The sequence below is a fragment of the Tamandua tetradactyla genome, chromosome 12 (assembly GCF_023851605.1).
Source record: "Tamandua tetradactyla isolate mTamTet1 chromosome 12, mTamTet1.pri, whole genome shotgun sequence".
In the NCBI taxonomy this organism is placed as follows: domain Eukaryota; kingdom Metazoa; phylum Chordata; class Mammalia; order Pilosa; family Myrmecophagidae; genus Tamandua; species Tamandua tetradactyla.
The window spans coordinates 56,991,150-57,063,238 of NC_135338.1; the positions used below are offsets into that span (position 1 = coordinate 56,991,150).

The 72,089-nt window shown below is 43.1% G+C and overlaps 1 long non-coding RNA gene across 1 annotated transcript; it reads left to right on the forward strand.

The window, feature by feature from the left end:
- Positions 1–14,824: 14,824 nt before the first annotated feature.
- On the forward strand, positions 14,825–34,910 carry LOC143651529 (uncharacterized). The gene is made up of 3 exons (XR_013160012.1): positions 14,825–14,882; positions 15,747–15,846; positions 34,770–34,910. It is a non-coding gene; the product is annotated as an uncharacterized LOC143651529 (long non-coding RNA).
- The last annotated feature ends 37,179 nt before the right edge of the window (positions 34,911–72,089 follow it).

A 72,089-nucleotide genomic window follows, 5' to 3' on the forward strand; every position in this document is an offset into this window, starting at 1 on the left:
TTGCTTTCCTCTGGATTCTCATAATACTTCACTTTTATATCGATTATTGCCTTTATCACATTGCAATTAGTGGTTCGTCATTCTTTTTGGTGGGGGCTTTTGTTGTTGTTTGTGTGTGTGTGTGTGAGCACCTCATCCTTTTTATCTCAAGTTCAATAACTGGCAAGTATCTGTTAAAATGTCAGGTTTGGGCTATCCCAGCTGTTTTAAAATTTCCATTGGCTTAATGGTGACTTATCTGCAAGTTGGCACTTAGTAACTAACTGAAGGGTTTGTCCACTTGGTCTGATTCCCAAAGGGTACAGTTTTTTCAGTTTCCATTGGTCCTTAAGGTGGGCATTTCCCATGGCTACAAAGACGATTGTATAGCAGCCTTCAGAAAAGGAATAGTGGAAGACAATAACATTATGAACCCCAATTGCACATAAGCGAGAAGACGTGATTATGGTGATGTTGGGGGTGGGGCACGGCAGGTGCAATATTCTGGTGTTGTGCTATCCATTAAGTAGGAGCACATGATGTGTAACCATGGGGTCCCATTCACTTTCTCCTAGAGATCCCACAACTTTGCAAAACCGAGGACCAGACATAGCCAAAATCCAAGGTCTTTGGAATAGAACACTGCAAAAAACATGTCACGGGACATCAGGAGCCCAGGCTACAACTCCAGCTCTGCTGTGAACTGGCTATGTGGTCATGTCACTTCTATGGTGTGGCACCAATTCCTGCCCAGACTGCCACCCCTCCATGAACAAAGGGATTCTCAAATAGGATCAGACTTGCCTTCATTCCTACATCCAGGCAGCAGCTGATGGGAACAGAAGTAATGGTCAACCTAGCTTGGGTTTGATATTCAAACAGTGGTGAGCAGATTATATAACATATAATTGTTACATAACCATATATTTTCCACTCTGGCACTTTCCTACTCCCCAGCTTCCCCACACCCTGCTCCTGCCTGCCCTATTCCTTACCCAGATCTCCATCCCTTGTGCTGTGATGTCTATGGTTGCCTCCCTCCCTCCCCATGTAGTCCTTTGTAAACACCAAGCATTCTTCAAATCCATTCGATCAGTATTTTGGACCCAACAACATTGCATACTTGGGGGTGGGGAGGTCTGTTGGTTCACACCTCCAGCAGAAGAAATTTTCACCTTCACAAGGAGCTTGACCCTGGTCCCTCACACTTTCTTGAGTGTTGAGTAAGTCCGCAGAGCCCAGGATGTGTTTGGCTTCTGGTCTAGAGAGCAGCTATTGCCTACCAAGGCCAGGCCCTGGTACAGAGTCAGGCCTGCCCATAACAGTCCATAAGAGTCCTCATGGGGTGCAACGGCTCCTGCCCCATCCCACTGAGTTATTAAACTCATAAAAGGACAAGCATTTTTTTAAACATTTGGAACACTCAGCATTTACTTAAATTCACTTGGCAGGAGTCTCTGGGTGGATGTTTGCTTACGAGAGTCATGAAATCTGAAAACGTTTCCAAGGTGTACTCGCAGTAATCTTTGGGTCTCCTTGCACCTGTGGGTCCTTCAAGGTTGCTAAGGGGGGTCTAAGAGGCTATTTGACTCTTGGGAATGAGAGACAAGGAGAAATGGAGACAGAGAGGCAGAGAATGAGAGGCAGACAAAGAGACAGAGCAAGGCAGATAGACAAGACAGGCAGATAGAGTGACTGACTTAATTGTAGCTTGGGATTATAGTAAAAGAGTACAGAACCTAGAATTAAAGCAGAGTTTTGGTCCTGGTTCCATGGCTCATTGGCAATACGACCTTGAGGGAGGGAAGTTACTACCTGCCTCTAGATAATAATATAAGAAAAAGAATACTACCTCTCTCAACAGTTGCTGAGTTGCTTAAGGACTGGAAAGTGTTGAACACTCAGAAGCTAGTTCAGTGGGCTAGCACTGGCAGCAGGGCCCATGGGGACTCAGGACACCAGGTTCAAGTCTGAGCCCACAACATGATCCTGGGCATGGAAGATGGAGGACAGAGCAGAGGCTGAGGGCACAAGATAGGACCCTCCCCAACTCTGGCTGCTCACCACTGCCTGTCTCCTAGGGTCAGCCTTCAGGGCAGGTTTGCTGCTGCTGCTGCTCCAAGGAAGTACACAGTACAGAGCCAAAGAGCACTCAGATTGAGCACCCAGACAGGGCCCAAAGAGCCTACAGGGAGCAAAGGCCAAAGCTCAAACTTTGATAATTCCAACTCTCTCTTGCATCTCCCTCTTCTTCCTGACTTATGCCCAGTTCAGGTCCTACTATGTCTCCTGTAGATCATTACAGCAGTTCCATCACAGCTGTCATCGTTTCCTGGGGCTGCTGTGACACAGTACCAGAATCTAGATGCCTGAAGCAACCAAAATGGGTTCCTTCACAGTTCTGGAGGCTAGAAGTCTGAACTCAAGGTGTCAGCAGAGCCATTCTGCCTCATAAGTGGAGATTCCATTCCACGTTCTCTCCCAGGCTTCTGGTGGGAGGTTGGCAATCCATGGTGTCCCTTCTCTTCCAGCAGCAAAACTCAATCTCTGCCTCTGTGGCAGGCATGAAAATACCGTCTGATTAAAGAGAATTTAAAAATTTATAAATCTATCAAATCTTAGCCAACCTTAACTGCAACAAATAAAATTCATTTTCTGCAACCCCTCTATGACTTTCTATATGATTCAGTTTTTTTCCTGTACATCCCTGTTTCTCATTCTATATAACCAGCCATTTTACTATAGGACAAGACTATTCTCTTATTTTCTTTAATAAAAACACATCCTGCATACCTTATATATTTAAGTTCCCCAAAATATTTTTGGAAACTGTCTTCAAGCCAACATCCTACAAAACATAATTACTTTTCAAATAAAGTATGTCAGAATAATAACTCAATTTGATTAAGGTCACATTTATATTTTTCATAATTTTAAGATCTGACGATATAATAACAGTCTAATTTATTAGCAAACCTGTATATATTTAGGAAGAACATACCCAAGTAGAATAAAACTGTATGCTTGTCTTGTACTTAACATTGGTAACTCAGAAAATATAGCTGTTTTTATTTAATTAGCTATATTAAACTGGTCACATTTGTCAGATGTTTATATGAATTATGTGAACTTGAATGTTTTTTTTTAAATTTTAAGTTTAGTTCCATGAATACTCTTTTTTAAGATTGGAAATAGTGAACATTTGGTTTCCTTAATTTCTCAGACTTTAGGAGTATTGATTATATGTAAGCATTTATCTTTTAAGCCAATCTGGGTGAACTCTTTTAAGGAGTTTTATAAATCAGTTTGGTTGATATCATCCAAAGGTAAGAAACTGTCACACATTAGACATACAGGCAGGCACAAATAGAGAGCTTGGTAGCTTCAGTTTAAAAAATTTCAGCTACGAGTCAGACATGAAAACACGGAAACTTGGAAATACAAAACTCACTAATTTATATAAACTGTTTTCACAATCTTGTGATTTCTTAGCAGATTTTGAGTACCAATTAGAAAAGGCATCCCATTTGGCCTGTTTAACTTGGGAACCCTTTTTCTGAAGTTCACTTCTAAGACAAGAAAGTCTGTGTAATCAGAACATCTCCCATAAGGGTCATTGCGACTCTGGGTTGTCTTTGGACAATTTTACTATTTTGTTAGATAGGTAGAGCTTCAGCCCGTAATTTTTGAACATGCAAAATGCCAGGGTGCCAGAGGATAAAGAATCAAAATTTGAGGATACTGTCTTTATCCTTTCACTTCTTACTTTGCTTTAGTTCCCTAGACTGCTGAAACAAATACCATGAAATGGTTAGGGTTAAACAATTGGAATTTATTCACTCACAGTTTTGATGCTGGGAAGAACTCCAAATCAAGGCATCATCAAGGCAATGCTTTCTCCCTGAAGACTGGAGTTCTGGGGCTGACTGCCAGCTATTCTTTTTACATGTGGGGAGGGTGGAGAAGGGTCTTTCAAAGTGGGGAGCAGATATATATCAACTAGTCTGGTACCTTGAAGTCAGTGGACAAACCCTGGTGGAGTAGTTTTATGTCCTTGATCAGCAAGCCAAAGACTGCTTAACTTCAGGGCATGATTCAAGACATGTCTCTTTAAACCTGGTACCATATTGATTTTTTCAGGAACTTGTCTTCCTGCATCTGCAGTGATTTGCTTTGTGATGATTTGCTTTTCTGTGCTGTGCCTGGGGGTGACTTCACTATGAGAGGGGCTATTTTAAAAAGCAAACAGAGAGCAATGTCCTCTCCAATATGTTTCTTTAATGGAAAAAAATTCATTCTCAATGAATAGGAATGTTGTAATCATAGCATTTATAGCTGGAAAAAAATTTCAGAGAGAGAGAGGGGTTGAGGGGTAGAGCAACATTTTCAGCACCAAGGACAGGCTTTTCTTCACCTACCTTAATCCTTCTGCAGATTTTGCCTACAAAACTGCAGGGATTAACTCCTAACCCCATTTTATTAATCAGACTGTGGTAGTTTAGAGCTGGATGTACCCCCCCAAAACCTGTTCTTAAACTTAATCCCTGTGTGTGAATCCATTGTAAGTACATCCTTTTGATGAGCTACTTCAGGTAAAGTGTGGCCCAACCCAGTCAGGATAGGTCTTAATCCTTTACTGGAGTCCTTTATAAGCAAAATGAAATCGAGATGGAGAGAAGGCCATGGAAAGCAAGAACCTGAAGGTCATGTATTGTTAATGGAACCCAGAAGAGAAGGAAAGGCCACCATGTGGCCCAGAACTAAGGTTCACCAGCAGCCAATCCCAGAATGCCATAGCCTTCAGGAAGAAAGCATCACCTTGATGATATCTTGGTTTTGACTTTTTCCTAATCTCAGAACCGTGAGCCATTAAATTCCTATTTCTTAAGCCAATCCAACGCATAACATTTCCTTGAGCAGCCAAGGAAATGAAAACACAGACACATAGCAGAGTAGGCAATAAAATAATGTTCCAGTATTTCCTGTGAGATCATTTATAGTCAATCACAGTTTCTGATCAGTGTGAGAAAATCTAAGCCACCACGTGAGTTGATATCATTCCATTCAAAAGCAAAGAATTTGACATTTTAATTAACTTGTGTGGCCTAATTGTGGGCAAATGTAGAATTCCCACTAGGCTTTTTTGAAATATGAAATATGGAAATAGCTCTTGGATTTCAATTTAAATCTAAAATAGCTCTTGGAGTCTGGGAATACCCAGTTGGGACTCAGTGAGTGTTTTCATAGTACAGATGGAGAAACTGAGACTCAGATTGGGAAAATGATTTTTCTCAGGCTATATAGTGAGAAAGATACAAAACTGAAACTTAAGGTCAGATATTTCCTCGGACCTAATGGTACTTCACATCAAAATTTAGGGCAAATATGATGAGGAATGAAAATGTGCTTTGCAAACTGTGAAGCTCTCCTCATATGTAAGTAATAGTACTTCATGGGTCCATTCTTTTGAAAGATTGCTCTGACAAGCAGTAGAAGATAAAAAGTTAGCAGGGACATGGAAATGCTCGGGACTTATAGTTTTTAATGAGGAGAACTAGGGCATTTTCCCATGGCTTCTCTTGAAGGTGATCTCTATAGCACTGACTGATGATCCTTTCCCATTTTAATAGCAGTCTGGTGGTGATATCATAGCAAATAAATTTAAGTGACACGTGGAGTGCAATTGCAGAATTTAAACTCTAACCAAGCACTGTACTTTTTTTCTGAAGATGTGACTCAGAGTGATTGACCTGCATTTCTGAGTCATATTTATAGGACAAAAGCTTTCTTGGCAGTGACACAAATCAGTTCGTGATCTTCAAGACTAATGAGATAAACCAGCAAGAAAAGCTGGGTGCAGGTGGCTCTCTACATCTAGAAGGGCTGGAGTAATTGCTATTTTCCCTTGATATTACTGAGTTCACAGCCACATGGGCTCAGGTTGCCCACCTAAGGGTTGGTTCTCATTAATGAGAGTTCCATAGGTGTCAAAACTGCTAGAAAGGTGTGGGGTCATTTGAAGGGTGCAGCTGAATTGCTCCCCCATAATAGAATGCTCTCTTTGGCCCTTTCCTCCCATTGATTCTGAAATTCCATCAGAGTGGTTCAATTCAATTTCATTCATTAATATTCAAACTGGAAGAGACTTGAGAAAATATCTAAATTGACATCTTTATTCTACAAATGAGAAAACAAAGGCTCACATCAGGGTGGTGTCTCATTTTTGGTCACACAGTTAATGACAATGCCAGAAGTAGGATCCAGAACGGTTGGCTCTTCCTGGAGACCTGATTTCACAACACCCTGTAACCTTCCCATTTGAGCAGACCATAGTGGATATCGGGCTATGTTGTGGACAACACATGCATGCATTCTTTCTTTCAAAAAATATTTTATTGTATACCTATTACATGTGGGGCACTGTTCTAAGCTCCGGGGAGGTGGTGATGAACAAGATTTGCTCTCATGGAGCTTATATTCTAGTGAAAGAGATAAACCAATAAACAAGAAAATAAACAAATAGATAATGTCAAAGAGTTAGAAATACCATAAGAAACAACAAGGCCCTGGAAAGACTTAGAAAGACAGAGAGAAAAGGCTCTAGGGAGGTGTTTCAGAGAAATTGGCCTGGGAAGGTATTCTGTAGAGGTGACATTTGAGTAGAGAAAAAGTAACAAAGTAATTCATAGGACGATCTGGGGGAGAGCACTCCAAGCAGAGTGCAAGAGTAGGTGTTAAGCCTCTGGGATGAGAATTAGCTTGAGGTATTCAAGGAACAGAAGGAGCAATGTGACTAGAGTGAAGGGATAAAGAGAGAAGTTTGGGGCATGTGATTGGAGAATTAGGCATGGGCTGGATTGCCTAATGCAGAATCTTGTGGGTTGTGATACGGTATTTAGATTTCATCTGAATTGTTTGAGGTGACCTAATTAACAGTTTTTAAAGGCCACCACTTGTTGTTGCATGGAGGCTTGCATGTAAGGAGGCCAGTGAGGAGATTTTTGCAGTAGCTTAGCTGAGAGATGAGAGTGTCTTGGACCGCTTTGGCAGAAGAGAACTTGGAGAACTGTGTTTATATTCTGAGTATATTTCAAGTATAGAGCTAAAAGTCAAGTTAATGAGTTAAATATGGGCTATGAAGGAAAGAAAGGAGATAAAAATGCTTTCTGCAACGAGTACATGTAGTGTCATTTAGCAAGATGATGAAATCTGGGGAAACAATGGGGTCTTTTGTGGGAGTAGGTGGATAGAAAGAAGAGTTCTGTTTTGAATGTGTTTAAGTTTAGATTACCTGATAAATACCAAGTGGAGACAAAAAGTAGGTGGTTAATATATGAATGTAAAGTTCAGTAGAATGAATGTAAAGTTACACTAAATGAATGTAAAGTTGCACTAAAAAACATCAAGTTTAGAGTCATTAAGAAAATTCAGAGGTTGACAAACTATGTCTTATAGTCCAAACCCAGCTGCTACCTGTTTTTGGAAATAAAGTTTTATTGGAACGTGGCCATGCTCATTCATTTACATATTATCTTAACTGCTTTTGCACTACAACAACAGTAGTTGCAAAAGAGACTTTTTGTCCCACAAAACCTACAATATTTACTATCTGACCCTTTACAGAACGTTTGCTGTCTCCTGGCATAGTTGATATTTAAAGCCATAGAAGTGGATGAAGTTACATAAGAAGTGAAACAGAGAAGAAAACAGAACAAAAACTGAGTGCCAGGGCACTCTAATATTTAAAGGGCTGAAAGAGAAGAGGGGTGGTCATCAAAGGAAACTGGAAGGATGGCATGGGGGAAAACAAGGACAGCACAGTGTCCTGGAGATATCAGCTATGTCAGATGCTGCTGAGCAGAAGGAGATAAGATCTAAGATTCAACTATGGGATTTGGCAAGATGGTGGACATCAATGAGCTTAAATAGAACTGTTGCACTGGAGTGGTAGGAATGAGAGGCTGATTTGAATAGTATTAGAAAAAAAATGGAGGTGATAGAGTAGAGATAGTGAAAGCACATTATTCTTGAATAATTTCACTAAAAATGGGAGCAGATAAATGGGGGTGTGGCTGGAAGGCTATGTGTGGTCTAGAGAGTTATTTTTAATTTGGGAGGCCTTCCAGCATGGTTGTGTGCTGATGGGAATGGTCCAGAAGAGAGGAAAGAATTGATGATATCAGGGAGACAGGCAATCTTTGAAAAAACAAAGTCTTTGAGTAGGAAGATTTATCAACATCTGAGGCTTGGCCTGGATAAGGCAACCTCAAATGGAACCAGGACCAATTCTTCCATTATAACAGGATGAATACAGATAGGTTCGTTGATTTTGAAGTAGGAGGATACAATAGTTTTATTCTTATTATTTCTATTTTATTTTTTCAATGAAACAAGAGGTGAAATCCACTTTTAGTTATATACACAAGAAAATTGAAACTTATGTCCACATGAAAGCTTATATACAAATGTTCATAGTAGCATTATTCTTGGTAGCCAAAAAGTAGAAACAAGCCAAATGCCATTCAACTGATTAATGGATAAATAAAATGTGCCATATCCATACAATGGAATACTCTTTGGCAATAAATAGGAGTGAAATGCTGATCATAATAAGGATGAACCTTGAAAGTGTTATGCTACATGAAAGAAGCCAATCATAACATATTGTGTGATTTCACTTATATGAAGTGTTCAGAATAGGCACATCTATATAGTGAGAAAGTAGACTCATGGTTGTCTAAGGCTGTGAGGGGAACTAGGGGGAAAATGGGTGTGCCTGTTAATGGAAATGATATTGCTTTTTTTGGATGATAACAATGTTCAAAAGTTTATGGTGATGGTTGCACAACTCTGCAAATACACTAAAAACCATTGTGTGGTAGTTAGATCCAGTTGTCAACTTGGCCAGGTGAAGGTACCTGGTTCTGTTGCTGTGGACATGTGCCAATGGTACGTGAACCTCATCTGTTGCTCATTACATCTGCAGTCGGCTAGGAGGCATGCCTGCTGCAATGAATGATGTTTAATTTAATTGGCTTGTGCTTAAATGAGAGAGCTCAATGTGGCACAGTCCAAGCAGCTCAGCATACCTCATCTCGGTACTCGCAGCTCAACCCAGGCCTTTGGAGATGCAGAAATGAATCACCACGGGGAAAGTTGTTGGAACCCAGTGACCTGGAGAGAAGGCCGGCAGAGATCACCTTGTGCCTTCCCAGGTAAGAAAGAACTTCAGTCGAAAGTTAGCTGCCTTTCCTCTGAAGAACTGTACATTAACTAAATAAATCCCCTTTTATTGAAAGTCAATCCATTTCTGGTGTGTTGCATTCTGGCAGCTAGCAAACTGGAACACATTGAATTATACATTTTAAGTGAGTGAATTGTATGGGGTATGAGTTATATGTCAATAAAGCTATTAAAAATAAGCAGTGGAAAGGAAGACTATTGGAGAAGAAGAAGAAAACATAAAATGGTCATCTTAGAAGGAGGCAAGTGAGCCACTGTGGACATATAGTAGGCTAGCTGGGCAACACTGAAAGGAGTCTTGAGGTTTACAATAAAAATTTAAAGAGATACCAGTGGGCAAGTAAAGGAGTCATTATAGTGAGGATCCTTATTGAAAGTGGGTGAGGAGGAACGTGAGGACTGGAACAGGGACTGGACAGTGAAGAATGCTTAGAGCGATGGTGTGGGGGTCTTATGGGGTCAGTGGGGTGAGGGAGTGATGGTACCAGAGTAAATAGGCTGCAGAGATGGGAGGTGGTGGTTCAAGCAAGGTGTACTTGAAATTGAGATATGGGGGGTGGAGCTTCTATTGATGCAGACAAAAAGGGATATGGAATATGAGTTGGATTTCATTTCTGCCTTCTAGGAGAGTGTAGTCTGATAGAGCAAGATGAGATAATCATATAGATGGCATTTTTAACTTGAAGCCAAGTGTACTAAAAAGCACAAATCCATGAAGGATTAAAAAGGAAGAATTGATTTCATCTGGATGGAATGGAAATAAGTTCTTGCTTACATCTTTCAAAAACTTGGATATAGGGACATGTGACTAAAAGGGATGTGACCTCAGTGCTGTAAAGATTTATAACCACTGTGCTTTCTGAAGAGTGATAGGAGCCAGAAAATCCTTCTTGGAGGACATGAAGTATGTTCACAGGTATGTATTTGTGGTGCAGTGCATTATAGGAACCAAGGCATGGAAACAGGAGAACTGGGGGTGGGGTTGGTTTTGGTTGCTGCACAGGAATGAATGACACATTAGACTGAGAAGGGAAGCTGGGGCCACATGGCAAATACTGCTGTAATGATGCCACCACCTTTTCCAGGTTAAACAAAGCTAAGGGCGGAGGGAGCCACTGCATCCCCAGAAGTTAACAGAAAGGAGGATGGCCTGCTAAGAGGTCACCTTGGAAGTCACAGTGAGCCCAGAGCCCAGGTGTGAGATATACACAAGGAAATATCATGGGAGCAGTTGGAAATATCAACAAGGAAGAACACTGGCAACCCCAAAACTTAATGAGAACTTGGGTCCACACAAAGAGGGCCTGGGCTTGAAGGAGTACCTAGGGAAGAGGCAGACTCTGTGCCCCAAGCACTCCCCTAGGCCCTTAATGTACATTATCTCAGTTCCTTTTCACAATAGCCTAGTGAAAAAGATACCATTACCCCAACCCATCAAATGAGGAAACAGGCTCAGAGACAGTTATTCACATTGGCTTTGGCCACAGGGCTAGTGGCCAGGCTGGGATCTGAACCCATATCTTCCTGCCTCTTTCCTCCACTCCACCTGCCTCTGCAGTCATTTTTCAAAGGACAGATGGGCCTTTTGCCCATTTCCAGTTGCCAAGCCCCCACCACCACACACACACTCTGCCACTTCTTTGGCATCAGCAGTCATTGTTCACCAAACCAGAGGAGTTTACATACCATCAAGTCCTCCCTGACTTCTTCAAGACCACAGAGCTAGGAACCAGAGATTGAATGGATGTACTTTGGGTCCAGGGAAGTCCTCAGAGGATGTGACAAATGAGTTTACCAAGTTCTTTGAACTCTAGTAGAGTGCAACATTTCTAAGCACAACTAATGAGTTGGGGGCAACTCTTTTCAACCAAGACCCCCCACCCCAAACAGAGACAGTATGCCCTTGAACCTGGAGCATTTCATTATTACTCTCAGCTTCAGAAATCCTGAATGATAAAGGCTTCCTTCATTCAACACCAATTATATACCAGTAGGTTTATACTTATTGTCTTATATTTTAATGGTAGAAAGGGAGTGATCCACTGCCAGCCACTGAGGTCAGGTTAGTGGGCATTTGAAAGTCCTTGTCATATAGGGAAATGCCAAAGTTCTGCTGGGCAGACAGGGTGGGCTTTCTGCAGCTGTGCACAAAGCATTGCCACAGCACTGTTTGCAGGCAGTGCATCTGGAGAGGGACAAAACATCTGAGCTTCCCACGTCACCACTGCCTCTGCCAAGCCACCTGATACTTTCTGCTTTACTGGCAATTTCAAGTCTTCTCCCCAAGGTCTGAGTTGTTACCTTTCTCCATTCCAGGAGACTTTTGACTGTGAATTCAGCACAAAATCAAAGACTGTTCTCCTTTATTTTTCTCCTTCCTTTGCTAGAGGTTTTCCTGTTTCATTAGAGCAGATTTGAGCAACTGGCACTTGTTTCACTTTGCTAAAGGAGCCAGAATGCAATACACCAGAAATGGATTAGATTGTTAAAAGGGGGTTTATTGGGCAGGCCACAGTGGCTCAACAGGCAGGGTTCTCGCCTGCCATACTGGAGACCTGGGTTTGATTCCCAGTGCCTGTCCATGTGAAAAAAAAAAGGTGGTGGTGGGGTTATTAGGTTACAAATTTACAGTTCTAAGGCCATGAAAATGTCCAAATTAAGGCATCCAGAGAAAGAGACCTTGACTCTGAAGAAAGGCCAATGGCATCTAGGGTTCCTCTGTCACATGGGAAAATGTGTGGCTGGCATCTGCTGGTCCTTCACTCCAAAATGTCTCTGGGCTTCTGTGGGCCCTTGCTTGTTTCTCCCAAGATGTTTCTGTCTCCAAACATCTCTGCGCTTTCTCTCATAAAGGGCTCCAGGAAAGGATTAAGACCCACTTTGAACTGGGTGGGTCACATCTCCATGGAAACAACCTAATCAAAAGGTCCTACCCAACAATAGGTCTGCCCCCACGAGAATGGATTAGAAGGACATGACTTTTCTAGGGAAAATAAGTCTCAAACCAGTACACTTCACCATGAGGAAGATTTTGTATGCATGATGATCCCACTGGACCAAATCTCCCAATAGCCTTTATTTTCTGAGCTAGTGGTCCATTTGGGTGGATTCAAGTAAAGCTGTAAACATGTAACCATCTGCCAGAATTAGGATACTTGTCTCTCAGATTAGTTACCTCTTCTCCCATTAGTCCAGATCACACCGTTATTAACTCTTCACTGGATGCAGCCTCATAATGGCCTCCACCTCCACCTCCTCCCTCCCACTCTCCTTAAGGCTCAGTGAGTCTTGAGCAGGCAGGGCAGGAAAGGCCACTGCAGAATTTGGGATCAAATGTGTAAAGGGCCAAGGGTGCCAGGAAAAAGGGGAGGGGTGGTCTAGGACAAAGAGGGCTGAGAGATGGCAGATGAACTGATTTTCAGAAAATTTGCTATAAGTCAGACCCTGTTCTGAACCTCTTAACCTCCACTCCACTGGCAGGGTGCTCCTCCCAAAGAATAATTCTCACCTCACCACTGCTTACAATTCTGCAAGGACACTCTGGACCCATAGAATAAAGAGCCGAACTACTTCTTAGGGCGTTGAAGACTTGTCAGCTCTGGCCCCTGTATAAACTTGCACCATCTTCATTCAACACATAAGTGCCAGCAGGTGATCACTCTGATATAATGAGTGCCATGGTAGATGTAAGCCTCTGATGTTTTTAGCACCAAGGAGGATCCCTTACCCACCCAAGGAAGGCTCACACTAGAAAGATGAGCTGTGGGGAATAGCCAGGTGAAGGTGAAATGGGGGGAGAGGACTTCCAGGCAGAGGGTGTCACCTGGCCAAGTCTAGAGGTGGGAGACAGTACTGCATAGTGAGGAGACTACAACTTGTTCATCATCAATAGAGCACTGAGCAGTGATGCCAGAGAGTTGGCTGGGGCTGGAGCATAGAAGACCACAAGTAAAGTGTAGGCTTAGCCTTTGGATGATAGGAACCACTGAAAGGGCTCTAAAGGCAGAGAAGGACAGAGCCTAATTTGCAGAGATTACTGGTCTGAGATTTGGAGGATGGAGTGAGTGGAAAGCAAGAGGGGAGGAAGGGCCAGCTGTGAAAGCACAGGCTCTGTGCAGGTGCTGACCTGCTTGAGGACTCATTCTCTCTAGCGCCCGAATCCCTGCAGCTTTCAGTACTTCTCTCCTCTCGTGTTTCTCAGGGCCAGATAACATCTCTTAGATGACCCATGCCTTTTAGGAGTTCCAGGGCCTGAGTCGATGTCCCTGCATTTACACCTACCTTCTCAGTGCCTGATGCTTATTGTGGACACCCTAGAGGTCCTGTGGACTTCCCAGAAAAGCACAATGTCAGCTTTAGAGGCCTTGGAAGCCATCTGTCTGAAGCCCGTCAGCCTTTGATTTTTGGGAAGGGCCATGTCAAGCACTAGGATTCCTCCATCCATCCTAGCACAGGGCAGGATTCCCTCTTGTGTTCCCTGTCTTGGCATCAACAGCTCAGAGGGCAGACATGGGGAGGAGTTGAAGGTGCAAGTGAAAGGAATCACAAAAGGTCCTCCCTTTTCCTCTGGATTAGTTTTTGGGGTTTCCCTATCTGGGAGATTTCTGAGGCTCAGTAGAGAGTCAGCTAGTTCAGGGCCCAGAGAATGGAGGCAAGGGCTTATTCTCTTAGAGCTGGCTCCAGGCTTGGGCTCAGAGTAAAAGGGGTGAAGGGGGCACTAGTCCTCTTTAATGCTACTTAGCTTGCCTCCTTTGGGCAGAATAAGGTGACAAGTGGCATTTATTTAGTACCTGCTATAGGCCCATTGTTATTGTTTTTCTCATTCAAGCCTCCCCTGAATCCTGAATGACAGATATTTCTGACTCCATTTTGTCAATTGAGGAGACAGAGACCAGAGAGGTGAGGTGATGTTTCCCACATCAAACAGCTAGTTGTGGAGAGACTGGAATTTGAACCCAAGATTCTGTGACTTCACAGCCTGACCTCTCTCAGCCTGGCATGTTTCAGGCAGGAATCCCACATATGAAGTCTAGCAGAATAGACCTCTTGTTGCTGAGTCTCACAGAGCCTTAAGTTGCTTCTGCACTGTGGGCCTTAGTTTCTCCCTCTCTGCATTGGGGGCTTGGGCTGATTCATCTCTGGTGTTCTATGGAATTCAAAATACACAAGGGCTGAAACAGATCTGGACAGCCTTCCCAGGACTCAGAGAGAGGAGCCTAGAGCTGGGCAGGCCATAGTCCCTCTGCAGAGGACCAGCTCCCTTCTCATGCCTCCATTGAGGCTCTGGCTGGTCAAGGGAGCTGCCAGCCTCTGCCTAGGTTCCTGGAAGTAGAGGGATGCAGAAGAACCAGGATTGGGAGGAGCTGTGGCCCATCTTGCAGAGGGTCTCCCTTACAACCACCATTGGGTCTTCCTTTGGTCCTAAACATGGTCAAGGACTGGCCTTGGTCGAATACTACTTATCTTCAGAGAGCACTGTATGCTCAGCTGCCATTAGAGTCATTTTTCCCTTTCACTCCCCCTGACCCTTTGCATATTGCCTCCATGTCAACTGTGAGCCCATACTGGCTGTCATTGCAGCCCTACTCTTTGGACCAGGAGCCACCCTTCGAGTGGGAAGCCACCCTTTCCAAAGAGCTGCATCTCAACCTCTGACCAAGGTAAAATCCCTTCTATTGGCCTGGCTCTATGAGAAGGATGCACAAGTGGCCCTTCCTCATTAAAATATCAGGCCCCAGTTGGAATTATGAGACAGGAAATTCCATCCTGATCCATACTCAATGCTTTCCTGCCTTCATCTGAGCTGTTCTGCTTCCTCTTTTGTATCAGCCAGTTCTCAAGAGCAGAGAGCTGCATATATTTATTCTCTTGCCTGCTCTAAAAATTGAGTTCAAAATAGCAGATATCCAGGGAATACTGATCGTGTGCCAGGCACTGAGATATAAGAATTGGTCTCTAGCCTCAGAGCTCACATTGAATTTGCTAAGAATGGAAGAGCTGGGAAACATGAAATCAGACAGAATATAGAAAGGTATTGGCTTAATTATCAGGGCTGCTGTAAAAAAATCAGTGGCTAGTTGACTTAAATGACAAAGATTTATTATCTCATGGTTCTGGAGGCTAGAAGTCCAAAATCAAGTTGTTGGCAGGGCCATGCTTCCTCTTAAAGGGGAAAATCCATTCTATGCCTTTCCCCTGGTTTCTGGTGGGTAGCTGGCAGTCCACAGTCTTTGGGAGGGTGGTCAATGCCACAAGCACCTGGTATACACCTTGGGATGGCTAATTTCATGTGTCAGGTTGACTAAGTTATGTGTTCAAATGTTTTGTCAAACAAGCCCTGGCCTGATTATTATAGTAATGGTATGTCATAAATGGATTTGCATCTATAGTTAGTTGATTGCATCTACAATCAACAAGTAAGATTGCCCTCAGCAATGACAGAGTTTCCTCATCCAATCAATTGGAGGTCTTAAAGCCAGAAATGGGGATTTCAGAAGTTGTAAATTATTGTGCCTCTATTTCAGCCAGCCAGCTTTTCCTGGGAGAATTCAACCTCACCTTCATCTGAGTTCCCAACTTGCAGGCTGCCCTATGAAATTTGGATGTGCCTGTCCTCATGGTCATGTAAGTCAATTCCTATAATGGATCTTTAAATATTTACACATATATATATGTATATATACATATATATATGTATATATGTATGTATATATATACATATATATACATACATGTATCCTGTTGGAACTGCTTTTCTGGAGACTAATGCATACTTGCTGGTACCAGGTCTAAGTGAGCTAGTGGAAGGCAAGCTAGCTGGCTGGTGAGAGAAGAGCAGTTGGAAGTGGATAGACAAAATCAACTCCACTTGGGAGTGGTTCAGAGTGAACTGGCAGAGCATTCCAGGCCCCTGAGCCTGAGGATCTCAGGCATTGGGGGAAAGTAGAGCCAGAGTGATGGTGACATGCCTTTGTGAATTAGAGATACTAGGCTCCATGGGCCATCACCCCACTGACCAATGACCATCTCTACACCAACCTGTAAAGAACACAGCACTCTCCTGGACCTTGCCACATCCCTGAGAAGCAGGTCAGGCAGGGACAGTTACCCTCACTTTTCAGAAGAGGAAACTGATATTCAGTGAGATATATGGATTTTCTCATGGTTACACAGCCAGTGTGTAGCAGAATGGGTCTTGGTTTTCAGCTTTTCTAATTCTCAGGTCGATGCTTTTTCCATCCCTATCTCTCTCTGTCCATGAAGACAAAACTAGAGTTCTTTCAGAGCAACCTGGCAGATGGTGGGGCAGTAACCGCAGCCTCACAGCTGTGTTTCAGACTGGCAAACATCCCCAAGGCTGGAGACAGAGATTTCTTCAACAGAAAATTGAATCTAAATCACAGTGACAGGAACTGTGCTTCTGACTCCCAAGTTGCTTGAGTTGTCAGGACACATGTCTCAGTCTTGCTTTCTGAGTTGTTCTCAACACTTGGTGCACAAATTTCTTCACTCTCTGACATGCTCCTTCCTTGATCACAAAATGAGGATGAATTTACTTACCGTACAACTTGGCTATGATGATTTGATGAGGTAATGTATAAAAGAGTGCTCAGCTTGGGGCCCAACATATTACTTCCCTGCCTCCCCCAGGAAAATATGTTAGTGTAAAGGCCAAGTTTCAGGGAACCTCAGTTTTCCAGAAAGTAAGGGACAAGTCTGGGTAGGGAGAAAAAGTTTTAACAAAGCTCAAGCATTAAGCCCTACTTAGCATCTTACTTCCAGCTCAAGCCCCCATTTCTGCAGCCCAAGCTCCAAAGCTCCCTATGGGATCAGGTTGATGCTAGGCTCCTCCTAAACCACATCTTTGCCTGGCCTCACCACCTTCCAGATCCTGTGTCCTTCACACTCACAGGTGTCTCCTGAGGACACACTTTAAATTACGTTCAGAAGAAGCAGTGGGCTGGCCTCCACTTCTAGGGAACCTGACCTATGACAAGGTGCCATGCAAGAGTCCTCAGTTGGTATTTCCATCTTGCATTATTTTCTCTCCCAGAATGATACCAAACCTGGTCTGACTCCAAGCTCTCAGCACTGACTGTTTACTCTGCCCTGAATGTTCTTTCTGCCCATCCGCTGGCTGGTTCCCTCTTTTCATTCAGTTCTTAGCTTAAGTATCACTTGCATAGAGGAGCCTGTCCTAACTATAGGATGCAATGTGGCAATTTAAATTTCCTGCATAGCTCTTGGCACATTTGGCCTCTTGTGCTTCTTGCTTCTTATCTCACCCCTTTCTATTCCCCTCTGGTAAGTGAACATCAGTTTTCATCTCTGTGATGGCAGTTTGGGGGCTGAACAGTTTCTAAGGGCCCTTTCTACTTTGGTGTTCCACTTTCTATGTTCTGGGATAAAATATGAAACACTCAACATTTCAATAAAAACAGCAGACAAATGACAGCAGGACAGCTCTGTGACTGCCTGGTAGTGTGATTGGCCCAGGCCCTCCCTCTCTGGGTCTGTTTCCTTACCTGTAGCCAGATGTTTTAGTTTGCTGAAGCTGCCAGAATGCAATATACCAGAAATGGAACAGCTTTTTTAAAGGAGAATTTATTAAGTTGCAAGTTTACAGTTCAAAGGCCATGGATATGTCCAAACTTAAGCATCCAGGGATAGATACCTTGCCTCAAGAAAGGCCAGCGGGTCCAGAACACCTCTGTCAGCTGGAAAGGCACATGGTGATGACTCCTGGCATCACATTGCAGAGGGATTCCCCAGGGATGTTCTCCTGCTGCATCTCCAAAGATCTCTGGCTGTGTGGGCTCTCTCTCAGCTGTGTCGGCTCTGAGCTTTTTCCAAAATGGTCCCTCTTAAAGGATTCCAGTGAGCAACCTCACCTTGAATGGGTTGAGACACATCTCTGTGGAAACTACTTAATCGAAAGGCACCACCCACAATTGGGTGGGTCACATCTCCATGGAAACAATAAAAAGTTCCCACCTAGCAATACTGAATGCAGATTACAGAACTTGGCTTTCTGGGGTGCATAATAGCTTCAAACCGGCACACCAGAGGTAGGATGAGGTGACTTCCAGCTCTCAGTCCTGTATTCCTGATGATATTTAATATCTGTTGTTTCTGGAATTGGAGAGCCATTGCTCCTGCAGAATTGCTTGTGTCAAACCTTTGTTTTCTATGTTCTCTTTAAAGCAGCTGCAGTTGGCTGACATGGGGGCTCGAAAATACCTTTTTATTACATTGGGGAGCACATCTGGTTTCATTTCATAACCAGCACTGCATCCCTCAAACCTCATCCATTCCAAACACAGCTGCCCAAAACACACTGGCTTCTCCCTGCCACCCACAGGTCCATGAGACAAATGGGACGTGGTCCCTATAAGGGATTGAATCAAGACCCCTAAAGACATTCCCAAGTCCTAACCCCTGGTCTCGGGATCATGACTCTGTTCGGAAAAAGAATCTTTGAAGAAATCCTTAGTAAGACAAGGCTAAAGTAAGTTAGGTGGGCCTTAGTACAATGTGACTGGGGTCTTCCTAAGGAGGGGAAATGTGGACTCAGTTAGAGAAAGAAGACAGCAGTACGATAGAGACCAAGAGTGAGTTATGTGACTGAGTGCTGGCAAGACACCGTCTGCACCCTCCCACCTCAGAAGGAGCGTGGATATGCTGACACCTTGACTCTGTCCTTGCAGCCTCCAGAACTATGAGACGTTCCATTTCTATTGTTTTAAGGATTACAATACATTTACAATTTATTCTGGTGCAGCAGTTTGCTAGGGTCTCCACACCAAGGAACTCAATCCACAGGGAGATGCTAAGTGATTGTAATTATGGCACACTTCATTCATTCCTTTCTGCATTAATGTATACATTTATTCAACAGATATTTAATGAATGCCAATTATCTGGGCTCCTAGGCACAACAGTGAACAGAACAAAGTGTCTGCATTTGTTTACATTCCTGGGTTACCTGTTATCAGAAAGGCATTTCAGTGGGCTCTCAAGCATTAAAGATGGAGCAACTAGCTCTCTCCAGATCAGTCTTAGAAGCTTTTCCTGAAGAGAACATTTGGGCTGGGTTTTAAAGAATGAATAAGAGTTTTCCAGGCCAAGTAGTGGTGGTAGGTTATTTTTGGGAGAAGAAACTGTGTGCAAAGGGAGCAGGCCACAGAAAGGCAGGTGTCCCAGCCTCATGAGAATTATGAGTGAGTTGGAAGGCCCATAGCAGGGAGGCCTAAGGAAGGAGGCCAGAGAGGCAAGCAGGGCAGGGGGCCAGATGGTAAAGGCCTTGGAATCATGCCAAATAGCTGAAATTTATCTTGAAAGTAATGGGGAGCCACTCTAGAGTTTTGAGCAGGAGAGAGACATGATTCCAGTTGTGTTTTAGCATCTCACAGTTGGTTAAGTAACCTGACCCAAATCATACAGCCAATATAAGGATATGCCAGGGGCCTGGGCATGGGAGAGGGGGTAAAGCACATGGAGCAGATATTGCATTTGTAACTGCAAGAGTATCAATAGGTGAGGGACTTCTGGGCAGGGGTATGAATGTGTGGAGTCGGTCTAGAGTTGCCTTTCCATTATGCTTTATATGGGGCCAAAAAGCATCAATTGCCCATAATGAAGATTGGGGAAAACAGCTGATGAGGTTATGGGAGGTTAAATCCCACCCTCTAGGCACCCTGGGGGACCGTCACCACCTCATCAGAGGATGGCTCCTCTCCTCTTATAATACACATGGCCACTGCAGACAACTTGAAGAGTAACTCAAAGATGAGGTCAGTTCTCACATCTCTGCAGTTTTAGGCTATAAATTGCTCGCCCACTAGCCCACTCTATCATCGCCCAGAGGGACAGCCTGCACACAAGCACTTAGTCTCCAATCTTGGGCTTACTCCCCTGTGAATGGATGTTTTATTACTAACTAATATAGAGGTTCTAGCAGGAAGCCTAGATTGGGAAGCTCAGCCTCTCACCTTGTGGCTTTGGGAGAGATTCCCACAGAACCACTGTAATAGAGGAAGGGGACTCTGCCAGTCAAAGTCAACCCTGGCCACCAACGAGGAATGAATGCTAGGTCCAGATGGTCCTCACGGCCAAATGCCTCATCATGGGCTTACTGGTAAGGAGGGAATGAAATATCAGACCCGTAAACATGCTCTGTAAGCCCCAAAGACTCCATAAATGTTTTCACTCTGATTGTGAAAAATACTAAATTTTTCACCCCAGGAAATGTATCCTCCAGGGAAGATATACCCCCCAGTTGTCTGAGAGTTCCTAGAAGCTGCAGATTTCCCACTTGATTGCATTCATGGACACCCCAAAAGAATATTAAACTGGCTTGAGAGTGGCAGGCTTTTAATAGTCCGCCCCTGACTCCAATCTCTTTTTTCAATACCGGGTGCCTCTTCGGCGATGAAATTACAACCTGCAATTGGTTTGATCACAAGGTGGCCCCTGGAGAGACACTGTGATGCCATGGGCTGAGCACTCATTTAATCTGGGACAGAAGGGTTTGTATAGAGTTGCAAGTATTCTGGCACCCCAGTGGCTCCTACTCATGGAAAGCACCCCCTCAGCTGCCCTTTTCTTCACCTTCTTCAGCCAGGCATCTGTATTCACATTTCTGATTGCTTTTCTGACTTTTTGAATGGAAGTTTGCACAACAGACTTGCCTTTGGGGCCTTTCCTGGGGCCCCTGACTCATTCCCTATAGCTGCAAATAGTCAACACTCAACCATTTGATGGAGACCAACTTCTCCCACTTCTGACAACCCTGGGAGATGAATGGAGCAAAGTTAGCAGTCCTCAGTTTGCAAGAGAAAGACCTGAGGTTCCATCCAAGAAGAATGTTGGTTCAAAGGTATATTTGTATGAAGAAAAGTTTTCCGAGTTGCTGCTCTCAATATCAGAAGCAGATGTCCTCTCTCTTCTTTGTGTGGGGTCTGGAATCGGTCCCATCTGAGCCTCAGGTGATATTTCCCGAAGTCTAGACTGGGTGCTTCCTACCCACCTGTCTTTGTAACAAACCACTGAGCTCCTTTGGAGAGTTCTTAGGGATTCCTACTGCCAGTACCAAAACTGTTGTAGATTCTTCCCCTCCTTTTCACCTGTCACAAATTGGGGGGAAAATAGTTTTCCCTTCTTGGACTTCCATAGCTCTTGATTCACATGGTCATTCCATCCAAATATCCATCCACTCATGCACTCATTCATTTGATACAGTCAGCAAATATTTCACGAGATTCTACTCAGTGCCAGGCATATTCTAGGCTGGGGATCCAGCCATAAGCAAAATAGGTCAAAAACCCTGCCTGCAGAGCTAATATTTTTCTTCAATTTTTTGATGATCATCTAACACTTACAAGGTAGGGTAAACACCTGCCTCTTCCTTCTGGCAAGCAGCGCCTAAGTGGTTAAGAGCTCGTACTGTGAGACCAGCACCCAGGCTTCAAATCCACATTTATTTACTTAAAAGCTAAGTGCACTCTGACCATATATTTTATGCTCTCAGAGTCTCAGTTTCCTCTCTATAAACTGAGGACAATAATAGCCTGTCTCAAGGGTTGTTGTGAAGGTCAATTGAAATGATATGTGAAAGTTCAACGATCATTTGTCATTATTATAATTACTACTACTATTAAATATTACAGTACCAGAGTATATAGATTATCTCCCTCTACCTGACCGTATGGGTACACCAGTTCACAAATGTACATCTCCAGAATTAAGGGAACATAGCAAAATACAGATAAATTAATACCAAAAGCAATTCCAGCATGAAAAATAAGAAAAGGGGCAGATTTTAAAAATATATAGTGGGAGAGGAGAGAGAACAATGGAGATGCTCTTTCTGTAACTAGTTATCAAGTAGCTTGAGCTTCTGAAAGCCAGTCAAAGACAGTAATACAAGCTCTGATGCTTTAAAAAGAAATACATGCAGCTGCGTGAGTAAATGTTTCTAGCTTTGGAATCAGAGTGGGGTGGGTCCCACCATCTTTCTATAAGAGATACCACACATCATATGGAATGATATCCTTCCAAGCATTTGCACTGAAAACCCACAGGGATGCTCCTGTTGGAAATCTGAGGGAACCCACTGAACTAGAGGAGAGGAGGGATTGAGAACAGATATCTCAATCTCAACTGATTGGGAACAGACAAAAAGAGTCAGATGAGGCTCAAAAGACTGTATCAGTGTCTTGGCTATTGACGAAACCTTATTGAGAAGGTCCTCCCAACTACACCACTGTAGTAGAAAGTCTGGATCAGGACAGTCCTCCCCATATTCAAGGATCACTGGCCTGGGATCACCCCAGAGAGGCAGCCTGGCCCTCAGAGCTCTACAGTTGATACACTGGCAGGACTTGGAGCAGAGAGGTCAGAGGGTCATCGGTCCCAGGCCTCATACTCAGCAGAGTTTCAAACTCAGACCAGCAGTGTTATTTCCAGATGAAGATAGTTATATCCTAGGAGGATGTAAAAGATGTTTATCATGATGCATTCCTTTTAAAACCAATTTATTTATTCCTTTGCATAGGTGACACATTCACCTGGCACAAATTTAAAATACTACGGAAGAATATGGAGAGGAACATAATGCTCCTTCCCTCCCTGGTTCCAGTACCTCATGGCAACCATGTCATCACTGTCTTGTGGGTGACCACCTAGAGATAGTCTGGGTACACATACTCACATTTTAACTCTGTTCTGCACATTTTTTCCAATTAAAATTATATCTTTGAAGGGACTTCCACTTTCGGGAAGAATGAGTAGAATAGTTTTTCCTATTCTTCCTACTAAGTACAGAATTCTGGGCATTAGACATAAAACAAGCACAAGAAGACTCTTAATGATGGAGAGAATAAGGTAGATAGCTAGTGACCTTGCAACCTGAGCACGGCATTGTGGTAAGTTCACTAAATTTTCTTTTTACCTCGCATACCTCAGACTGGAAGCTGAAGAGTACAGCGACCCCAACATGCCAACAAGTGAAAATGTAAAAAGCCCAAACAAAAACCTGCTCTGAATAGCCAAAGGACCAAAAAAAAAAAAAAGGGCAGCCTAGTTAGACAAAAATCCTTTAGACAACAATCATTCCACCCCAGTCAAATACCATAAAAAAAAAAAAAAAAACTGAGGCCCCATGCTGACCAGCAGCAGAAAACACTGAATGGGAAGCCTTCCACCCTCATGAGGCTGTAATGAGGCACCCCAACATGCTCACTAGGGTGGTGTCAGAAAACATCACATATGGAGTAGGAATTTCATTCTGCCAGCTGGCAATGAGGGGTTCTGTCCCAAAGTGTCAATGGAGACCATGCAGGGAGCCTGGATTTCCATCCCTACTCAGTGGTAATGAGGAGCTCCTTTCCCAAGTATAAATGGAGGCTAAGTCGGGAATCTAGACATTGACCGCCATGTGACAGTAACAAAGTAATGCCTCCACTTCCCTGGCTGAAGCACTCTCTTTCCATCTCTCTCTCTCAATTTCTCTCTCTCTCTCACACACACACACACGCACACACATTTACACACATAACTTAGCTAAAATAGGAGGTTAAATATGATCTAGCATCTCATTATAATGTAAAAATGCTGGGGGTGCAAGTGTAGTGAGGTAGTATAATTCTCACCTGCCATGCGGAATCCTGGGTTTGATTCCCAGTCCATACACTCCCCAAACAAACAAGCCAAAACAAACAAACAAAAATTCAACAAATGGTGCTGCAATAATGGTATATTCACATTGAAAAATAATGAAATGTGACTCCACCATGCTACATACAGGAAAAAAAGCCCAGATTTCTATTGAAAATCACTTGTCATATCAGGAACTAGGAAGACCTCAAACAGAATGAAAAAGACGAGAAAAAAATGCCAACACTGAGGTGACAAAGATATTTGAATTACCTGAAAAAGATTTTAAAGCAGCATAATAAAAATACTTCAACAAGCGATGATGAACATGCATGAAACAAGTGAAAAATAGACTTTATGAAAAATAGAAAGTCTCCACAAATGAATAAGAGATAAGAAGAAAAGCTGAATGGGAAGTTTAGAACATAAAATTAGTCAAAATAAAAAGCTCAGTGGATTGGCCTAATGAAAGAATAGAAGGGATAGAGGAAACAATCAGTGAACTGGAAAATAAAAAAACACAAATCACCCAAACTGAAAACTATTCAGGTAGCAGTAGAATTGTAGCAAAGGATCTAACATTCTTTTAATTGGAGACCCAAAAGGGGAGGAGAAAGCAGGCAGGAATGAAGAGAAAATCAAAGAAAAGATGGTTGAAACTTCCCAAATTTGGCTAGACATATAAACCTACAGACTGAAGAAGGTAAGCAAACTTTAACTGGGTATCACTAATTGTAGAAGACACTCCCCTTTGGCTGATTACAAATGGAATCAGCTGTGGATGCAGCTGACGTGATCATGACCTAATCCTATGAGATGTCCTCATTGCAACAGACAGGCCAGCACTTGCCCAATCAGATAAGCAGGTACCACAACTTGGCCAAGTTGACACATGTGCCTAACCATGACAACTGCAAAATAAAAACTTTAATTAAAAAACATCTTCAGGTGTCACTTCCCGATATAGTATCGACTAGCATATGTGGCTACTGAGAAATGGAAAGAGCTTGTTCCAAGCCGAGGTGTGCTGTAAGTGTAAATCGCATGTGAAGTTTGAAGACTTGGTACAAAAAAAAGAAAATTTTAAACAATTTTTATAGCAAATCCTTATTGAAATGATACTATTTTGGATTTATTTGCTTAAATAAATTTGTTTACTGAAATGAATTTTCTTTTTACTTTTATAATGTGGCTATTAGCAAACTTAAAATTGCTAGTATAGATCACATCACATTTCTATTGGAAGCCCTATCTTAGAATGAGCATAGCAGAGAGCTATCCCATATTTTTAGATAACTGCATCATCTTCAATTGTATAAAGATCCCGTAATATTAACACAGTCCCCTACTAATAGAAATTTAGGGTCTTTGCCATGACAAAAAGAAATAACTGTAATGGTTGTACTTGTATAAACCTCTTTTTGCTGTGTGTGAGCATAACTACTGAAGAAAATATTTGCTGGATCTGAGGGCAGAGGGTGGATGCATTTGCACTGTGTTTGTTTTGCCAAATTGCCTTCCATCAGGATTACATCAGTTTAAAGACTTACCAGCCATGAGTACCTGTTTACTCACATTCTCACAAGCTCAGTGTTTTATCAAATGTTTTCATTTTTGTCAGTTAGGTAGGTAAAAAGTATCTAATTATTGTCTTAATTCGCATTTTTCGAATGGACGCAGATAAGGTCTTTTCATATATTTTAAAGAGATTCGCACTTCATTTTCTGTGGACTGCCTATTTAGAGCCTTTGCAATTATTTTTTTCAACTGGGTTGTTCTTTTTCTTATTGATTTTAGATTTTAATATATTATAGAAATTAAAATTTTCCTGTGATATGTAACTCTAATATTTCCCCCAGTTTGTCTTTTATCTTCATTGCGCTTTTTCCAGGGAGATTCTTCTTTAATGTAGCAGTGTATGAATATTGTCTTTCTTTGGGTCAGCATTTTATGTTATACTTAAAAAGGTTTTTCTCATTGCTGGCAGTGTAAAAAATCTCCATTTTTTTCTTGTAGTATTTTTATGGTTTTATTTTTTAAATGTAGTCCTTTATTTAGCAGACTTTTATTTTTTGTGTACTAAGTGAGGTCGGGATCCAACTTCTTCCAGATGGCTATTTGGTGTTTCATACCAATACATTTTACTCCACTGATTTAAAATGCAATTTTCTCTTATACTAAATTCCTATATGTATTTTCTCCTATTTCTGCAATATTGATCTGTTTTTCTCTTCATGTCCCAGTACTGTAATCTTTTTTTTTTTGCATGGGCAGGCACCAGGAATTGAACCCGGGTCTGTGGCATGGCAGGCGAGAACTCTGCCACTGAGCCAGCATGGCCAACCCAGTACTGTAATCTTTTAATGACTAATAAACACATTTTAAATAAATCATGTATTTATTAATAGTATAATTATATACCATTATATCTTTTGCTTTAATGTGTTAATAAATCATGTATTTATTAGTAGTATGATTATATACTATTGTATCTTTTGCTTTCAATGTGTTGGTATACATTTAAGATATAACATAAATTTGCTAAGTATATTACAGGATTTCTTTAGTTTTTAAAGCCTCTCAAAAAATATATAGAAGCTTCCCAGTCTCCCCTGTCCACTGAGCTACCCTGTTGGAAAATGCATTGAGGAGAGAGACTGGAAAACAAGAGGGTCTGAGGCATGAGTTGCAGACACCTAATTACAAACCCTGCGCAAACTGAAAAATGTGCCCTAAAGAATGCCAGGCACCTAACTCTACCCCTGCTAGAAGGCAAGGTTCCTGACAGCAAGGGCTTTGTGGTCTTCATTGATTGAGCTTGGTACATAGTAGGTGCTCAATGAATTTGTGCTCATGAATATAATTTCCTGGGGAAAATGTGAGTCAAGGATAAGAAATAGGCAGAACCCTCCCTAACACTTCCAATGGAGGGGGAAACATTGAGTTCTCCTTTTCTAAGGAGATGGAGAAGTAGTCCTGCTCGCCACCCTAACTTCTGGATGGTCTTTCTCACCTTATCTGAAGACAAAGGGCCAGGCTACGTGTTAGGTCTCAGTGTGCTAAAGGCAATTTTCTAGGGTATATGTGGGCAATGGGAAAATTAGGATCAGAATTGGTCTGACTCAAGAGGGGATAAATCTTGAAAGTTACAAGGTTATTGGGAAGCAGAGAGCAATGCTGGAATAAAAATGCAGGCTCTGGACTCAGTGAGATCTAGTTTTGAGGCCACCTTCTGCCATTTATTAGGTGTGTGACTCTAACCTCTGTCTCTTAACCTTTCTGCATCTTTGACCTTCTGGAAAAAAAAAATAGGTACTAATTTAATCGAACTTCTCAGGTTCCAGTGACGATTAAATAAATCCTGTATGAAAAATATTTACATACTTAGTCATCATTCAATAAATGTTTGTTGAATTATTTAATGAAACAGATAGAAATTTTTATGTTAGGTCCAGGTTGGATGTTGGACTGACTTAGGCTTGTCTCATATCTGCTATTTATCAACTAATTCTATCATGATGATTTCAATGGCTTCAAATTGAAGTGAAAAATAAGGAAATTATTTTACAAAAACGGGAAGTTTAGAGGGAGGGTGGGCTTCAGGAATGGTTGGTTCAGCAGCTCGGCAATATCATGAAAGACCCAAGTGCCTTTTTCTCTACTTGACAGCAGCTCATCTTAGGGGTGGTTCCCTCCTGGTCATCTGGTGACTGCCAGCAGCTGGTGGGGTCACTCACTGAGCAATAGCAGTCAGCCGAGGAGAGCTTCACCCAACACAAGGCACCTGATCTGGAGGAAAGATCAGTAGCTTTCCTCCAGAACACCGTGTGTCAGTTGACTTAGAGATAATGGGGCTGAGCTCTGGAGGCAGAGACAAGGCCACCTTCCCCTGAGATACATGGGGGCTGAGGGTTACCTGGATAAAGTTACCTGCTAGGAAGAGGAAGAAGAAAATGGATGCTGGGTGGGCACCCAAAAGTTTAGTCAACTTTCACTTTAAGCAAACTTTACTTACCCCTGCTGTGATTGTTCCCTCATTGGAAAACAAAGAGTAGAATAGCTTGTAAGCTTTTTGTAATGATTCCATGAGATCGTATATATAAAGCAGTTTGCCCTGGACCTAGGATGTTAAAGGTAATGAATAAATAAGTAGCTGTTTTATTATTATTTAGGGCACTGAATGATGACTGTGGAGCAGAGTTGTTGTTAGAGCTGGCTTTATAGTTCTTAATCTTCCCGTGGGGAAACTAAGGCTCAGAGAGACTGAGTAATCTGTCTTTGGTTGCACAGCTCATAGAGTATAGCTGACAGCAGGCTCCTGCACCCCAGACCCTCAATGCAATGGGCCAGGTCATCCAACCCCACTCCTTTCAAGGGGTCCAGAAGAGAGCTTGAAGCCCCCAAAGGGTGGAAGAGGGCTGCTGAAGGGGGCAGGGAAGTCACAAGACTGCCATTTCCTGTTTCCATCCTGTGATGAGTCCACTGAGGCCTAGCTTAGCAGCTCTGAGCCTCTCAGCCCCGAAAGTCCCAGATCTGCTTACTCAGATGGGCTTCCCGACCCGAACAATGCCTGCCTGAAGACAAAAAGCTCCACATAAGCATCTTACTGTTGCCTTCATGTTCTGCTCAAGAAGTGGCCCTTGGGGAGCAAATTCTAATAAACTACCTTCGGAAAGTACAGGCTGGCCGCAGCCCTGGGTCCCTCTGGAGAATGTGCTGACAGCGGCTTTCTCTACAGTGAGGAGCATCAAGTAGATGCTCTGGTGAGAGGGTGTTGAATTCGTCTAATTAGAGATGCCTTTCTGAGGGCCAGCCTCATAGTTCAGGAAGAGCCTGCAGTTCCAGTAACTTCACTTAGTACCTGCAGCCCTTTCCCTTTGTGCTCCATAACCTTAGCTTAGGTTGACCATCGACAAACACTGAAGTGGGGTGGGGTGGGGGGAGAACGTGGGACTGGAGTCTCAGACTTGGAGTCAAATCTTAGCTCTGCTACTTCCTAGCTGTGTGACTTTGGGCAAGTTACCTAACCTCGCTGAGCCTCAATTTCCTTACCTCTGAAATGAGGACAATAATTCCACCTACTACAGATGTACAGGAATATTTCATGTGATGCCTGGCACTTAGGAATGTTCATTAAATGGTAGATTATAAAAAGGAAGTTTCGTATTTGACCTAATAGTTCATTTGTGCATTAGGGATAGGGAAAGCCATTACTCATCAATTCAACAACTCTTTACTGACTGCCTGCCATGGACCCAGCATTGGGCTAGCCACTGGGGACATTTGAGCAAACTGGTTTGGACCCTAATCTCACAGAGCTTGCAGACATTATTAATGGAGACAGACATTATTCAGAAAGTATTTTACTGAACAAATACTGACATAAGCACCCAGATGCTTGACAAATATTCATTTATCTGATCCTCATAAAAATCTCATGAGGCAGATTTTATTAATTATTAATTCGCTATTTTACAAATGGGAAAAGGAGGCATAGACAGGTTAACTAACTTGTCCAAGGTCACCTGCACAGTTAGCTATAGCTGAATAACAAACCATCCTCAAATTTGAGTGGCATAAGAAGACAACTGTTTATTGTTTCAACAAGTTGTTGGCTGGAGGTGGGCTCTGACCTAGCTTGGCAAGTTTTCCATTCTCAGCAGGCTCACTCATGTGTCAATGAGGGTGTTGTCAGCTCCACATGTCTCTCCTCCCCTGGGAGCAGCAGACCAGACCAGGTACGTCCTGCTTATAACAACGGCAGACGTGCAAGAGAGCAAGCCCTAGGCTCAGAGCTGGGACTTTCCCTTCTATCTCGTTTTATCAGTTAAGGCATATCAGATAGCCAAATTCAGGGGTAGGAACCCCTCCCCATCCACCGTGGGAGGGCACTGCAAACTCACATGGCAAAGGGCCAAGTGAAGGGAGCAGGGGGCACTGACGCACACCATCCAGCTGGTAAGTGGGGGTCAGCTTCGAGATGCAGTCTTGTTCCGAATCCAGCCCTTGTTGTTCATCGGCATTACGTTCTGCTGCCTCCTGTATGCAGTTACCAAGAGGATAAATGCTGTGAGAGACCAGTTTGGGTGCCCCAAGCACAGAGAGGAGGGGCTTGGTGAAGACTAGGTAGCCAGAGAAAGTGATGTTTCTGAGGATGAACTGGGGCTAATGTGGCAGAGGGCATGCATGGGCGTGCTCTGAGGAAGGTGGGCCTTCATACACTCCTGACCACCCTTTGCAACTCCCTTACCCCCAAGGTGTCCCCTCACAGTGGGCCACTTACTCTCCAGCTATGCAAGGTTCCTAACCTTCCCAGCACCCACATAGGGCCTCCTGCCATCCATTGGCTTGTCCTCCTCCTGGAAGTCCCTTCTTCCTTCAAGGCCCAGCTCAGAGGCCACAGCAGCCTGTCCTGATCCTCCTGCAGACTTAGCCCCTTGCTCCCATGTGCATTGCAGTGATTGGTGTCAATGCATAAATCAAAAGATGAGTATTGAGCGCATAGAGTCCACCAGCCACCTCTACCCCCACCCCAACTAGATGCAGAGTCCTGGAAAACCGAGACAATGTCTTAAATGGCTTCAGAAGAACGAGGAGAAGAACAGTGAGATGCCACACGGGTTCAGTGTGTGGCAGGTGTGCAAACCCTCAGGTCCAAGAGGATTTCACCCAGGAAGTCCTTCTGTGCTCCACTCTAACCTCTTGAGAGCGGGCTGCATGGTGGCCCCAAAGTGATCAGTTCCTAATCCCTGGAAACTTTAGATCTTATGTTATTTGGAAAAAAAAGTATCTGTGCACATGTGATTAAGGATCTTGAGCTGTGGAGATTGTCCTGGATGATCTGGGTGGGCCTTAAAATGCCACCATCAGTATCATCACCAAGAGGGGGCAGAGGGAGATTGGTCAGGCACATGCAGGGAGAAGGCCACTTGGAGATGGAGGCAGAGCCCGCAGCGATGCAACCTCAAGCCAGGGGCCGCCAAGGAATGTGGGCAGCCTCCAGAGGCTGGAAGAGGAAAGGAAAGGGTTGGCCTCTACAGCCTCAAGAAAATATGAGCTTGCCAATACCTTGATTTTGGACTTCTGGCCTCCACAACTGTGAAGGGATAAATATCTGTTGTTTTAAGGCATCAAGTGATTAACTTAGAGTAACAGGAAACAAATGCACCCCTCTTGGGCCTTAGAGGAAGGAATACCCACAAACGCTTCCACCTCTGGGAGGAGTGGGGAAAGAAGCACCAGGCTTGGCTCTGACCCTCGGGACAGAGGACTAGTGGGATTGGCTTGTATCATCAGCAGATGCTACAAAAGCAAATGCAGAACAGACCCTGCCCTCTGCCCCAGCTCCATGGCTACCATGTGCCCTGAGGGGAGCCACACTGATCCCCCGTCTTGTCACCCCTGGGGTCTTTCTCAGGGGCAGGCTCTGAAAGCCAAGCCTTGCTGCCCCCAGCTCCAACCACTCTGCCTGGGGAACACCCAGCTCTCTAATTGAGGCCATCCCATCTTGGCGGTACAACCCCACCTTCATGGAAGCCAATGGCCAGGTCAGACCACCTTGTCACTCATGAAGGGAAGCGATAGGAAAATCAAAGCCACGTGCTTCAGCACAGATCCCAGGAAGAGTCAGCATCCACCTGGGAAGCCCCAGAGTCACTCCAAAATTACTGAACACCCAGTGGGTGAAGCTAGCTGGGAGACACTAAAATGTACAAGACTCTACTCCTTGGTCCCTGGAGTTCCTGGATGAATAGAGGGCCATCAAAGCCTTCGCTCCGCCCCCACCCTCTTCCCAGAAAGCAGGCAAGGGGCTCTTCCCCTGGGCTGATGGCTGTGAGGCCCCATGAGGCCAGGCATGAGGCTGGCTCTGTTGTCCCGCAGGCTAGATTCACCTCTCAGCTCTGTGCCAGGTGCTTTGGGGATGGTGCTTCTCCAGCCCTTGGTTTCGCCTTGATAAAGACAGTAATAGCCCATGCTGCTGGAGGTTCTGGTGAGCTTGGTGGCTGGAATCTGAGTTCAGCCCCCCTCCCCTCCAGGGTTCCTGCTACTGGAGTCTGCCTACAGGGAACTGAGCTGAAGACATGGAGACAGCAGAGGCCTGGCTCTAGCACCTGGATTAGGAAAGCAAGGTGCTCTTATGCCTGGCAGGCTGTGTGATCTTGGAACAGCTATTTAGTCTCTCTGAGCCTCAGCTTTTTCATCTTCAAGAGGAAACAGAGTCTAGGAGTCTCACTGGGTGTTGTGGAGAAGATGTAAATTGAAGAGGCACAGTCCATGGGGCCGCACAGCCCCTGCCTGACACAGATGGGTGCTCAGCAACTCCTCCCACCCTTTCTCCCAAGCTGAAGTTGGAGCTGCTGACTCTGTCCCAGGTAGGAAGAGAAGCATTGCTCCCAAAGACCTCCTCCTCCTCACCTCTCCTTCCGTTCACCCTTCCACCTTCCAAAGCATGCCCCAGTTCTGACCCCCTGCTCTGGCTGCTATGAGCCCGCTCCCTCCCCACCCCCACCCTTCAGGCCCTTGGCTTGGCTCTTTCTTGTAAGTGTTGCACTGAAAGCCCAAATGACCCGCTGGCTCCCTGGAGAGAGCGCACCACCAAATAAGAAAATGTGTTTGAAGGCAGGGCTGGAACTTGCATCGCTCGTGAGGCAGAGGCATTGCCTGCATTTAGCCAGTGGGCTTGGGTTCTGCTCACAGTCTTCATCAGAGACTGGGCTGGAAAGAAAACAAACAAGGGCTTTTGACAGACAGCCACTGCCCTGCTATTGCTCCCCATGGGAGCTCGGGTATCTATTTAAATCTGAGCTTCAGCATCCTCACCTGGGAAAGGGGCAGTCACCTCACCACTCAACGACATGCTTGGGACATGAACCCTGATTTTGCTGCATTGAAGACCTTTAGCATCCAGCAAGAGCCTTGGCCCTGATTTTGAGTGAGAGGCCCCCAAGGTCGTGGAAAGTTTGGGGAGCCAGGAGGACTGGGTCTGAGCCATGCTCCCAGGCTGTCAGCCTTAGGCTTGGGCTCAAGCTTTCTGACCCTTGCCCTTTCCCTTAGGGCTGCCTCCTTCTCAGCACTTCCATGGCCCCTCTGTCTTAGTCCGTGGTCTGTGCCTGGGCAGAGGTGGGGCTGGACACCCCTGTCCTCTTCTGTCCTTTCCCCACACCATGGCAGCCAGCAGTCCCCTTGCCCACGGAGCCTCTCCTGGGCCATGTTGTTTTATTCCCACATCCCTCAGTGATCTTCTCTGTGGGTCAGTAGATATACCCTCCTTTTGGGGTCATTCAAGTGTCCCCAAACCCAGCCTTCGGGGGAGTTATCCCTCCCTCACAGACCATACTGCCTTAGCCCAAGACCTCGCATGGTCACAGGAAGCTTACCCCAGCCAAGGGCCTGGCAGACTCTGGGTGACCCAGCTACACGTAGTCACCCCTTGCCCCCAGCTCTGACCTCCCACTGCCCACCTCTGCCCAGCTTTGAACTACTTCTCCAAGGAGCTGCTCCTTCAATTTCTGGCCAAATATGGACTTTATTACTCAAGCAGAGTTACCTCAAGGCTTCTGGATTTAAGAGATTTTCTGCAGTTCGAGTTGTGAATAATTAGAAGAGAAACATATAAATATCACCATCCATTCCAGCTCCCCCTGAGGCTCTTGGCCTTACCTCTACTTGGAGGGAAGAGGGGGTACCTGGTGGACATTCCCATTTTGTGGCTCCCAATTGCACTGGCTGTTTGCATCCTGCACCTTGCTACTAGACAAGAGTTTGCACCCATGCCAAATCCTTCAGTCCTCCCAACAAAGGAAACATTAGCTCCTGTCAATGATTGAGTTCTCAGGGAAACGTCTCTGAGAAGTTTAGTATGCAGGGTGTTGATCAGCAGTGCCCTTGGGTTCCACTTATGTGGAAGAGAGGGGAAGGAAGCAGGATTAAGCAGAGGGATAAAGCAAGCTGTGGCGCAGACTCAAAGCACAGCTCTCTGCAGCAAAACAACCCTGGAGGGGCTGGCTGCTGTGGGGGTCCACTGATAGCATGCCCATCATCGGGCAACAGGTCGTTCCTTGAAGGGAGTTTTGGGCAATGCATCTCCCAGCCAACCACTCTTCACATCACCATAATCTCTGCAGGCATCGCCCTGTCCACAGTAAAGACAATCTTTGACATTTTTACTCAGAATATGTAACATCTCAGTATGAAGGGAGTGCACTGCGGTTGCTCAGAGCTACACCAAGAATACTGGGTAGAAATTTTCTTTATGTCTGCATGACCCAAAGGATAGTCCAATATGGTACCTTCCAGAACAAAGCTGGAGTCAGCCCCTTGGGCCACCAGAGCTGGGAGAAGGCGGGTCTAGACTGGGGGCATGTAACGCATTGTTTACCAGCTTGTTGGGGGAAAGGGGTATCCACATGGGCCATCTTAATTTGCAGGCCTGGGGTCCTCTCAGCAGGCTTCCCCCTGGTGGGCAGGTTTACAACGACCCCTTCATTAGAGGAAAAAGAGTGAATCTCTTTGCCCATGATGGGTACATGCATTAAATTTCATTGGCTGAGTCCCATGCCCATTCCTGCCCAGGAGGATGGGATCACTGTGGCCACAGAGAGGCAGTGCTTTGACTGGCTGGCTGGGCTTGTATGTCCACCAGTGACGTGGAGCACAGAGAGTGGAGTCAAATTCAGAAAAATGCGGTTTAAGAATGGGAAGGGATTGTTTCCCAAGAGTATTTGGGCTGCTGTACCCAAAAATGGTGTACTTTTGCCCCAGGTGAAGGCAGTTGCCATGGAGTAGATCCTCAGGTTAGATGCTGTGTCCTCCCCAATATCCAGGCAGATCTTCCAGGGCCACCTCCAGGCCCTGTCTTGGCCCAAGAGTGACTCTCCTTGGTGTTTCCACAGGTCCCAGTGCTCACTGTGGGTTTCTGGAAGTTCATGTTCCATCCTGGGGACCCCCAAACCTCAAACAATTGTGCTGGTCTTCTGCTGCCTCTGCCAGCTGTGAGTGAGTAGGGAGCACTGTTACTGAGGACATCTGCCATGTGGGGCCCTAGCATTCACCCATGTGCATAGGCAACCCAGGGGCCTTATTCCCATGGAACTTGTCTCTGCCCCCAGTTGTGCGGGCAGCAGCGGGATCCTGTCCGATGCTCAGGTAAGTGACTTTCCCTATCTGCAAAAACTGAAATGATCGGTACTATGTGCCATCAGCTCTGAGATGCCTTGAGTTTCTGGGAGGTCCCTGCTTGAGGGGAAAGGACATTAACCTTTTTTGACTAGCTACGACATACCAGGGTCTGAGAGTGTCATCTTTTTATATGGTATCCTGTTAAATTCTTCACAGTGACTCTGGGAGAAAGACATTTTATCCACCATTTTCTAGCTAGCGAAACTGAGCAGTTTAAGCAATCCTTGAAAATAGCAAGCCTGGAAACTAGGGAGTCTGCTTCCACCCCACTGTGTGCTGGCAGGTCTGAATACTGCCCTACACCAACACTTTTCCCACGACTTCTCCAGCCCTCCCTTTTCTTGCCACAGAGAGACCCCGTTGATTCATGCCTCTATCCCACAGGCTGGCCTCCATCTTTCTCCGTTATGATCACATTCTTGGCTTTCCCATTTTCCACCTTGAAAACAGCCTTGCCTTATACATTCCTTTGTTCTTGCTCTCTCATTCTTTAGCTCTGTCTTTCCTATTGACACTAATCCAGTTCCTTGGGTGTTGATAACTGCAAAGCAGTCAGTGTTAGTCTGGGGGATGCTAGGGAATCCGCTAATGCCTTTGCCCTAACTGCAACTGACTGTGAACTGCCGGAAGGAAAGAGCTTTCATGCTCACACAGCCTGTGAGAAATAAGTGTGTATTGACTGTTGGCTGACTGAGGACTGGATCCATGGTGCCTGGAAGAGCCCTTGTCACTGACTTCAAAAATAGGCTGTTTATGGAGGGAAAGAGCAGGCTCAGGGAAGGTGAGTCAACACAGCTAGCAAATGGACTGGCAGGGACAGCAGCCAGGTCTTCAGTCTCCTAGTACATTGCACTTCATCAGCAGTAACCCAAGAGTCAATACCACAGGCCCCCACCCTTATACCCCAGCCCCAGCCTCTTGGCATTTCAGACATAAGAAGGAAGAGGAAACACCGAGAGATTCTTCACGCTCCCTGGGGTCCATACCTTCTTTCTTTCTTTTTTACCTAATGTCTTGTTTGTGTTCCAGGAGCCCATCCAAGATACCTCATTGCATTTAGTAACCACGTGTCCTTAGGCTCCTCTTGGCTATGCCTGTTTCTTAGACTTTCCTTGTTTTGATGACCCTGGTAGGTTTGAGGAACTACTGGTCAAATATTTTGCAGTATGCCCCTCACCAGTGATATGTCTGATGTTTTTCTCACCATTAGACTGGAGCTGTGGGCTTTTGGAAGGAAGAACACAGAGGTAATATGCCACATTCATCCCATCATATCAAAGGTAAATGCAGTCAGCATGATCTATCATTGTTGATGTTGACCTTGATTACCCGGTTGAGGTGGTGATTGCCAGGTTTTTCCATTAGGAAGTTACTGTTCTTTCTCTTCGTTCCATATTATACCATTTGGAAGGAAGTCAGTATGTGCAGCTCACACTTGAAGAATGGAGAGTTATGTTCTACTTCTTTGAGAGTGGGAGTAGTTACATAAATTATTTGGAATTCTTCTACATAGGAAATTTGTTTCCTTTATCATTTACTTATTTATTCAATCAAGTATTTATATCAGTATGCACTCACTGATCCTTGTTGTAAACTTTGGGTTATAATCTAATGCTATTTTATTTTATTGCTTAAATTGTTCCAACTTTGGCCAATGGGAGCTCTTTCAGTTGACTCCTTTGTCCCTTTCACATGGCCCCGACTTTTTATTTTTTGAGCACTTTACTTCTTGGCACTACAAGACACCCAGGATAATCTTGTATATTCACTGCCCTGGCCCTAGAATCTACCATTCCTTTGAGGAACTCTGATTCCTTTTATTGGAGAGTGGAACTTGAAACCAAGACCTGGGTTCTGGGTGTGCTCTTTGTTACTAGTGTGTCATTGACAGAGCAAGGAAAATACTAAGGGTGTATACACACGCATTTGTGAGTATTTCTTTATGCATCCATTTCTATCTATAGTAACTAAATATGAGTTCACGCTGATGTGTCTCACTCTGATCCATTACCACATGGCTCATTCTAGCCTCCCTTTTGCTTGTCTGTCAGTTCCCATTCCAACAGTGAAAAACTTGACTCCACCATCTATTATCTAATTGTCCAATTCCAGAATACATGTATAGTGCTTTGGAATTGTCAATCTGTACTACTGTGGGAAACAACTCTATCAAATTTGTCTAATGCTGGAGTCTTTGTTTTTATTCTACAATATAGTTGTTCCAGAGATGTACCAGGAAATGAGAACTCTTTGGTAACCAAATCAGCAAGTTCCTTCCCAGAGGAACTCATGTGATAACTGAGTTCCACTAAATACATCCCTAGCTAGACACATGGCAATGGTTAACAGAGAGCTGCTGAAGGCCATTATAGTGGGGGGGGGGGGGTGAAATGAAAAGATAATGAGCATAGGGGCAAGACTGAAGGTGATGGTACCCTGCAGAGGGAGAAGAGGAGGAATCACAAGACGCGTAACAGAGGAATCACAGATGTGGAAGTCGTGGGCACTGCAAGTGATTGTTATGGTGAACATGGGGCAGGGGCGAGGACTAGGTGATGCTGAGGTTGATACACAGCTGGAATTAGGGTAAGGTAAGTGAGGCAGCATTGTGTATGTGCAGAGTTAGAGCCAGTCTTTAGTTAAAATTTTAACATTTTTATCAGAGTTTTTTTGCATTTTAGACTTTTAACATACTACATGGAAAAAATATGTAACTTAATCACAGAGTTTTCTGTCGCCTCCTTTATTTGCACCTGAGACAAATGGCCTATGTATCGTTCACTAGTCTGGGCCCTGGAACAGTAAGAGAAATAATTTAAAATTGTCAAGATTTGAATAACACGTTGGCATTCCCAAAATAATGTTAACAACCATGTTTCAAGGTAGGTATTATCGACCCCATTTTAGGAAACTGAGGCTTGGAGAAGTTACATGAATGTCTCAAAATGGCATCACTTATTAGGGCAAGAGCCATTACTTGAGCTCAGATCTTTCAAGTTCAAAGGTCTTTGCACAGGTGGAGTAAGAGCAGTTTGGGGAGGAAAGATGGTAAGTTCTGTGAAGGAGTGTCTACATTAAAGTAGAAGCTGGACATATGAGCAAGTGGTTCCAAACGAAAGCTGAAAATCAAAATGGTGATCTTCAGAGAGGCCAAAACTACACAGTTTTAGATTCATTCTCTTGGAGACATCATGACACAGAATGAAAGCGTTCTCATTTCTGAGTACATCTTTTGAACAGAGTTGGTATTTGACTAATGAATGAATAAAAACAAAGTCTCTAGCATGGTACTTTAGTTGATAAAGTTGTTTCCCATAGTGGTACATGTCGTCAATTCTGAAACGACTATAATATATACTAGAATTGAACAATTAAGTAATGGATTGCAGATGATGGGAGCCAATGTTCTCACTGGTGGAATGGGAAGTTACAGAAGAGCAAGGGAGCAGAGAATTTTAGATACTAGAGGAAGAAAGTGGTCAGAGAGGAGCAGGGGACCCACATGAGAGGCTCGTGGAACAGGGGAGGAAAGAATTTTGAGGAGGCAAAATGGACGACCAGATGCCTGCTGCCAAGAGGCAAAGAGAAAGAGGATGCAGAAAAGGCTTTTGCGTTTTGCTGTTTGCATGGAAGTGAATGGACTCACTAGCTCTCTAGTTTCATTAAGTACCCTTCTCTCCCTCACCAATTTGGTCTAACAATCAGGTATCCTCCAAGATTCTCGGTATAAACAATGCAGTGTGCTATTGAAAAGCACATTTTGCAGCGCTGTTTTCTGCTTATGATGTTCTAGTATAGTCCCAGCTTCAAAGGCAAGTACATTTTCTCAGCTCAGATACATTTCAGGTCTTGGCTTAAGATTGCTTACTACCCCACAAATTAAGATACATTACACTCCTACTGGTGTTCCTCCCTCAGTATGTTTGCTGTGCTGGAAGCAAAAGAACCATTTCAAAAAGCAATAAATGTGGCATGCAAATTAGTGCCCCAAATAACTAGTGGATAATCATTTCAGAGAACCACGGCTGCTTAGAATACCGAGGCCATGCAGGGAGGTTTGCATGAGGAAAGCCATCCCAGGAGGCCCTGGACATCTTTGGCCAAGAAAGTGTGGTTGGGTCAAAGGAACTCACTGACACAGAGACCCTAGCCTGCCCCCCAGATGTTCTCCAAGCAAACAGCCCTGGTCTACAGCTTCTTTGATGAGCCGAGTTGAGACCCCACTCACCAATGAGTGCCAGTATGCCCTCATTCCAGCAGGGACAATGCCACGCTCCCCACACCACAGTGGGTACCTTCACGATCCCATCTCATCTAAGCCTGCATGGAAAATATAATTTTCTCTATTTACAGGCAAGTAGGCTGAGTTTTTGAGCTATTAAGTGGAACTGCAATTCAATCTCAAATAGTCCTAACAAGAAATTTGTATCCCTATGTGGCCTCTCTCAGAATGGAGTTCTGTTTTATTTTATTTTTTTAATTTACTAGATTTACAGGGGTCAGCAGAGTGGGATGGAAAGGAATTGAAAGCAGAGTTTGGAAAGTTGGGTTCTGGTGACAGCCCTGACTTGCTGATGGCCCCAGCTGAGTCATTTTCTCTCTAGAGACATAATTTTCTTCCCCTGTGAAAATGAGGAGATTTGCTGATTTCATTGTAATTCTCTACTCACAACACTTTAATGGCTGGTGGAATGGAGTTGAAGTTCCTTTGTCTGACATACCAGACCCTCTTTAATGAGCTTCTCTCTCCCCTCTGTCCCACCTGTACTGGACACACACCAGCCCCCCGTAAACATGACAGACCATGCAAGGTGCTCCCCCATCTCCCTCCTATGCCTTTGCACGTGCTGTTGCCTCTGTTAAAAAGCATTCCAGCTTTTAGGATGGGCAGTGCTCTTTTATCCTTTATGCCTCAGCACAAATATCCCCTCCCCCTGGCAGCCTTCCCTGACTCTTCTGGGCAAGTCTAAGAGACTACCCTGCCTCCCCAACTCATATTTGTAGGAAGCCAGGGTTTTTTACAGCTTTCTCTCAGTGCTATGAAATGTTGGTTATGGGCTTCATTCCCCTGCTTCTCTGTGACACAGTGTGGGAGAGGGGTGGCCTTTGCATCCCAGCCTCTAGCATAGTACCTAGCACATAAGTAGGTGCTTGCTGAATGGTGACTGAATGGATGCATTTCCAAGGCAAACCTCGTCTCTGACATCCTAAGATGATACAATTTTAAATGGACTCTCAACAGGACAGAAAATGCTAAAACAAGAGACAATTGTACCTTTCCCATCTACTTCTGTCTCTGTGTGTCATTAACTTTTACCTCTGCACTCCAACTCCTCATCAGCTGACAAGCTACCTTGCAAGTTTAACTGCCTGTGGGTGGCAGCTGGGCTTCCCTCCTGAAACTCAAAGGCTCAATTAGCTTTCTTTGGTACATGGTAGGGCCCTACGCCTTTTTCCACTAAGAAAATTATTTTCATTTGGGGATCAAATCAACAGCAAGCGTCCCTTCCCCTAAATGTTCATCCTATTGGGATGCCATTAGCACCTTAACATGAAGGAATTCTTCTCTGTTAAAATGGACAACATGTCATTTAGAAAAACATCAAAGCAATTAGCTATCACTCAGAAGTATTTTGACTCATCCATTCATTCATTCATCTGCTCATTCATTCATCTGCTCACTCATTGAAGAGTTACTCTAAGTTGGGTACAAATCATTTAAATTCACTCCTGAAAAGATGCTACAACCTTTCATTTCCTTTTCCAAAGACTGCCAAGTCATAGAATATAACAATAATAATAGTAGCAAATATTTTTACAGTAATAACTACGTGCCAGGCCCTGTGCTAAGAACTTTACTTATATGGGGTTAATGTATTTGGCCTTCACCACAACCCCACTAGACTGGTATCATTTTTGTCATCTTTATCTTGCAGATAAGACTGAGGCACAGGGAGATTACTGACTTGCCTAGTATCATACAGGTGGCATGTGGCAGAGCTGGGGTGACACGCCATGCTCCTAGCTACTACCATGGATGCTTGAAGGGAAGAAATCCTAAAGGTCAGTCATTTCCCAGGGGTCTGGGCAGAATGGGAAGAGCATCAGATGGGAGGCCACATCTCTCGGCTCCCACCCAAAGTGGGTCTCTGGCCAGTTGGGTCACTGGGCAAAGCACTTCGCCATTTGGGTAACTGGTTTTTTGTTTTGTTTTATTGTTTATAATCTACCAATATTTAAAAAGGAGTTGGACTAGTATATGACTAAGAAAGCTGGAAGGCTCTCCAACCTTTACAATTCTACAAATACATTTTCCCCTAAAATATTCTCATTGTTATCAAAACAACTGAGGTTTAATGACTGAACTCAACCTTTGGCTGAGGACAAACTGTGCTACTGGCAAGCTGTTCTCAGAACACCTGGCATCTTGCTCGCAAGGCTATCATGAGGAGGTGGTTTGAGGCTTCAGCACCTGCCCCCCCACCCCACCATCAAAGCATTTCCAGGTGGCTCTTGGGAAGAGAGTTCCCAAGGCTATGTCCTTGGATGAGCATGTTGAAATTGCACATATTCAGTTTTCACATTGTGCCCCCCAGTACTTGTCCCCCAGCTCCAACTGGTAGCACAAGGATTGCTTAGAATTGAATGGGTGGCTGGAAAGTTTTACCAGTGGGAATTCCCAGCAGATCCTAGATACAGAGAAAATGTTGCACATTTAGATCCAGGGAGAAGCAGGCTTGACATTCTTTTTCCTTTGGACATTCATTTTTATGATCAAGTAGCAAGATATCAGGAAATTTAATATTAAGTACTGGGACTTCATACATCCTTAGTGCTGCCTGAGAAAGACAGCGGGAGATGGAGAAAAGTACACAGGCTTCCAAAGCAGATGTGGGTTTAAATCTAAGAGCTGCCTCTCATTAGGTATGAGAGGTAACCATACACGAGTTCTTGACCTCATCAGTAAATTATGGCTCCGTTTTTACCTTTCAGGGTTCTGGCAACAATTAGAGATGATAGCCAAAGCCCAGTTCAGCACACAGCGTCTATAAAGTGCAAATATATGACTACTTCAGCAACTGCAAGTCATTCCATTTGATTAATGTAAAAGGTATGCAGAGGGGACTCAGAAGATGGAGTTGAAAACAAAGTTCAGAGAAAGTTCATTCATTCATTCATTCATTCATTTATCTATCCAATGCATATTTTCTAGGCACCCCGTGCCAAGTACTGACCAGGTTGGGGATGCACCCATGTACATAACGGATATAGTCCTTGCCCTCAAGCATTTTTGGAAGAAACCTCTTCTTTATGTTGAGGAAGTTCTCTCATCTTCCTTGTTTGCAAAAGATCATTTGTTTTCTTAAATCACGAATGACTGGAATTTTTAAAATGTTTTTCTCATCTATTGAGAAGAATATGCATTCTCCTTTACCATGCATTTCTTTAACTAAATTCTTAGATGTGAATTGTTGGTTTAAAGAGTTTAAGCATTTGCAAAGGTTAATATATATTGCTCTATTTTCCTTTAGTAGGGTTTCCAATTTATACCCCAATCATGATACTACATATGCATGACAATTTCAATACACCGTCAGTTACAATAATGATTAATTACATTTATCTTTCCCATCTGATAGTTGGAATGTGGGGTATGCATAAATTCTGGTTTTCTGAGAAGAAAATACCCAGGGTGGGTATTAGACATGTCATAGATGTATGGGGACAACTGCCTATATGGGGAAAGGGGAGGGGCTAGAGAATTTGGGGAGAGCAGTCTGAGGCAAGAAGAAAAGAAAGGAGGAATTTCAGGGAAGTTCTAAAAAAGTTTCAACCAGGCCAATAAGGAGCTTCAGAGCAGTCACTGACAGAGGAATTTCTTATCCCACAAGAAGGGACCTGCAGAAGCAACCCTACATACTCAGTCCTTGGCTGAGAGCCGTTCCTAGGGGAGAATGTGCAAGGCCTTGGGGAGAATGCGTTGGGAAATTCAGAACAGAGCAGCTGGGGCTGTCCATCAGTTTTACTGCCACAGTAGGAGAGCTGAGTACACATTTGCATGGCAGCCTCAGGGTCTTTTGTTTATTCTTCATAATTTGTTAGAGTTCCTTGTAGTTTATGGATATTAAATCATTGTTGAAGGCATTGCAAACATTTCCCCCAGTTCATAGCATGTCTTATGACCTCATGGGAAGGGGTGGGGATGGGTACCATAAAGGAAGGAAACGGTATCTTGTTTTGTTTGTTTGTTTTGTGTGCCTTAAAGGCTTTTTGTACCACTAATTTAAAAAATAGTTATTCATAAGTATGGACTAAACCTCTGAATTGAACTACCAGGTTGCAGGAAATGCAGGGGATAGAGGAACTTGTTAAATCATACAGCAGGCTGCAGTCTGCAGAATCTAGAACCACATACAGAAATATTTTCACATGAAGTGATGTGAAATCTGGGGTCTTATTTCAAAGTGACCCAAGGTGGAGAGAAATGGGTGAGCACAGATGGAGCAGGATTGGCTGGAATGCTGGTTTTAATGGGCGGTGGGTTCACAGGGATTCATTGTACCACTTTGTCTACCTTTGTATATAAAGTTTTCCATAAAAAACAAAACGTTAAAAAAGCATAACCTATTAGAAACACACACACAGGAAAAAAGAATTAGGGCTCTGAAGTCAGAATTTTGGAGCTTTGAATAACCTCTACCACTTGTTAATTGGGTGGCCCTCAGGCAAGTTATCTAATCTCTCTTGTGTTTCTCATCAGCAAGATATGGCTACGATTATTTCTTATGTCATAGCCCCTGTTGGAAGGATTAAATGAGATAACACATGTAAAGCACTTTACAGAGAATTTGGTACATAATAAATACTGCAAAAATCTATTTTACAAATATTTATTCAGTGCCTCATATGGGCCAAGTATTGTGCCTAAGGCAAGAATTAGCTAGTATTATTATTTTTATCATCGTCACTGTGATTGTAGTTATTTTATGCTTTAATTTCTTATATTTCCATCTTTTGCCATCTGGAATTTATTTTGGTATATAGAAGGATGTAGGGATTGTTTTTTTCAGACAGATTATGTCATTTTTTATCTGGTGTAATCATTCATTAAATAAGCGTTTGTCCCTTCACTAATATGAAATGTTCTCTTTGTCATATTTTAAACTCATGTATCTATTTCTGGACTCCCCATGTTCTTCTATAGTCTTCTGTTTATTTTTCTGTATAACAGTCTTTGTAAAACTGTTTAAAATATTTGGCAAGTGTAGGTGAAGAAAAAATATCAATTTAAGAAATGTTCAATTTTTGTTTTCTAATTTAAGGAAGCATAATAGTTTCATTTCCATTTTACATATAAAGGACTTGTGTCTTCCATCCATTAGGTCCCCCTGATGTACACTGGCTGGCTGAACTCAAACAACAGGTGATCTGGAATTTGAGCATCAGGGCCAATGGGTGGAGGGGGCATGGCCTGGCTTCTGTTGGTGACATGCCATCAGGGGACAGTGGGATCCCGCATCCTGGCCTTCTGCATCTTTGCTCACTTGGGAATGGAATAATTAGTCCAAATTTCACATTGTTTAGAAAAACAGAGCGTGATGGTGGAGTTATACAGAGAAGGTAGGGTTTAACAAACAAGTATGATTGCTGAATCATTACATTGATATGTCTTTTAGTCTCCAGTATCATAGAGCCACTAGAGGTAAAACCTAAAATTGTGGAATTATAACCCATACCAAACTCTAAAATCTGTTCTAAACTAATTGTTGTGATGTGCTTTGAAGTGTATTGTTTTGTATATATGTTACTTTTCACAAACAAGCAAAAAGAATTGTATTTTGTAAGATGTTGGCTTGAAGATTGATTTCAGGATTTTTTTCTGGTAATTTAAGTATGTAAAGTATGCAGGAAGTGTTTTTGCTAAGGAAAAAAGAGAGTGCTTTTTCCCATAAAGTAAAATAACTGTTGCAGAAATGAGAAACAGGAATGTGTAGAACAAAATGGATGGATACAAAAAGTTGTAGAAGTCTTGTTGGAAGTGAATTTTATTGGTTGCGGTTAAGGTTGGCTAAGATTTCATAGTTTTATGAGATTTTTAATAGTTTTCTTATCAGATGTCTCTTCCTGCAAAACAAAAATTTGGTTTACACTCTGTCAAAAGGTCAGTGTTCTCTTAGATTATTTGTTTGCTCTTAGTGAGAAGTTATAAAAGGTTTTTAACCATCTGAGTAACCTGCCTAGATGACAAAGATTCTGTCTTATCAGACCAATGTGCTTATCGATATGTACTTTGGCCATCTCTGTGTTTATTGGTTTAGACAATGCCTCCTTACTTTAAAAAAATTATATATTTTTAAAATCATGTTAACACCTCTAATTATTTTCAAGCTTTTAAGTCACTTTTATTAAATAAAGAACAAATAAAGAAAACAGAGCAGTATATCATTGGGCTGTTTTAAAAGCTGCTTAAAAATTATGTAGGTCTGATTTTTTTTCCTATTTAAAGCAATTACATTTAATTTTTTTTTCTTTTTTATTGTGAAATATAATATATATGCAAAAAAGCAATAAATCTCCAAGTACATTTTAACAAGTAATTATAGAACAGATTTTAAAGTTTGGTTTTTTAAAATTTGTTATATTTGTTTTATCCTATCTTCTCTGTTATACTCCTACTTCTCTTTAAATAACATATGTGCATAAAAGCAACAGATTTCAAAGTACATCACAACAATTAGTTGAGAATAGATTTCAGAGTTTGGTATAGGTTACAATTCCCCAATTTTAGGTTTTTATTTCTAGCTGCTCTAAGGTACTGGAGGCTAAATGAAATAGCATAATGATTCAGCACTTTTATATGTTAAACCTGAACTTCTCTGTATAACTCCACCATCACCTTTGATCTTTCTCCCACTCTTTAGGGGTATTTGGACTATGCCAATTCTAACTTTTTCATGTTGAAAGGGGCTGTCAATAATATGGGATAAGGGGAATGGAGCTAGTTGATGTTCTGGAGAGGCTGGCCCCTCTGCATTTCAGGACACATCTGGTCCGGATACTTGTCTGAGTTTGTAGGTTTTGGAGAGTTACCTTAGTACATGGAAACTTTGTTGAATCTTATATAATGTCCTAAGTATTCTTTAGGATTGGCAGGAATGGTTTTGGTTGGGGTTTGGCAAGTTATAATAGGCAACAATGTCTAACTGAAGCATGTATAAGAGTGACCTCCAGTGTAGCCTCTCGACTCTATTTGAACTCTCTCAGCCCCTGATACTTTATTTCTTTTTTTTTTTTTTTTTTTTTTTTAAAGGAAAGACAGAGAGAAGGAAGGAAGGAAGGAAGAAAGGGAAACATCTTTAAACATTTTCTTGTTTTATTGCATTCTGTTTCTCCGTTTTTTGTTACATGGGCTGGGGCCGGGAATCGAACCGAGGTCCTCCGGCATAGCAGGCAAGCACTTTGCCCGCTGAGCCACCGCGGCCCGCCAACCCTGATACTTTATTTCTTACACTTCCTTTCCCTCTTTTGGTCAAGATGGCATTGTTGATCCCATGGTGCCAGGGCCAGGCTCATCCATGGGAGTCATCTTCCACGCCACCAGGGAGACTTTCATCCCTGGATGTCATGTCCCAAGAAGTGGGAAGGACAATGGTTTCACTTGCAGAGTTGGGTCTTAGAAAGAGAAAGGCACATCTGGTAGCTCTGATTTTTAACATAGCTGGTGGAGAGAATCTAAAATAGAAACTTGCATGTCCATAACAAGCAATTTTTACATTTGAAGTAAAACTCTCGGAGGGCGTGATATTGACCTTTATCGAGTCCCTATTTAAACATGCCTATTACCATTCCCCTCCTGGGCAGGCTCATCCTTTCCTGATCGTGTCAGACAAAGGGGCATAACTGAGGCAGGAAACCACCGCAGTCACTCATAGCCACAACAACTGCACGAACCCAAACAAGCCACTGAGCCGAGGAGCTTGGCCACCCCCAGCCCAGGTACCACAGTGGTGATGGCAGTAAGTGGGGTTTGGGCGGCCACGTCAGCACAGAGGCCAATGGCTTCTTCTTCGCAGCCATCCCATAGGACAACCAGCAGGCGCGCCCAACATGCCCTCAGGCATGCAGCCCAGCCCCACCCCATTTTTATAATGGACCCACACCTTTCCTCACAGGATCTTCCTTCCCCCTGCAATTCCCCTTTTTATCCTCCCCAAATGCCGCCCAAGCTCTACCCCAATCCCTTTTCCTCGAAGGAGCTCCTACGTCCCCCAAGCTGCTCTGTCCCAGCACTGTTGACATCACCTGCGCGAGGCACCGCCCACACCTCTTGGTTTCAAGCAGACGGTCCGGTGCCCTCTGTCGGCATGCCCAGATGTTTCTGGCTCACATCACTCAGGAGGTCATGAGGATATGCGCGGTCTGCCTCCTTATCTTGCTAGATTTTCTTACATCTCATTGACTACATTATCTAATCTATCAGTGAAACATTTTATTTTCCTACTACCATAATATGCAAAGCCAACCACACACATCATCATATAATTGTACAATCTTTTAACTAAATGCATCTTATATACTTCTAACTGAACCTAATACATCTCTTTCTTTCAATGAATAGGTTTCTTTCCTGTTCAGTACCACCCAAAATGTGTGTATTGTTTCACTGAACTCTTCGACCACTAGTCACTTTTGCAAAGCACGCAGGAACAGAAATGAGATGCGGAGAGATTAATTCAATTACCACGGTTGCACATTGAATACATAGCAGAGCCAGGATTCAAGAATACAACTATCTGACTCTGAAGCTCATCTTCTTTCCACTCCAGTGCTTTGCCTCTGGTTCCTACTGCCTCTGTAATTTTATGGTGCATTTCCAGTGCCACAGGATAGCGCAAAGGGATCTGACACTGCTTTGGGATTTCTGGGCTTGAGAATTCTAGGAACGTGTTTTGAGTTTTATTCTTTATAATGGCATCATCCAGATCAGGGGAAATGCCCAGGGAAATTTGATTGAGGGAGCTTATCCTAACTATCATTCAGCGATGTCCTTGAAATGTTAAATATTATTCTGTAAAGAAAAACAATTTCACCATTAGTAAGGATTCTGAATTATGAACAAAATAAGGAAGACCTCTGGTCTTATAAGGAATTGTAGGAATAACAGGATTTCCTCTTATTTAGCTCATTTCTTAAAAAAAAAAAAAAAGAAAACTAAAATGCACACCGAGTTTCTTCTTGTCTCTTATAGCAACTCTAACTAAATGGGAGCTGGGAAGATGAATGGCAAGTGAAAGGCGTGACCTGTCCCTGCGTTCATGAGACACAGTGACATTTACAGTTTTGAGATTGTTCTTAACGGGTGACAGAAGTCATCAGGCAAGTGTGAAGAGCACGGCGATGTGAGAGGGAAGGACATTGCCCTGTCCAGAGGAATGGAGAACTCACTTACTCCCCACTCCTGTTAGCACAGCTCTTGGTAACGGCGGCCTGAGAGATGAATACATTTGGATAGGGTCTGTGACAGGCTCTGTGATGATCTAAACTAGCTCCAGGGTAATAGGCAAGTCGCCTCTGCTATGGTTGACTTGTGCTCCCTGTGCTTCAGAACATGACCTTACTAGGACATAGGGTCATTGCACAGGAATTGTTAAGATAAGGTCATACTGAATATAGTATGACTGGTGTCCTGATAGGAGGGGGAGAAGTGACACGGAGAGGAGAAGGTCCTGTGATGATGGTGGCAGAGATTGACGCGCTGCCACCAAGGAGCACCCGGGATGGCTGAACTAGGAAAAAGCCAGGACACATGCTCCCCCCAGGTTTTGGAGGAAGCGGGGCCCTGCTGTCACCTTGATTTAAGACATCAAGCCTCCAGAACTGTGAGATAAATTTCTGTTGTTTTAAGACTCCTCGTTGTGCTCCTTTGTCATGGCAGCCCCAGGACACTAAGACACCCCCTCTTGGAGCAAACCTTTCCATAATTGAAGGGATTGGAATAAGTTATATTACAACAGTCACGGTCCATCTTGCCAAGTAGTCCAGCCATCCTGTCCTTGTATTATAGCTCCTATTAGAGCAAAACATGCCTAGGAACTGCCAGAAATACAGGACGGGAGGTTTTCAAAAATCTAGACGTGGGGCTCTTTACGTGCGCGACGTCACAGTGAGGCCCGGACGCTGGAAAGGGCAGCCTTGGCGTAATTATATTTTGTCTTGGGTATTTTAACAGGTAATGTCATATTTGTACTAAAGGTTAGATGTGATATCCTAGCTGATCTAAAAAAAGTGTTCGGTGCTTTGGCTCAATTGCTAATGCTGACCCGATTGTTTAAAAACATTTCAAAATGGCATAAGATAAAGGTCAAATGCCTTGTAACTCTCTAACTTCTGCCAAACGGGGTTGGAAAAATTCAGAATTCTGTGACATAGCAGTGGAGGCCTGGGATGCACTAGCCAAGTCCCTTGCTCTGTGTGCTGTCTCCTTATCGGCGACACCAAGGTCCCCCCTCACTGGACAGCCTTCCGGTGCACCTCCCCAGTCCCTGCTTCTGCTCTTGCTGCTCCTTTAGCTGGAACCACATCGCCTCCCTAAAGGCCCCTGGCTGCAGCCCCTGCCTCACCCATCTTTCAAGGAAGCCCAAGCTCAAGTGCTATTGTTTTAGGGTATGGCAGAAGAAGGTAGGCTCTTAGTCTAAATCTGCACTTCTGTGGTTGTGAGCTCATTTATAATTAGGACCTTCTGAAGAGGTTATTAGGTGTAGTTCAACTGAAGCAGCGCAGGACTTAATCCATATTACTGGAGGTCCTACACAGAGAACCTGGAAGTCGCATAAGCCCGAAAGGAGGGGACGCATATCACTACCTAATGGGAGGCAGAGAGATAAGCAAGGGAGCCCTGAAGATGGTTGGCAGCCAGTGAGAATGCAAACCTGGCCAATGTCTTGATTTTGGACTTTTAACCACAAAAACCAGTTTGTGGTTGTTCTAGTTTGCTAGCTGCTGGAATGCAATATACCGGAAATAGAATGGCTTTTAAAAAGGGGAATTTAATGAGTTGATAGTTTACAGTTCTAAGGCCGAGAAAATGTCCCAATTAAAATAAGTCTATAGAAATGCCCCATCAAAGGCATCCAGAGAAAGATACCTTGGTTCAAGAATGCCGATGAAGTTCAGGGTCTCTCTCCCCAAGTGAGAAGGCACATAGTGAACACAGTCAGGATTTCTCTCTCATCTGGAAAGGCACATGGTGAGCACAGTCAGGGTTCCTCTCTCATCTGTAAGGGAACATGGCAAATACGACATCATGTGCTAGCTTCTTCTCCTGGCTTCCTGTTTCATGAAGCTCCCCGGGTGGCATTTTCCTTCTTCCTCTCCGAAGGTCGCTGGCTGGTAGACTCTGCTTTTTGTGGCTATGTCATTCTGCTTTGCTCTCTCTGAATCTCTCATTCTCCAAAATGTTTCCTCTTTTATAGACTTTTGTAACTAATCAAGACCCACCCAAATGGGTGAGGACATGCCTCCAGCTAATCCAGCTTAACAACCACTCTTGATTAAATCACATCTCCAGGGAGATGATTTAATTACAGTTTTAAACATTCAATACTGAATAGGGATTAGAAGAAATGGCTGCCTCTACAAAATGGGATTAGGATTAAAACATGGCTTTTCTAGGGTCCATACATCCTTTCAAACCAGCACAGTGGTATTTGTGATAGCAGCTCTGGCAGATTAATACACAGCATAAAGTTGCTCTGTCTGCTGCTGACAGCAGAATCCTGACACTAGTTAGGTGAGATCATTCATTAATCAATCAAGTATTTATTGATCCCCGTTCTATGGTAGTCTTCGTGCTAGGAGTGCTGGGGACCCCAGAGCCCACCAGCCCTGCCTGAAGGAACGTAAAATCTAGCAAGCATGAATGGGCTTTAATAATACCTGAAAGGGTTTTTCCCTCTGAATAGTATAAAGAATCAATAAGAAAAGTATTGATTTGAATGGAACACATAGTATGAAGTTTTTCTGATACAGAGTTTACTACTATATTGTACTTCTTCAACTAGAAGACTGTGTCTTTTCAGATGTTAGTGGTTCTGAAACCAGGCTGCAGTTTATCATTGATTTTAAAAAAAAAACAAACCTAGCCCTCTGAAAAAGTTGCCTCTGCCTGTCAGGTGTTGTCACCTAATTTGAGTTATTTGACTTGTCAGCACCACCTAGAGTTGGATTTGGTCTTAAATTGAATCCCTGATTGTCACTTGTGATGTCTTCAAAAAGATTACATTTGGTGCATTGTTAAAACAAAAAGTTATTCTAGGCAGAATGACCTGGGCAGAGAGCTACAAGGGGAAAATGTACCAAGAAAGAAGCAAGTATTCGTGTCTGGAGGGATCCCTGCATTTCCTTATTTTACTGAAAAGGAGCAATCGACTGTTTACAGGATCTGGGCATGGAGGATGCCAGCCCACATCCTATGAAGCTAAGTTTTTATCTTGGCATGAGATACACATGCATTATGGAATTCTAAAGCTGGAGAGCTTAGTTGGAGTGACCCAAAGTAACAATGGACTATGACTTAGGAGTTGGAGTCATGCGACAGATATTCTGTCAGATGAACTTAGCTGACTTGATATAAGAGAAGCTTCCAGCAATAGTAATTTATTTAAGAAAAAAAGCCAAAATGTTGAGTTTTTTTTAAAAATCAACATGAAGTAACATAAAATGAACTATTTTAAAGTATAAAAGTCAGTGACATTGAATGTATTCACAATGTCATGCTATCACCACTTCTCTCTAGCTTCAAAACTTTTACATCACTGCAAAAACTACTCCATACCCATTAAGTAATTACTTGCCATTTTCTCTTGGCTTTATCTCCTGGTAACCACTGTTTTCTGTCTTTGTGGCTTTACCTACTCTGTATATATTATATGAAAGAATCATATGCCATGTGATCTGTTGTGGTTGATTTCTTTTACTTAGCCTATTGCTGTTTGTGTGTGTGTGTGTGTGTGTGTGTGTGTGTGTGTGTGTGCATGGGCAGGCACCGAGAATCGAACCTGGGTCTCCGGCATGGCAAGTGAGAACTCTGCCTGCTGAGCCACCATGGCCCACCCTAGCCTATTGTTTTTAAGGGTCATCCAAAGTTGAAGCATATATCAGTACTTTGTTCCTTTTTAAGGATGAATAATATTTCATAGTATTTGCACACCACAATTTGCTTACCTATTCATCTGTTGATAGACATTTGGATTGTTTCCACCTTTTGTCTATTATGACTAATATGGTTATAAATATTCATTTACAAGTTTCTGTGTATGCATATATTTTCATTTATCTAGGGCATATACCTAAGAGTGGAATTGCCAAGCCATATGATAATTCTATGTTTAACTTTTTGAGGAGCCACCAAACTGTTCTCATAATCCCCTGCACCATTTTACATTCCCACCAGCAATGCCTGAGGATTCCTATTTTTCCATGGCTTCTTCAACACTTGTTATTTTCCACTTTTTGATTACCAGTTTAATGGGTGGGAAGTGGTATCTCGTTGTGCTTTTGATTTGCATTTTCTAAATGACCAATGATGGTGAATATCTTCTCAAGTGTCTGTTGGCACTAAAGAGTCAAGATCATCAACCTGGGTTATAGAAAACAGCATATCTCCCAGGTCTGCATAAATGATAATGGTCCCAGATGAGTAGAACTTCCGACCTATCTTCATATAAGAGGCCTTACACTTGAATTGTGAAACTAAAGAAGAAAGTGATTGGAATGGGTGTTATGGTCACCTAGGTTTTAAAAAATGCACATTTAACATAGTGCTGCTTATTAATTTTTCTCCTAAAACAAAGCTATTAATGAACATGTGGATATTTTATAATTGTTGAAAATTTAACATTAAGGGGAAATTGCATTTTTGGCTACACTTATAACAACCAATCCCTCCCAGTTGGTATCTGGTGCAATTCTTCACCCTGGTGTCTGAAAATCTCTGACCCTATCCAGACCCTCATCATAATTGCTTTGGTTCTTTGCTATATGGCGATCATTCTGAGTATCCCACACTGCTACACAGTTCTTACCAGTTTACATTGGAATTGACCCTCTCTAGAATAAGTCATTATCACTTAGGGATTTGTGTTTGGGTGACACAACAGAGAATCCAAATACCAGTGGCATAAACAAATATGGGTTTACTGTTCTCAGATAAAGATAAGGCCATGAGTAAGAGGTTGTTGGTATTGGGTGAGGCCAGTGACGCTAGGATAGTCTTAGATTTTCCTTCATGGTGGCAAGAAGAGCACAGCAGCTCCAGCCATCTCATCTTTGTTGGAGGCAATAGCCTGGAGGAAGGAAAAAGAGCAAAAAAGCACATGGAAAAAGAATTTGTTCCCTTTCGGGAGATTTCATGGAAGTCCCATCCAAAACTTCTGCTTGTATCTCATTGGCTGGAACTATCTGAAAAAAGAGGCTGAGAAATGCAGGGTTATTTCTAAGCTGAGTTATTTGCTTAAAGTAAATTTTTAAGGTACAGAAGTCAGAGAAAGCGGGTATTTGTGGGCAACCAGTAGTTTGGACCTTCCTAGTAACTGGTGCAGTAGGACCTTCCTAGTAACTGCAGAGAATGTTCCTTTCTCTCCCTCTGTAACTGCTCAGAGAAGGTCACATTTTAAGAACTCCAGAGTCTTCCCTATCTGTATTCTATAGCTCTAGCTGGCGGCAGTTCTAGACTGATACTGCACAGATCCACTTGGTGATAAAAACATAACGTAGCGTGTTTTCCCCAGCATGCAGACCTTTCTCTTCTGTGCAGTACACTCTGTTCTCAGGGAGCAACGTTTCATAGACCCTGGGTTTGGTAGGAAGGGCACACCTTTGAAAAAGTATTCTAGCTGAAAAAGTTTTTCTCACTGTAGAGAAAATCAACGACTAAAAAATCTTCCTCTGTTGCATTCTTAAATATCTCCCCTGGATGTGGCACTCAGGGAGTTTACCCTTCAACCCTTCCCTGTTGGCAGTCCATGGGATTAAACCAACTCCACCAACAAAAATAGATGGACTGTTTTACCACGAACGTTCCTTCTGGGTTTACAAGTGTGTGATCTCCACCACTGGGACTCATTGATTCCTCATCTAGGCTCCTTGTCTGGTCTTCTCTTGGGATTTCTTTCTTGTCTGCTTTGTGTGGGGCTTTGCATCCCCACTGGTCTGTGGGCTGCTTGTGGGCAGTGTTCTTGGTTCTCTCATCTACCTCTCTTCCACAGACATCTCATGGGTCCTTAGTAATTGTAGCTGAATAAAACTGACTCATTTGTGGAGTAGATCCTTATCTAGGAATGATGCTGATAAAATAATGGTCATTATGCAGTTAGCCTTAAAGTAGATATTTTATATACATTGTATCCAATCCTCCCCCCAAATGAGAGGCAGTGACAATTAGACCCAGCCTAGAAGAAAAGAAGCTGATTCACAGAGAAATTATATTCATTGGCCAATGTCACAAAATGAGTAACGGGCAGGTCTGGAATTTGAAGCCAGATCTGACTGAAGCTGGGATGGCTCCCCCACAGTCTAGCAGGGCTAGACATTGACTTGTAGAGTGCTGTGTGTTTTTTTTTTTTTTTTTTTTTGTTGTGTTATGTTTTGCTGTGGTTGTTATAGAAGAAAAGGAGATGTTCAGGGTGGACCCAGAGCTGAGAGTAATGGTGGCTTGGAAAGAGAGGGTCTACATTTGTTGAAATGCAGCCCTTAGCTGCAACCTCATATCATTTTCTAGAAAGAAATCTCTTACATGCTATAAAATCTCACATGAAGATTTTCATGTGTCTGCAAAGTTTAGCAAATAATCCTAATAACATGTGTTTTCTGGCTGGTGAAAATATCTAACTAAGTAAGAAAGGCGAGCATGTTCTAGCTCTAAAGCCTGATGATGGATCCCCATGTGACATTACATAAATGACACACGACTCCAAGTCAGAAAAGCTGGGTTCTTGACCTGGCAATGCTAGAAGTGTACTGTGTCATCTTGGAAGAGTTGATTTCCTTCTGGAGCACTCAGTTTCTTCCTCTGTAAAAGGAGTGTGGTAGGTTAGGTGATTTATAAGGTCCTTCCCATCTCTACGACATTCTATATTTCACAGCTGATTTTTTTTAATGCCAATTGCTATAATCTTTCACTTCTGATGTATAAAAGATGTGTGCTCTTACATTGTAATATGGGAGGGAAATTTTTCTTCTTTTTAAAGAAGCACTCCCTTCTCCCAGCTCACTCTCTTTTTTGCCCTGAAAAGCACGCTGAGACTCTCACAAGTCCTTGCCTACTTCTCTGAGCTCTGATCAAGGCAGGGTCCTAGGTGGTTTATTTCTAGATCAAAGGTGTCAGACCATGGCCTGGCTCCTTGGAGTGCCACCTGGCCTGTGGTCATGGCTTCAGGCTCCTGGAAGCATCCTTCTGAGTGACAACTCTCCTGATGGGTGGAACGGCACTTTATCATTTAGGAAGCACTGTGCCTACAACATCTCTATGTGCTCCCCTAGAAAATAGAAAGATTGTGTGAGGCAGCTGTGTGTCTGTGACTTCAACATCCTATCTGTGGGCATACAGCCAGAGAGGCTGGGCTGGGGACCCCTGGGCTCCCGCTCCATCTACCACCCCACACTGCCTGTGGCTACAGGAAAGCACCCATGGTCCTGCATAGCTGTCTTTGTTTCTTTAGTGAGCAAGGTACAGCGAGAAAGCATAAAAAGGATTTCCCCTTTGAGCCTGGACCCTCTGGAACCCCTGGGTACAGCCAGCCCAGGTAGGGGTTTTGGAAACCTGAGTCGATGTGGGGTGACCAGCTGGCCCAGAGCTGAGAGTGGCTAGATGAGGCAGAGGGACTGGAAAGGTGGCGTCTGGTTCTGGGTCCATCACTAACTCACTGTGTGACCTTGAAGAAGCCTCTGCCCCCGTCTGTGCCTGTGTCTCATTATCTGTAAAACAAAGTTCTTGGAGTCCATGCTCACCAAGCTCCTTTCAGCTTGCACATCCCACAGCGCTGTGATCCAATCCTCCATGGGCTCTCCCCAGGCGATGGGCTCCTGGCCCTCCCATACCCCCACCTCCCCCTGCATCAGTCACAGAGTCCAGCCCTGGGGCCTGCCTCTGGGCTTCTCAGGCTTCTCCCCAACCTCTGCTCACAGCAGAACCTCCTCATTTTTCATTTTGATGCTTTAAGCACCAGTTAGAGAAAATCCCATTCAAACCATTTCTAACAATGAAATGGAATTGGCTGCTCTATCTAAAAAGTCTGGCAGCTCAGGGAATACGACCAGGGGATTGGGATTATGTTAATTATCTGAGGCCCAAGCCACAGATTCAGCCCTGGGGTTGGAGGTAAGCCCACCTCACTGAAGCACAGGCTGTACCAAAGGGCGGGGGTGGTGGTGCTGACACCAAGAAAAGGGGATGAATGTTGGGTGGCCCCCAACTTGCAATACCTGTAAGAGCAGGCCAGTGAAACAATAACCCTGGTGGGATATCAGTTTCCTATGGCTGCTATATCAAATGACTAAAAATCTAGTGGCTTAAAACAACCCACAGTTATCCTCTTGGAGTTTGGGAGGCTGAAAGTTTGAAATGAGTTTCATTGGGCTAAAACCAAGAAGTCAGCAAGGCCAAGTACCCTTTGGAGGCTCTGGATGAGAATTCATGTCCTAGCCTTTTCCAGGTTTACCAGCTGCCTGCATTCCTTAACTCATAAGCCTGCACACTTCAAAGCCAGCTGCATCCCATCTTCCAAGGTCACATTTCCTTTTCCTCTCTCTCTCTTCTAACTCTCCTGCCTCTCTCTTATAAGGACCCTTGTGGTTATATTGAGACCACCTGGATAGCCCCCCCCCCCATCTCAGGATCTTTAACTGAACCACATCTGCAAAGCCCCTTTTGCCGTAAGGTCACATTCAAAGGTCCCAGGGACTAGGACATGGATATTTTTGGGGCCCAGTATTCAGCCGACCATAGGTGGCTTCTCCTGCTGCCTGGGCAGAGTTCATTGCATCTTCTTCCAGTGCTCTCCAGACTTCATTCACACCAGTGTGATGGCATTTACCACACTCTCATCATGGAATCCTGTGTGCATTCACAGGGCTGCCCCCGCCTCCTAGGCTGGGTGTGCCGCGGTGCTAGGACCACTCCATTTCCTCAAATCATAGCAATGTGGCTGGCCCAAAGCAGGTTTTCTTCTTCTTTTTTTTTTTTTTTTGGCATGGGCAGGCTCTGGAAATCGAACCCTGGTCTCTGGCATGGCAGGCTATCAGAGCAGGTTTTCAGTGAATGAATGCATTCATTCAGATGAAGATATAGTCTTCATCTGAGCAAATTTAATATAAGTTGAAGGCACAAGGCCTGAGGGGACCTGGAGCCAAGGACAGCTCAGAGACAGCGTGGGGTCAGGGCAAAGACCCTGGGTCTCCAGGCCCCTTCTGCTGCCTCTGCACTGAGAGTCTTGTCCAAGCACATCTTATTTCCTGGAGCCTATTTTTAAACCCCTCCATCCTAGTGAGAAACACTGTGGCTATAAATAGAAGCTGTGGATTTTATGATCAGAGAAAATGAGTCCATCATATTAAACACACACACATACACACTATTTATAGCTCAAGGATTTCCACAGCTGAGCACACTCACTGAGAACCCTGGCTGATTTTCCTCCCAACTGTGCAGGGCTCACAGAAATAAAGCAGGCGATGGGAAGCGATGTCATTCTAAGTTGCATTTATTTTCAAAAACCCACTTTCTGGAGGAGGGGATCATGTAAAATGTATGAAAAAGACACACATCTTTTAGAAGAAAAGAATTGCATTGCTGGTTGCAGAACAGCTCAGGATTCAGAGGGTTCCAACAGGGGTTGAGGATGATGGAATCATTCCAAAAAATTCAATGCAAAACACGGCAGACAGTTGGAAAACCCAGTGGGCCCCTCTGAAATAGTAACAGCTACCACTGGAATTGAGCACTTATGAATGCCAAGTGCTGTGCCAGGGACTTCAATGCACTCTTCCCTTTCACCCTCTCGACAGAACACGATGTGCAGGTACTATTGTTATTGGCCCCGTATTACAAATGGGGAAACTGAGGCATAGCATAGTTAAGTAACCAGCCCAAGGTTTGGGCAAGAACTGGGACTTGGAGAAGGAGCCAGCACTCTTAAGCAGTAAGCCAGACTGTCACCATCATAGTTACAAAGAGCGAGGAAAAGCGGGGAGGGACACATGTCTGCTCAAGTCTTTGGCTTTCAAGGCCTCAGTAATCAATCTCCACTTGACTCCTGCAACAGGATCCCCTTCCTCTCTACATCACTCCTCCTTCTCCCTTCCCTCCCACTTAGCACTTGCATCCTAGTAAGAATGTCACCTTAGTGATGCTATTCACATTATCCCCCACCCAGTCTGGGGAAGCACAGACCCATCAGAAATGATGCTTTGCCCAACCAGGATAGTCACTGGCTGTAGACAGCCAGTGGCCATCCTGCTGGGCCCACCAGGCAGTCTTGTTCTGGCCCCATTTAGTGGCTTTCCTTTCTCCTGGCCGAGATCCCTGTTCCATTCCTGCATTCCCTCCAGCCCCACCACCTCGGCTTCTTCCCTGACAGCTCCAGCCCATGCCACTTTGCCTTATGTGGCCTCCTGTCTCCCTAGAGAGTCAGGCTATTAAAATTGCAGGAATCATTAAGACCCTACATGTCTTTGGGACTAGCAGCTGCTGCAAAGGTTGTCAGCACCCAGAGTGCAGGCATCAGCACAGTCACAGAGTGAAACTAGAGGAAACTCATCTCAAATCGCAGATGTGACTAAGGAACTAACAGTGACCTGGCACAACAATGGTGCTTCTCTGGCTGGTAGTGGAGTCAGGGCAGGGTCTAGCTGTCCTGGGTCTTAGCATCACATGTTGTGTAGGATAATTCTGAGCAGAGTCATGACAGTGGGCTAGACATGATGTGATCGTTTCACTTTTATTCCCTTTTGTAACACGGGCATCCAAAACAAGATCTTCCCCTGGGATGATGCAGTTACTTATGAGTACCATCCCTCCATCTCCTCTGCCTCCATGAAATCTCCCCTGATAGAGGCAAAGCTCCCTAACTCACCTCCTCTCTCCTCTGCTCCCTCTTTCCCCTCTCCCATTCATTCCTTACTCTTCAACCAGAAAGATCTTTCTAAAGTTCAAGTTGGCTGAGGTCCTTCCTATAAATCTCCTTCCTGGTCCTCCACATGAATCACGAACTTCCTATCATAATCTCAAGGACTTTCATGGTGTACAAGGCCCCTGCCCACTTCTCTAGTCTGTCCTTCTGCTGCTCGTTCCCAGGTGGCTTTTACTCTAGACGGAGCAACTGCTTTCCTGTCCCTTGAGGCCAGCTGTCCATTCATGGCTTGGGAGCCTTTGTGCAAACTGTCAGGCCCTCCTTGGGGGCAGAGGTCATCTTCATTTCCTTATTCCCTGATCTATAGGGGATACGTAACACCTGTTAATGGAATGAAGGAATGAATGAATGAGTGAATTCATTAACACTGTTTTCTGTCTCTGGAATCCACCTGTGTCCTAATAATCCCAGTGTAGATCAGGTGCAAATCTTGTCAGTGCAGTGTACACGGTGTATACTTTCTGTGTGTCTGTCTGCCCCATTCAACTGTGCCCTTTCAAAGACAGAGACAAGTTTTATATGTGAGTGTATCCCTATGCCTGGCATGAGACCCTAAACATATGATGACGGACTGAACCAAAAAGCTGTCTGAGTAAATGAATGAAAGAAAAAGCTCAATGACATGTGTCCGTGGTCATATGAAACATCAGGGTAAGGGTTGGACTGGATTCCTGTGTTCAGGCTTTCAGTTGCCTGCTCTGCAGATAAGAAGCTGGAGGTTTCACTAGTTTCATAATTCTGTCCAGGACACCAGGGATCACAAAGCACACCAAGCATGGAGACATCACCCCCAAAGTAACCAATCCAGAATATGTTCACCTGGGATGCCACACTTCAGTATTCACCAGTGGTTTCCTGGGGAAAAAAAGGTGTTCAGGGAACTGGTTTTACCTTGGGACCTGAATGATTGACTCATAAGCTGCCTTGGGAGGAAGGCTATCAACAGTGTGAAGTGGGAACAGATTTCAGAGCTGGGAGCGATTTGGGGCAGTTGGAAGAGCACTGGGCAGGGAGCAGAGAGCTCTGGATTCTAGTCCCAACCCTGCTGCTACTGTACTGTGTGACCTTAAACAAGTCACCTGGTCTCTCTGGGTCTTGGTTCACATCTCTGTAGAGTGAGGGAACCAGAATATATTTTCTCAAAGGCCCTGTCCAGTTCTCAAGTTTCATGTGTTTCTATTTGTAAAGCCCATTTGGAAAGGCATGAAGGACTCAGAGGTTAATAATGAAGACAACTTTTCCATTTAAGCGGTAAGTAGAGGGTTTAACAATCAACAGTAAATTTGACAAAAATGATAAGAAAAATAAAATTCACAAGGTTTTCTGGATTCAATATAGAATTAATTCTGTTACAAGTAATATCCTATCCATAACCCACTCCTCCATGCTATGGTTCTCTTAGAGACCATAGACTTACTTCTACTTAGAGAAGTAGATTTACTTCTACTAAGCCTGTCTATCCTCTGCTAGGAACACACTTCCACCTTCTTTTTCTCCTGGCTCATTCTTCTTTCTCTAAAGCCCAGCCCCAAATCCAGCCATGGTAGATATGTAACAAATGTGGGTCGAAGAAACAAAAATGGAACACATATTCCTAATCATCAATTTCATCAATGTGAAATTCAGTTATAGTCCCTCCCATTTTTTTAAATACAAAATACATCTAGTTTAGTCATTGCACTTGTATTCCAGGTTCTACACTTTTAAAATGAAAGGATTAATTTAACAGTAGTCCCTTTTGAGTTTAGCCATTTAACGTTTACAAATGCTTTTAAATTCATCATTACCTAAGGTGCTGATTTGAGATGGTCCTGTACCCCAAAAAGCCATGTTCTTTCAATCCTAATCCACACTTGTGGAGGCAGGTTTATTGTTTAGGATGGGATCTTTTTGATTAAGTTGTTTCTGTGGAAATGTGACCCATACAACTGAAGATGGAAACTTTTGATTAGGTGGTTTCCAAGGAGATGTGTCTCCACCCATTCAAGGTGGGTTTTCATCCACTTATTGGAGTCCTTTAAGAGGGGAAAATCTCAGCACTGACATAGGCAGAGCTGTTTAGAGATTCAGAAAGAAAACATCCCCAGGGAAGCTGTTTGAAACCAGAAGCCAAAGGACCAACAGATGCCAATGACGTGACTTTCTAGCTGACAGATGGTTTTCTGGACCCATTGGCCTTTCTTGAGTCAAGGCATCTATTGCTGGATGCCATAGTTTGGACATTTTTATGGCCTTAGAGCTGTAAACTTATAACTTAATAAATTCCCTTGATAAAAGCTGCTCCATTTCTGGTACATTGCATTTCTGGCAGCATTAACGAATTAAAACACTTACCAATAAAATAACTATGAGTGTTCTGTGGTTCTGTGTTTTGTATATAACTTTCACAGCCACTTTCTCATTTCTTGTAAGGAAGCAGTTATTTATTCTCATTTTTCAGGTGAAGAAGCCAAGGCTCAGAGAAGGAAGTAACTTGCTCAAGGTCTCACAGATGGTTAGGGGCCAAGTTAGGACTGAATCACGATGGTCTCTCTGCAATACTGTACATCAGAGCCCACCTATGTCCTTTTCTCTGACTTCTCCGCCACCTACTCTTATTGCTACCAACAAAAGAGCAAACTGGGATGGTCTGTACATCCGTGGCTCTATTTCAATCTTCTTCATCTTATACTCCTCTGAACTTCAAGAAGGAGAGATTTTGCTGAAACAATGAAAATGATATTAAGGAAGAGAGTGAGGAAGAGAATATAGAAAGTAAGGAAGGGAGGAAGAGAGGCAGTTTTTAGTTAATAAACTGCCAGAATGTGATATAGCAGAACTGAAACTGCTTTTAAAAAGAGAAATTTAATAAGTTACAAGTTTACAGCTCTAAGCCTATAAAAATGTCCAAACTAAGGCATCCAATGAATGATACCTTAATTCAAGAAAGGCTGATGAGTCTGGAATAGCTCTGTCAGCTGGGAAATCACGTGGCTGGCATCTACTAGTCCCTTGCTCCTGGGCTCCATTTCTTTCAGCCTCTATTGCTGTGGGGGTTCCTCACTTTGCTTCTTCAGGGCTGGCTTTCATCTCTGGACTTCCCTTTTCTCTCTCCAGGTTCTGGCTTGCTTAACATCTCATGGCAATGTCTGCTGGGCTCCAAGCATCTCCAAACATCCATTATCGCTGTTCTCCAAATGTCAACATCTGTGTCAGCTCTGCTCTGAAGTTTCTGTCAGCTCTGTCATTTCTCAAGTTTCGTTGTTTCTGATTCTCTCTCCAAAATATTTCCTCTTTTAAAGGATTCCAGTAAACTAATCAAGACCCACCTGGAATGGGTGGAGTCACATCTCCATCGAATCAAACGTCATATCCACAATCGGACGTGTCAACTTCATGGAGATAATCTAATCAAAAGTTTCTGCCTTGCAGTATTGAATTAGGATTAAAAGAAATGGCTGACCCTCGCAAAATTGAATCAGGATTAAAACATGGCTTTTCTGGGGTACCTAATACTTTCAAACTGGCACAGAGAGGGAAAGAAGACTTGGAGAGAGGGAGGGAGGGAAAGAAGGAAAGGAGGGAGGGAGGGAGGGAAGGAGGAAGGAAGGAAGGAGGAAAAGGAGAGAGGGAGAGAAGAAGAGGGAGGGAAGATAGCAGAGGAAGGTGGGAGAGAGAGGCAGGAACAAGGGAGGGAGGGAATGGGGTAAATTGGAAAAGATGTGGGGAAGGAAAGAAACCTCTCACCAGATTGCAGAGTGTTTTTACATAGATTTATTTAATTTTCATAAGAATCATCTGAAGTAAGTCCTATGATCCCCATTTTATAGATGAAAGAATTGAGTCTTTTTTTTCCTTTTTTTCCTTTTGCATGGGCAGGCACCGGGAATCAAACCCAGGTCTCCAGCATGGTAGGTGAGAACTCTGCCTGCTGAACCACCGTGGCCCAAGAATTGAGTCTTAAAGTCTCTTGTCTAAGCTCCTACTGCCAGTGAAGAGCTGAGTCAACAAAAACTCAATATATCATCCTATAGAAGTGACCACAGGACAGGAAACAGAAAGAATAAAACCCAAGATAAACCCACATAAGGACTATACCTCCCCCCACCAAACAAAGTGAGGTTGAATTTGTCTTTTCAGATCACAGCAATGTGAGTCTACAGTTAACTTCACTGAATTACCTAGTTTTTGAAATGTGTGGTTCCATTTAAAAGCATTCAAAACAGATTTTCAACATCGAAATTCCTACTTTAAAAATTAAATGCCACACGCCATAATAAAATAAGTACCTGTTTTGCATATTTCTTTATAAAATTTTACCTTGACTGCTGCCATTGTAAAGAATTTTGTCTGTAAATAGCACTAATTTCTGATTAGTATCCTACTGGAGTTTTGCAGCCTCTGAGATTTCATAGAAAGCCTAAAGAAAAGGAAAGAAAGCCGCAAAATGTAATTTGGTGGAGAAAGCAAAGTCAGCCCTTACACAACACACAAAAATGCTTAGTTTGAGTGACTTGGCTGAGAAAGGCATTCATATCGATGCCAAAAAAACATGTGTTGGAAGCCTGGTGCTTGGCATGGGGAGGGGGTGACAGAAAGAGGAAACTCAAAGTTCTTAACTGAAAGGCGTTGAGCATCTGCTGGAGGTGACGGACTCACCCACGACCAGTTACAGTGTGAGTCGCCCACTCTGAGTGACTTCTACAACTCCCTCTCCTCGTTTCTTGTACTAAAGTTCCCTCTTTTTTTTTTTTTTTCTGGCGTGGGCAGGCACCGGAAATCGAACCCAGGTCTCCGGCATGGCAGGCGAGATAAAGCTCCCTTTTTATATCCTCTTTGCAGCTGCCCCTTTTTGTCAGATAGAAAAAGGCATATCTGTCCCCTACATCTCTTAATAACAAATTTCACCACAATAATACTATTATTTTTAACAAGGACAACTAACATTTGTACCATTCTTTAGAATTTACAAACCCTTTTCCACTCAATGTGCCCTAAAACCACAGAATTAGAGATGGCAATAATTTTCAGCTGAAACTATTTACGTTCAATTTTCTACAACTAGCAAGTTTGAGAGATTACTTTCCTCAATTATTGTAAAGAGAACCCCTTGCAGGCCATTTCCAGCTATGCCAAAATGCATGCTGACACCCTTCAAGTATTACAAAAAAGCAAGCAAAACATTTAAACTATTTTGACTATGTGGACCAAATCAGTGGGGAAAGTACACGACACTGCAGAAACAAAGAACATTATTCAGCAAAAAAAGACATGCATTCTGCATAAGGCTATAAAATAATTTTTTTCCTAGAGCTTATTTTTAGATCACTGAACTGCAAGAATGCTGGATTTCTTCCTGAAACAAATTGATTATTAAGAATTACTGAATATTTGTTAAAAAAAATAGCAACTAATCTAACTTCTTGTCTGACAAGCATCAAGTAAAATTATGTATTTATAGCCACAAGAGGAATATGCTATTTGATGCACATATATGTGTTTGTGTGTGCGTCTATAAATATATATATATATATATGAGACTAAGTGATATCAATACTAGTATTTCACTCAACAAGTTCCTACGTAGTACACCCAATATTTTAAATTCAATCCTTAATTCATGGATTCAGGAAATCATAGGCCAGTCAAGGCCATAATGCAAAGGAGAAAGCACATCTGTGGCGCTAACCATGGTGCTGAATGAACCAACCTCTCACATTAAGGTCTGGTTGTTTCTCATCATTCTTAGAAGGCCAGACCCACAGCCAGGATTTAGGACCCTGTTCAGGCTCTACCACCAAATGACTTATTATGTGATCAGGGACAAATCACTAACCTATCCTCTCAACTTCATTTCTTCAGAATGTAAAATGAGCAAGTCAAACAAAAGATCTATGTGCTCCAACACCCTGTGATTTGGCAACTTGCCAAAATATTTGAACAGGTGACAGTGTTCTCAATTTGATTCCACAAAAATTACCAGGAGTCGTCTCTCACGTTCTAATCACTCTGCTAAGCATTAAAAGTGCAATTATGTATTAGTCAAAACCTCTTTGATTGGAGCAGACAAAATACACAGATAGCTTGAGTGGGAAAAGAGTAATAATGATGGGGTAATTTACAGGTTCATGTAACCAAATCTGTAGGATTCCAGCTGGGACTCAGGTACAGTTGGAATGAGGACATGGACCTCCCTCAGGTCTTCTTTCTTTATTCTTTCTTCTCTATCCTTTATTTCTGTAAAATGACTTCACCTAGAAGGGGTCTGATAGACAGAATCTAAGATGATATTCATGTATCTTTCCCCTCCTGGTATGCACAGCCTCCCTTTAAGTGTGGATGAGACCTATGACTTGCTTCTCACCCACAGAATATAGCGAAGGTGACGGATGTCACTCCTATGATTACATTACACAAGACTGTAATGTCCATCTAAGTAGCTCTCTCTCCCTTCCTGGATGAAACTAGTAGCCAGGCAGGGAGGTCCAAGTGGCAAGGAATGGAAGGCAACCTCCAGCAGCGCCAGCTAAGAAATGAAGACAGCCTTTATCCAACAGGTGACAACAAACTGAGACCCTCAGTCCCATAGGCCACAAGGTCCTGAATTCTGCCAAGAGCCATGTGAACTTGTCTGAGGAGCCTTGCCTAGCTGAGCCTTGAGAGGAGATTGCGGAATCAGCTGACACCTTGACTGCAGCATTCAGATCACACTCCGAAGCAAAGAACCTAGTAGAGATAGTCCTAAAGATAATAAATGGATATTGTTTTAGGACACTAAGTTGGTGGTAATTTGTTGTACAATAACACAAGGGGCCATGACCACTTATATCCCTAGACCTGCATCTGAAGCTTTGCAACATGGGTGGATCTTAAAGACACTTTTTCTCTTTCTGCATTCAAAAATCCTAAGGACAGGCTCCTATGTCCTAACTTGTATCAGATGCCCCCCCTTGTCAACCACTGGCCAGGGAGGTGGGAATCAGAGAGAAAATAGCAGTCCCCATTTTAACTGACTCAATTAGACCATTTCCCAGAATGAAAGAAAGTACAATTGGGGGCAGGCAAAGCAGTAGCAGTTCACTGCAAATGGTGAGCCTTATAAACACGTTCTTTGCACTTAGTCTAGATGTAGATTTACACGAGCTAATAGCTTATTAAAATGCAGTAGTTTAAGTCCTGCAGTACAGTTCAAAGAGGAGCCTTTAGCGCTGACTTGAGAATCAGGAAAGAATGTTCAGGGAAAGTGATACCTAAGATAAAACCCCCAAACTGAATACTCATAATCCAAGTAGAGAAGGGATATCTAAGAATGTCTCAGACAAAGGGAACATTTTATGCAGAAAAGCTCAGGAGCTAAAGAAAGAATGACGTATTTGATGGACTTCAAATATTTTTAATGCACTCAGATCATAGCATGCAGGTTGTAGAGAAAGTGCCTAGAAGAAGGCTGAAGAAATTTGTCAGGGCTGGTACATAAATCTAGTATTGATGAGGATTCTTGGTGAGAAACCACAGATTCCACTCTGTTAGCTCACAGGGTTTAGCTTACCATGCAATCAGAAACCGTATAGCTATGCGTAATATCCTGCCCACTGGCTGACGACTTGCACCTCTCAGCGTGGATCCTACTGAACTGGATATCAGAAGCTGCCCTAGAGGAATCAGAGTTCTCCACTGTTGTGCTGGTCAGAAGATGATCTCCCAGGTTATATATGGAGCTGCTGCCTCATGTGACTCACCTCACATCCAAGTCACACATAAGTGGGTTTGGATGGAAGAACCCAGGTCACGTGCCTACATCCTTGCTGCAAGGGAGACTGGAAACTGTTGTTGTTTTCATTATACCATGGGGAAGTGGGAGCTGTCAAAATGTAGATGGCTTGTTCAAATGTTATACATCCACAAATGACAGCCACCTATGGGAGCTTTGTGTTTGTCCAGGTGGATGTTGTTAAAGGGGGTTAGGTAAGAGAATGACGCGGTTACTTACTTTAACAGCTTAGGAAAATCACTTGTTCTGGAGGGTGGAGGATGGATTAGAGGCAAGAAAGCTAGATGGAAGCTTATGTAGTGATTCAGGGGAGGAAGACTGAATGCCTGAAATAAAGTTGGGTCAGTGAGGACGGAGAGGACAAATCAAGGTGGGTCCTAGAAGGCACATAAAGAAGCATTTTCTCTTATGCAGATAAAAACACTTAATTAGTCGTCCTGCTTTCCTACTCCCATCTTAGCAACTCTTAGGGATCCTCTTCTGAATGTGGGGTCAAAGTTGGATTTGTTTTAATGCATTTTTCCCAAATAAACATATTACAAATGGTGAGCTTTCTGAAAACCTAATTATAATTCATAACATTGCTTCTCTGGCAAATAGCTTTCAAATATCTATTTAGTGTGGAAACTTTCTTCAAATGAAATATAAAGCAGGTGAGGGTGAGTGTTCGGAAGCTTTGGTTTCAGACTGCAGTCCTTCTTTCTTCCTTTCTCCTCAAAGTATCAGCCCTCAGGAGCTGTTTCATAACCTGGGGTTGCATGGTGTATGGTTTGAGAGCACACACTCTTTGAAGGTGTGCCATGAGAGTCCACCAACCAGCTTACTTATGAAACTGTCTACAAGCGAACTAGCTATAAATGCCAGGAAATTCACTGGGAAAGGGTGGGCTGGAGTTGGCAGGGAAGGCTTCTTGGAAGAAGGGGTGGCTGGAGCAAAGCCTCAAAGGATCTGTGTGGAGAAGGAAGCAATGTGAAAAAAAAAAACAAAACTGGAGACTGGAATTCAGCAAGGTCCTTTACTAGAACTAAATGGGTGAATGTGGTAGGCAGACTAAAAGATGGTCCCCAATCATTCCGACCTTCTGGTGCTTTCACATCCTTGTATAATCCCTTTTCTTGAGTTGAGATAAGATCTGCATCTTGCTTCTAACCAATAGAATACAGCAAAGGTAATTGGATGTCAATTATGTGATTAGGTTACATAAGATTTTGGCTTCCATCTTTCTAATAAGCTCTTAATGGCTTTCTAGACTTGCACACTTTGATGAAGCAAGCTGCAATGGTGGGGCAGCCCATGTGGTCAAGAACTGAGGGAGGCCTCTGGTCAACAGCTAATTGGGAAGTGAGACCCTCAGTCCAGCAGCTCAAGAGGAACACAGTCCTGCCAATGACAATGTAAGAAAAAGTCTGCAGCAGCTTTCTTCCCAGTCATGCATTTAGATGAGACCCCAGCTCTGGTTGACTCATTGATTGCAGTCTTATGAGAAACCTTGAAGCAGAACACCTAGGTAAGTTGTGCCTGATTTTCTGACCCAGAGAAATTGTGAGATGATAAATGTGTGTTACTTCTGGTTGTAAAGTGATTTGTTACACAGAAACAGATAACTAATGTAGTGCCTTTGGGCATGTCTTCAATATCTCTAACCCTCAGCTTTCTTCTCTGTAAGTAAAGCTAATGTGTGAATCACCTCTTATATTAGATAGAGGATGAAGTAAATAAAACAAGACATGGAGTGCCAGCATTCTGAAAGGCCAGTGGTAGATGTTCAATAAATATAGCCACCACTGCTCTCCCCACCACCATTAACCATGCATAAAGGAGAAATGACCCTCAATAGATTGTTACAAGTTGTGCATGTTTGCCACTTTGAGGAAGAATTAATATGGCCCCATGAACCACTCCCATAAGTTCAGTTCCAGAATAAGGACAAAAATCAAATAAAAAACAAATTCAGTTCCTGCGGATGGCCTTGACTACACATGCTTCTCAAATTATGTTATACCCGAAAGTCCTGCGTTCAGTGCTGTGGTTGGATTTGTGATACATATTAATTAGTTGATATTATTTCAGAGTAAGGCAGGGCGACATTGTGCTAGTTTTTCAAAGCACTGTTTTCCCAAGTTACTGTTTAAAAAATATTTGCATTTTCCTTGATAAAGAGTGACATTCCATTATCTTTAACCCCCAAAGTGGATTGCAGATTTCAGATATTGGCCATCCCCAGTTGTAATATTTAAAATTAACAGGATAAACATATACTTTGTACTGTTTTGCTAAAAAAGGTTGGCTGATCCAACATATTTTAACTCTGTAGAACAGATTTTGCTGTATTCACGCTTTCTTTTTTGTTGTTCCATCTTTCCCCGAGGAATATTAACTCAAAGTCATCAGAAGAGACCCATCACTGCCTGCTGCTTTCTTTACCACCTCTGACATCTCTCTGCTTTTTATACCTTCTCTGGCCATATGATTAAATACACACACACAAATAGAAGATTCCATTCTGCTTCTAAAAAGCCAACAGTTTGATGTGGAAATGGACGGACCATAAATGCATTCTCATTTTTCCTGATTTCACTTTCATCTACCTTTTCCATCCTATGCAAGCCAAGAGGTAAGATTTGCTCTTTAAATGTGCAAACTGCTATGAAAAGCAGTTAGTGAGGCAATTTAAGAAGAGAAATGGGTTGGAAGCTTACAGACTTGCATTTTCAATAATCTCTTATTCCTTCTGGATTTGCATTTTCAATAATCTCTAAAAATTTAATGGATTACAATGATATTTTAACAAGGTTGTTGATGCTTAAATCTTAATGGTTTAGAAAGAAAGATGAGATGGAAAAACCTTTTTCCTTGTCCAAAAATGTCTAAGTCTTTTGAATGGGTACCTTCTGAAAATAATCATAGTTTAAATGCTAGCCATTAAAGACGAAAACAGGTAAGTCTTTCAGGCACAGTTTGTTTTGTTACTTTGAAAAGGAAAAAAAATTTCTTGAAAGATCTTCTTTTACATTCATTGGCATGACAGTATGTGCTGCATATTATTAGCTATGGCCTTTGGCTGTTCAGGTATAACTATGTTTTACTGTTTCCATTAAATTAATTCCAATAATGGCTTCTATCAACTTGAAATATTCACCAGCTAAGTTCAGGTTCTTGAAGCTAAAATAGCCCTGAGCTTTGGGGACATTAGCTTCTTCCTCAATAAAGTGGGGATGATGAGGTGCACTTGTAGTGTTTTTGTGAATGTTGGGTTGAAATGATGTATGTGAAAGTGACTGGCAGTGTCTGGCACTGAAGAATGGCTCAATAAATGCTGAGAACGATAATGATGGTAATGATGAAACTAGAGTAGAGATCTGTATATGTTGATTATTCCTACAGAAAACATCAGCTTTCTTTACATGATGAAATGTCTTCAGAAATTTTAGTATATGGGTTTTGGGTAAGATCACCCTAGCAATTCAACACTCATATGTTTTATGAGATATTACCTTTTCATAAACAATCCAAAGCCCTTCCCTCCATTCTTCATTTAGAGGAATCTAATGCATAGAAAACTAGCTTCCTTGAACTAGGCATGGGCACCAGCTTTAAGCAAAGTCTCAGACAAGCCAAGTCTGCTTTCAACAGATTTGTTAGCACAAAAAAAGCTTGTCAATTGGAAATACATGGTGGAATCCTCTGCTTTCTCTATAGTCCAGGGATTTTTTTCTTTAAATACAATTGTGCTGACTGTACTGTAGTTTGCTTCAACATTAGCAGATGATGTGGCTAACTGGGTGCAAATGGTAGAGGGGGTGGGTTCAAGAAATGGGATAAATGGTCTCCAATCATATTTCAGCTCTGTGGCATGTTATTTCTTAATTACCTTGGCTTCCCTACCATTGGAGAATATTTGTCAGCTTTTAAAGTAGTTAACATTATGGATGGTTGAGACTAAGAGAAAGAATGACTGACTTTGACACCCTTCACATTTTTAGCAATTTTATGGAAATGTGTATTTTATGGGCACATTTCCCCAGCAGAACTGAATGGCTACATTAATATTAATCCTTGGAATAAGGTCATGTGTGCTTGAGTATACACAGAGCAATTAATTTAACAATGCTTTTTATCTTGGGGGTTGAAACCAAGTACGTTGACACCAGGTAATTATAAATAAAATATCTAGGAATCATTTTGTTTGTAATTAACTGATTAACTGGGGGCAAGGCTCTTTTTATCTCATCCCTTGCACCATACATTATCATTTAAAAACCACAAGAAGCAACTCTCATTTAAGGATTCATAACTGCAAGGGAGGTAGTGAAAATAGAGTAGGAATTAGGTTGGTGTGTTTGTGTCCTGATGAAGGAGCCAGAAGAGAGGGTGAAGTTACACAGTAGACAATCTATGTCACAGAGAACAAATGGGAAGAAAACACAAATAAGTAACTGCCTTAGGGTATACCTATGAATGCATAAAATGTTTAGGGCATTTTTCTTGACACTTTTGTTTATCGCTAGGTGGAAGTCCCCGGCATTCTCTGTCTTCTTTTTAAATAGAGCAGCACGACAATTCCTCCCAACTGGAAAGGAAACATAACTTTGGTTAAAATAGGTTTGAGAATGATTAAGTGCCTGCAGAATGGAGGTGTTAGGGCCTGAATAATATTGGAATGCTTCTCCAGAGAAAGGGTCTCGGGGATATCCGTCTCTTGGCTGGGAAACCTGCCAGAGCCAACCTGCAAACGTAACACCTTGATTACTTAACTGTCACCTAAAAACAGAAACAACAGGAAGAAAAATGTAAAGTGAGCTCGGGGCCCTTCTTTGTTGCCGCTGTCATTTTCTGTTAATCAGGCAGAGGAATAAAAAGTCAAAGCAATGATAGTTTTTAAAAAATCAGTCCCTGGAATTCACTGTGTGGGGGCGAGCTGGATCCGGCCACGTAAGGTCCAGGAAGTGGTCTTTTGCGCAAAGACACTGGAAATAGGGTTTAATCGATCTGGGCTTTACTGATGCTATTCATGAGGGGATATTTTTCTTTTCTGGCTGGAAATTCTTTGCTCCTGCGCACAGGCTGTGAATTACCGCATGAGAAAATTTTCTTTTGTT